This window comes from Lactuca serriola, chromosome 2 (assembly GCF_051521515.1).
Source record: "Lactuca serriola cultivar US96UC23 chromosome 2, Lser_US96UC23_V15, whole genome shotgun sequence".
In the NCBI taxonomy this organism is placed as follows: Eukaryota; Viridiplantae; Streptophyta; class Magnoliopsida; order Asterales; family Asteraceae; genus Lactuca; species Lactuca serriola.
In genome coordinates, this window is record NC_136409.1 from 212,021,576 (window position 1) to 212,093,664 (window position 72,089).

Here is a 72,089-nt window from a genome sequence, read left to right on the forward strand (position 1 = left end):
ATGATTTTCGTTCAGAACCAAGTGGTCATGAAGGATCGAGTCTGAATAAAATAAATCTACGTAAGTAAGTTGATTGCTTTAGAGAACCATATCCTGTATAGTGACCGACTTTAGTCAGAGATTGAAGAATGAGATAATCGAGGTGATCGACAGAAGGATTGCAACCTTCGTTAAGGTTGAATAGACATTGGCTATAAATGCTACCTGCTATTGTGTGATTGTACCACATTAGAGAATGGAGGTTCCTTCTATGTTAATTTTTGACTCATAGAGATAAGAGTCTAATTTGTTGCATTGTCTGATGAAAGGTCATCAGAGTATGACCATTCAGTATGTTACTGTAGCTAAATCAAACGCTTTATCTGGGGTTGAGTCTATGATCCAATTTGAGAAGGATCAGGAGTCTTTGAATAAGATTCGAGTTTGTACTCAAGGGATCAGACTAAAAGTCCAACAGAGGATGAATAGTGGGTCCAAGTTCAAGCACCACCAGCAGCTAAGAAGTCCAATAGTTTGATACTCGTTTGGCAAGTCATAAGAGTTATGGTTGTTTTAGAAAGGATGAGAGGAAGCCTAAGGATGTTTGTTGTACGTCTATGTTTAGATACTCTAGATGTGGTAAGGAGGATCAAGTGGAGCATGACAAGGTCGATCGTCCCAGAAACGAGTAAAATACATATTGAGTTCAACAACCATCGTTGTTTCTAGTATTATCTTCTTATGCCACTTTGTATGCGTGTACCTTGGTAGACGGATTCATGCTTGTCGTAATCTTGATTAGACCCTTATTGTGATATATAAGAAGATCACTCACTGTAGTCCCAAGAAGCGATACTGCATTGAAGATGTTAAATTCATTTACATAATGATCAAGAGATTCTTTAAAAAACAAAGAGAACTACCAATCACAGAGACAGAGCCAACATGGGCTTTGATTGGTTGTAAGTAGCAGAAAGTCAAGGTTCGAACCCAAGCGGCAGAGAACCAACCATTAAAGCAAAAGTGGGAAAGGGCAACTCGACTTCAGATTCGACGTCAAGATCTAGAAGAGTTACAACACAAGAAAATAAGAAAGAATTATTAGCTTTAGGTTTTGCCATGAAAATATAGAATGGATATTTTGGTTGGAAGGTGAAAAAATGACATTTATATCATGAGGGAACTTTAGACCTTTACCTATGCATATGGGTAAATGAAACGATCTTACCTTAGATACTAACATCAAGTCTCCCAGCAGTGTGTATAAAGACACTATGTCATGGGTTATACTAAGACAAAGAGATACTAGCATACCTTTCTAGGTATCACATATGTAAATAATTGGTCTATAGAGAATATTTTCATGAGAATCATTATCATGAATGGATAAATTTTTTGATTATTCTATTATTTCTTGAGAATGCTAATGATGATACGAAAGGAGTTGTGGCCAACAAAGTCGAAAACCCTAGGGGAATGTGGATCAATAAGATTGCAAACTTTGTCATCTTAATCCATAATGATAAGGGATTGGTCGTGTGAAAGGATTCAGTGAAAAGAGTTGTTTGGGTTATAGTAAGATTTTAAAACAACCAAGTTGTTGTTTTGATGATGAAACTAAGTCACTATGCTGATAACATGTCGTAAAGGAACCTATGATACTATGGTAAGTATAAGTCCAATAAGTGAGTTGATTTAGTATTGTGGGTGCACGGTACATAAACAAATCCTTACATAGGAATCACTATTAAGATCTGTTTTGCTGCTATATGATTCCGAGATGTAATTAACCCACAAATTCAAACTAGACAAATAAAATATAATAAGTAATTATTATTTATAATAAAAGTCCTCGAATAGGATAAGTATTCATCATGTGTGTTTCAAGAAACGAATAACAGTTTAATTAGAAGATTATTTAGGATAAATAATCTTGATGAAAGTTATGATGAAGACCCCGTGGATATATGAAACACTTAAATCTGACTTCGTATGAAAAATTAATGATATTTTGAAGTTTCGCGTTCAGCCCTATACGACAAAGTGTGTTGTAAAATGTGAATAAGATATAAGTTGTTTATTAACCTAAGTAATCTACACGGAAGTCTTAGCAATCTTAAAAGCGAAAGATTGCATATAAAGAACGCCTAAATATGACTTTATATGAGGAAGTTATGATTTTTCGAAGCTTCAGTACAGTAGTGTGCGACTAACAAATTGGCAAAAGATTTCTATGTATATAGATTAAATTACTTATTATTCATCATTTCGTTGGTATTTATTTTAAAACCTTACTTTAAAAAATATTTAATATTTACACCTTAATATTTTTATTTTTTCAATTAACCCGTGTAGTATACGAGTCTTACACCTACTTATTTATTATAGTAGAAATTGCTTTAATTTGAACACATTTTGATTGATTTTCATTATTTTGACACATTTTCATTTTTCACTTGAGCTAAATTTACGTGTTTCATTTACTTAGATAATTTAAAAACACTGTTGAATTATCGTTTAGTTTAGGGATGAGATTTAGAACCGGAACCGGAACCGTTAGAACCAGAATATATAGAACCGGTTCCGGTTCCAGGTTTAAAAATTGGCTTTATCCGGGTTCCGGTTAATCCGGGTTTGGGTCCATCGGGTCCGGGTAAACCGGGTCTAAAAACCGGAACCGGTGTTAGGAACCGGAACCACTTTTAGGGCCAGAACCGGTTTTTGTGAAACGTTTAAAAGATGCATATTTCATTCGTTTCAACTCCGATTAACATGCGGTTTTTTTCCAACATGTAGTTTACAGTTTGTACATGATTTTAGACTATAAATTTGTCATTTTTAGTTTTATATCCACTGACTTACAGTCCCCCAAAGTTGAGATATCAAAGCTGAAAGTTTTTAGTTTTTCAGTTTTTTTGTATTTGGTGAAAGTTTTAAAACATGCATATCTAATTCGTTTGAAGTCGGATTGACATATGATTTTTTCAACTTGTAGTTTACAGTTTGTACATAAGTTTAGACTATAATTTTGTAATTTTTGGTTTAATATTCAATGATTTACAGTCCTCCGAAGTCGGAATATCAAAACTGAAAATTTTCAACTTTTCAGCTATTTGTTTTTGTACTTTGTATTCTGTGATAATATTAACACATCCATATCTCATTCGTTTAAAGTTTGATTGACATGCGGTTTTCTCAGAGTGTATTTTAGACTATAATTTTGTTAATTTTGGTTTTATATTCAATGAGTTACAGTCCTCTAAAGTCGGGATATCAATATGAAAATTTTCAAAGTTCAACCCACTAAGTAATAAGTAATTTCCAAAAAATTCCGGTTTTTCTGGGTTTAAACCCACTTTATCCGGTTCCAACCTACCCACTTTTGATGTTTCCGGGTTTTCCTGTTTTAGACCCATTTTACCCGGTACCGTACTCGGAATCGAACCGGAACCGGTTCCTATATACCGGTCCGGTTTTCGGTTCTAAAAAATCCCGTTAACCGGTTCCGAGTCCATCCGGTCCGGGTTTAGACCCACTTTCATCCCTAGTTTAGTTTTAATGATTTGAGTGATGGTTAAAAGTAGGGATGAGCAAAAGGACCGAACCGACTCGGCCGGGAACCGGCTTCGGCCAAAATCAAGAACCGAACCGGCCCGGGGGTTCTACCGGTTCCCGGTTCCTACCAGTTCTTGTCGTGTCTTCAAATGTTGAAACCTGTTCTTGAAAAATAGCATCATACGGTTCCGGTTTTTGCCGGTTCTACCGGTTCCCGGTTCTAAAAATCCACAAAAATAACATCCTGGTCCTGGCCCGACCCAACCGGTTCCGGCCGGTTCCCCTCAACCAAATTCTACTATATTTTTTTGGATTAGTAAATAAAAACTTACAATTACAAAAATAACTTTTGTTAAAAAAAATGATGACAAGTTGTAGACTATAATGAAAGCCAAATGTCAAATATTAGTACGAAATGAGCAAATATATTAAAAGACGTATAAAAAAATATTGATTTTTCTTTTAAATAACTTTTGAAATTTAACTAAAACATGTTTGTGTTTATATTTTGAACATGATATGATAATTGTTTAAGAATTTAACATATTTGGACTATATAAACTATCTATGAGATAAAATATTCAAACACAATTCTTTGTGAAAATGATCGATTTTCAATTTATTTTTGAAATAAAGGTAACTATCAAAAATTTTAAACAATGAGGCAAGTTATGTAATTATGTTTTGTTTCTCAACCTTCAACTTCTTTATTATTAATTTAGAAATGATTGTTCAATACTAAATATTTAATATTAAAATAATTAATAAAAACACTGAAACTTCTAAATGCAAATATTAAAAAGTTATTATTAAAAATCTAAATTCTAATAATAGATAAATAATAAAGAAACATTCTAAGCAAACCTACTTTGTGAATGGGCCTAGATAACGACCATTATGTATGAAATTTTATATAAAAACAATCTTTTTATGGAACGATTCTTTAGGAAATCTCATATAATTGAAATATATTAGAAAACTCTATGATTGAAATAATAACGGAATTTAATGTTTTAAGATACTAATTTAAATCAATATATGAGTAAATATTCCATATATTCTACACTTGAATGTCTGATGAGGTACTAAAATTAAATCAATACAAGAATAAACATTTCATATATATAACAATATTAATTAGGTTGTATTTGTATAAATAATTGAAAAACACATATTAATGAGTGGAAAATAAATAAATGAAAAAACCAAAAAAATCATGTGTTAAAATGAAGAAGAAAATGACATTACAATATTAAATTTCTTTCATCTTTTATCCCTCACACCTTTTCTTTTATCTTTCACCATAATTTCAAATTATGTTATACTCATTTTTTATTTTGTAATTTTTAATAAAATAGCTATTATTAATTTTAAAACTATTACTTAGTAAATAAAAATAAATTATAAATATAAGATTTATATTAGTTATATTATTTCAAAACATTATATAAGGCTTAACGGTGTCGTAGCAAAGATACCGCCGGTAAACTTAGATGACAGCTTTTACTGGCTACAAACACCCCTCCTCAACCAAATTTATTGTCGGCCATAATTTTTATTGGCAAATTGTTACTGCTATCTCTTTATATTCTTACCGATGGAAACAACTTTTATGCATTAGGAAGCTGCATCAATAGGTTGTATTTTTATGCATTAGGAAAATATGTAAGAGTGGTAGTAAATTATTGTTGTTTGGAAATAATTTTATAGGCAAAAATATCACCACATCTCTATCATAGCCAAAATTTGTTAAGAAAGATAAATGTTTATGTGACACCAAATTTTAATAGACAAAAACATCACGGCATCATTCAACCTAATAATAAAATAGTCTTGAAAATAACATCTTTTTACAAATCATTAGACATTAGGTAACTATAGAAATAATTGTCTGCTCATTCCAAGTCATCGTCTGAATGTTTTGTCATAACATTCTCGGTAAAGCAGTTACCCGTCATATAATCATGTAAATTTTGACAACCTTTGTTTTAAGCATCTTTTTCTTATAAGCAAAACTTTCAGCCTCATTGGCCAAAATATGGGTTGCGGTTACTCGTTGTGATAAAGAAAATCCAACATCATGTGAAAATGACAAAGATGAATCGTTCCTTAATTTAGTTCTCACATTTTCTTAAACAAACTTTAAAAATAGATAGTAAAGTAGTTGTATGTAAAAATAGGGATATAATTTGGCTCAAAAATCCGAACCGAACCAAATTAGGTCCGAATAAGCAATTTGATTCGATTCTCGGGTATCAATATTATGCTTATTCGATTCTCGGGTTATTCGGTCCTGATTACCCAAATAAGAGCTTATGCGTTTCTAAATACCCGACCCACAATTGAAAAGTCATTTAATTTTAATCTTGATTACTTTCCATCTTTAGTTGCTAGTAACCCATATCTGATCGAAGTCAAACTCGAACCCATGCCCTGTATTCCTTGTCCCCCTTCTCTGATCGATAGAAATCGAAATCACGATTCACACTTCTGTCCTCGTCGTTCACAATAGAAAAAAAAAACCTATGCTCGTCCTTGTCGTTTCAAAATCGACCAATCTTCTCAACTATTGCCAAACTCGAAATCACTTATGTCGATCTTTCCTCTTGTTTCAGACTTTCAAAAAACGACATTTCCTATTGTCTCTAAGGATTCACGAATTCCTACTTTGTCTAGTCATGGAAAATTAGGCTCCAACTTAAGAAACTCAAGTAAACAATTAATTCTTATTATGTTAATCTGCTTTGTAAATGTTGAACTTATATTTTAGTTTGGGCGTTTAATGTTACATTCTTACTACACAAATTCTAACATTTTTTTGCACATTTGAAACAGTTATGTATACTTTACTTAATAATTAACACAATTGTTTATTTAAAAGATTGTTATGGAATCATAAGCTACAAAAGCCATAAAAAATACAATGTTTAGAATCATATTGTAAATGTTATTCGGGATATAGAATCCTAATATGGTTTATTTGATTCTTTTCGGTTATATTAGCTCCTTAATCATCTTATACAAGTTATTCAGATAATAACCGAACCTAAAATGATTAATCGGTCTGGTTTTCAGTTCATGCAATTACCTTTATTCAGCTTTCGGTTTATTCAGGTTCGGTCCGGTTCCAGCCCGAATAATATCTTTATGTAAAAATGTGAGAGTTTAAAGTATATTTATAAAATATAAAAAAAAAAACTTAAAATTATCCATTCAACCATCATTAGCCTTATCACGGGGACATCCTAACCGCGCCAATCTATGAGACATGGTGTTCCCCGCAATGTTGGATCAATATCAGTGTCTTGCGAGAATTAAACTTTCCATTAACAAAAGAGGAAGCAAACAAACTGCCAGAATTTAAGTTTATGTTCTTTTGTAGAGCAATACATTATACAAGGCTAATAACTAGTTCTTACATGACATACAATGCCATTTTATTTCAATTTGTAAGTTGAACAATCGTATCCTTATAGATGATAATAAACTAGTAATTTTTAATTAAAAAAACAGGAAACGTTTATTTACAGCCTCATAAAATCTCCTTTAATTTTAATGCAAAGGACAACAAATCTACGCATTAAGTGTAGCAATAGTATACATTAAAGATTTGAAATTTATGAGCAACACCTCATATCATAATACAATTACCTATAATTACCCCATCTTTTTGAAACCATTTCATGGCCGTTGACCAACAAAACCAGAAACGAAGAAGTATTCTGACTTCACAATTCCGGGGTCGATTGTTTACTTTATCTACAAACAACATTAAACCATGTTTTTTCTTTTCACCTCATATGGCATAGATTCTATCAACTTCCGAGTTAGAAAACTCAGAATGCAACCACGAGTTAGACCCACTTTTAGCAATCTTCTCTTTTTTCCTCTTCAATCGGTTCTTTTTGGATTTAAACACATAATAAGTCATAGTTCCAAGAACCCCCGCCATTATAACCCCGCCCACCACCGTAATCAAAATGGCGGCCCATTCATATTTCCGGCCAACCACAATATAAGAAGAAGCCATGAAAGCCACCGAAGTGCAAACAGAAGCCAACCACATAAGCTTATTAATAACCTCCACCACCCGCCTCTCCGCCTTGGTCTCACCTCTCACCAATGTAATCTGCACCACCACCACCGCCAACGAAGTGAAAAGAGCAATCGCGTTGAATATGAAAAAGATTTTAAAAGAAGCACGGTTGACCACCACCGCCATCCCGTCATCATCGTCACCGCCAGGGACGGTGAAAATGGCAGCGAATGCCACGGTGGCAAAGAGCACCGCCACCACGGTGACGGAGTTTGTGGCGTTGTTGATTCCTTCGCGGTGAAGCTTTCGAAGCTCTTTGGCAATTCCGTGAACGTTTTTGTTTGTTTTTTTGGTTTGTAAAAGCTGCGTGTGGACGTCGTTTTTGATTTGGGTCACGGTGTTTCTTAACTCGTCCCGCGGTTGGTTGAGCTCGTTGGCACGGACCGCACCGCATCGAGTGAGACACGCGATTATGTCCGCTGAATCTTCGGATAGCGGGAGTCCTTCCGCTATGTCCAGAGCGGTTTTGTGATCACGGGTTAGTGCGTTCACGTTTGCACTTGTGTCAGGGAGGCTAAGCAACTCGTTTACTATCTGCAACAAAAGAAATTGTACTAAACTTATTAATAACAGTAAGTTATTAATTGGTTAACCAATGTCAATGTTAACCATTGTGAACGCTCTACGGGGCTCACAATTAGACCTAACAATTCGTGTATTCGTCTTACACACGAATTTAATTCGTGTCGTGTCACACGCGAATTTGTGTATTCGTGTGTCGACTTGTCAGGTCTACTCGCAATTCTTACTTTCTATAAAATGGATGGAGTATACCTGAGCTCGCTTTTTTCTGGTAGCTACATGCAACGCAGTAAAACCAGACTTGTCAGGCAACATGACAATAGCAGCATCAGCCTCCAATAGCAATTTCACAACTTCACTACTAACCCCTTTCACAGCCATATGCAATGCAGTTTGTCCTTTCTTATCAGTCCTTCTGCCCAATAGTGGTTCCTCTTTCAGTAAAGCCTCCACAATCTCCACACGTCCGGATCTAGCTGCTAAATGCAATGCGTTCTTTCCATTTGATCTTGGAATAGTCAACAAGCTAGGATCTTTTGACAGCAGCTCTTTAACAACAGCAGTGTGTCCTCTTGTGGCTGCAGTTATCAGAGGGGTCGCGTTTCCTTGGGATCTTGTTTGACATAGTGATGGGTCATGGTCAAGTAGTAGTTTCACTACAGCTGAAATATACAAGAAAGAATGTTTTCTTTAAAGGAATTACCCTTATGTAATTGATGATGAAGAAAGTTATGAAATTTACCATCGTGTCCTTGACTAGCAGCTATATGCAACGTGTCAAACTCCAGTCGGCTTTTTCTCATGATGGTTTCTTTATTTGAGTACTTCAAGAGCTCCTTTACTACTTCAAGATGCCCTTTTTCAGCAGCCGTGTATAGTGCTGTTTCTCCTAATTCATTCACCTCGTTCACTACTGATGCACGAATCTCCGCAACTTCTGCATCAAAATCAGCTCCGCTTAATGTTCCCACCATTTGTGAATCAATGTCATCCAGGATTTGCTTCACAGCTGCTAGATCCCCACGTTGGGCTGCTAGATGGAGCTCTGTATCGTTGTGTCTGCCTGTCACTTGCTTGACGTACTTTTTCTTTCCGGCTTGATCCATCCGCTTACCGGAATTTGAAAGTACCAGAGCTGGTGCTGTGGCGGAAGACGGGGACGGCGATGGTGATGCCTCCCCGAGGATATTCATAGTTTGATTATGCTTTATTGGAGTCATCGGCCCTTTTTCTATGTCTCCTATGCGATTGAAAAATAAGACTGATCAGCACAACATGATAGAAATGCACAAAACTGAAATAAAAAGTTTTCCAGTCAATTAGATAAATCGATTTATCATCATGATGGAAAAATCCAGAATTCGCAGACAATTAATCATCGAGAAACTTCTGTGTTATCACTTACTAAAATCGATTTGACAAATATACAAATGACCTTAAAAACCAAATCAAACCAAGAACAAGATCGATCTTGAGCTTAATTTTCCGCTTTTTGCGTTAATCTAGTTGATCGTCATCTTACAACCACCGGATGCTTCAATTACCTCATTTTAAATAAAAATACGATAACAAAATCGAAAATCTGCAGTATAAGACACGCAATTAACAAAAAGCAAACGCACACGCACAGAGACTTAAAGAGATAGATGAGCACCTTCATCGATGGCTGGAGCCATGTTTGGATTCAGAGACAAAGTGAACAAACCCTAGTAATCGAAGTTGGGGGTCGTATATCTTTGATGGAATCTGCTAGGAATGTTTGATTAGAGAGAGAAGACACTCAGAACAGGACAATCGGAGGAAAGTGCAAAGAAAGACCAAACTGCGCCACTTGACTATTGAGTAAACGAAAAATCAACGATCCTTCAAGTTTACTAATATTACAACTATTTCCCCTCGGGTTATCTATCACCGACGATAAATGTTAGAGTAACTACAATTTTTTGGTCGTTGAGAGTAGAATTTTTTTTGTTTTGATCCTCTAAGATAAATTATTTTTTAATTTTGATCCTTATTTTAATGTTTTGTAACGTTTTCTTTTTGTTCTTATTTCAAGTAAATAATTATGTTGTTTTTTTCTTCTATTTTTTTTTTTTTTTTTTGGTTATTTTCATTTTATATTCTAATTTTTAAATTGGACCCAACGACTCCCATTTTTGACATTTCACTATCTTTTAACCGAATTTGTAGAGAGATAAAGAACTTGCATTTATGATTGGACCAGAGTCTGCAGTTACGAGAGGGACATAGAAAGTCGGGAAATGTTAGTTACATATACAAAATTAGTAAAATCAACGTTACGTCTCCTACAAAATCTGATTTTTAAGATAGTCACAACCATGAATACTTTAGGACATTAATTTATTATAGAGGAGGGAGTCGTTCCCTTCCAACCCATCGAACCACTGCCACATTATTATTATTATTATTATTTTTCTTTATCTTTCTCAACCTACAACACACGGAAATCCTATTTTTTTTTAACCTACTCAACTCAATTAAAAAAAATACAAAACAACTAAGGTACAAGTTTTAAAACACATGGTACAAGAGAAAATAAGAAAAAGAAAGTAGAGAGATGATGAAGTGCGTTAGTGAAACCAATCAACCCACTCGTTGAAGCGGGAGTGATGTCGCCGATAACTTTATTGCTAATTAAGATTTTACCTTTGATTGTTTTGTATTTTTTTTTAAAATTAAGTGGGTTGAGTAAGTTCAAAAATATAGGATTTCCATGTGTTGTGGGTTGAGAAAGATAAAGAAAAATAAAAGAGAAAAAAATAATGTGACAGCGGGTTTAATGGTTGGGAGAGAATGACTCCTTCCTCCCTTAAAGAAAATATACATAATAATATTTTTTCTATACATAACAATTTATGCATTAAAGTATTGTATTGTACAACTTTATAAAACATGAATTGTTATGTATGGATAAAAATTGTTGTATACAAAAATTATTGTAATCGTCTATGTGGTTTGTAAAATTGTGTACTTAGTTCCTAATGTTTTTTTGGCACTCGGGGCCGTCCTCATAGTTTGATTTTGTTGCGTTTTTTTATCTCTTCCTAGCATGAAAAAACTATATTGTCATTTGTATTTTCTTTTTCATTTTTTATTATTTGTTTATTATTTATTAATTGAAGAAAATAAATTATATGATTTATAGACATATGGACCACTTATACACTCACTTGCATCACAACCATTATCAGTCACCAAGAAGCACCGCCGGCCACCGACAACCGGCCACCAACATTACCCTTATCCATCTATTTTGGCTCTACTACAAACCGCATCACCGATTCATCAAGTCACACCCCAAGATCAAATCCCATAAATCAAAATCATACCCAGATCAAATTTCGAAATAAAAACCTAACTAAAGTCAAATCTCAAAATCATAACCTAAGGTGAAATTAAAACCAGATTTGGAAATCAAAGCCCAAAACCCAAAACCTAATATGAAATCGATGAAGAAATGAGGTTAAAGGGAAGGGGGTGGTGGTGGTCGTAGGTTTTTTTGACGGAAATGATGGTGGTTAGGATTTCAGTGAAGGAGATGAAGGAGATGGTGGTTGGAATTTATTTAAAGGAATGGTGGTGCTCATGAATAAGCAGATTTGGCTGGCGATGTGAGGTTGTTTAAGGATGTGATGAACAAGTGGTGTGGGTGGCGATGAGATATGGTTCCGGCCCGATGCTACACTTGTGATGGTGTTCCAAGGAAACGGTGGTCGAGAGAACTCGAGATATGAACCTCATCCCACCACCACTGGACAACCGCTTCATGATTTTGGAACCCACTCAAAATCCATGGACTGTTATCTACCCTACCTTTGTCGCCTCTCTTGTGCCTTCGCTTCTATTTGCTTCGTCTCTCTTGCCGGAAATCGCAACCTCCATCGCTGAAAATTGTTGCCTTCATCGTCGAAAACCGTTGTCTCTATCACCAGAAATCCTCTCGCTGCCTCCCCCTCCTTTGTTTAGATCGGCTTTGTCATTGATTTTTTTTAGAGTCAATTTTTTTTGTGGGATTTGGTTTTAAGTTGTGGTTTGGTTTAGTATTGATTACAGGTTAATATTTTATATACATCTTTTGATTTTGCTTCTAGTTTGATTTTGATTTTGTAAAAAATGGTGGGGTGGTAATTGATGGTGGAAGTTGGTGGTGATTGAACTGAGGTGGGAGGTAGCAAACAGATGTGGACGGTGGATGAGAAGGGGGAAGGGGATTTGTGGAGTGGTTGGACCCATTTATCTATAAATTATTTTAATTTATTTTATTTAATTAGTAAATAAGAAACAAATCATAAAAAAACTGAAAAAGAATATACAAAGGGTAATATAGTCTTTTCATTTTTAAAAGGGACGAAAAACATAACAAAATGATATGTTAGGGACGGTCCGAGTGCAAAATAAAATTTAGGGACCAAACACGCAATTTTACCGAAACCACAGGGACGATTCAGTAATTTGTTCTTACTCAAAATGAAAGAAGTTTTATAGTTATTCTTTTCTTTTGCTCATCGAAATAGTAAATCTCCTCATACCCCGACACACAATAGTGTCAAAGAACAGAGCTCTACTCTTTGTTGCAATCTCACACACAACCCAATGTAAAAACTACTTACATATTCATCTTACTTTGAACTAAGTATCCTTGACAAGCCTTAGTATATAACTAGACCAAATTACAATACATGCAATTCAATTTTAATACAATCTTCATGTTCCTACAATACTATCCAAATACATGATATAACTACTCACTTGTTCAACTTACTTGGTACTAAGCATCCCTTATATGTCTTAGTTCATAACTCAACAAGACTACAATACCTGAAATCAACTTTCAATATAGACTTCCTGTTTATACAACACTATCATTATATAGGTATAACTAATAACTTATTTAACTTATCCCAAACTGAGTAGCTTATATATGTCTTAGTTTATAACTAGGCATGACTACAATCTCTGTAATATTCCAAGGTTTCATCTTAACTAGCATAATATGAAGTATATACAATATTCCAAGGTTTCATCTTAACTAGCATAATATGAAGTATATACAATACAATAATCTAGTAGAATGACATACCTTTTGATGGAGCTTGCAGTCATGAACCTTTAAGAGCTTAGTTCCCCAAGTGTTGCACCTCAAATGGTTCACACAACACCAAAAACCCTTGGAATAACTTAAGAAGAAGGTTACTTAGGTTCACTCTTATGAAATCGGCCTTGCCCTTTTTTGTGTATGCACTAGCGCCCATTTCATGAACTAGAGACCTCTTTATATAGTGCGGAGGATTAGGGTTACATTCATGTAAACCCTAATACCCATGACCTTTCATTTCCATAGGATCCATGGTTAAAATTCCATGGACTATCCATGAAAGCTTAGCCAACCTAAATAAACTTGGCCCATCCTACATATATATGGGTCCATATTTAATTAGTTCATTTTGATCACCAAATTAATTCTTGATCAATAGTAATTAAATAATATGATTTCATATTAATATATTAGAGCTTATAATATATTAATATAAATCGTAAGTATCCTTTTTCTCATTTTGTCTATCCAATTGTTCCGATGTCATGCAACCCAAATAGACCATGCTACTCTTGGGTCAAATACATACCAATAATAGTTATGGGCTTAGACATCTAATCCAACAGTATCTCACGTGGATAAGTCTAAAAGTATTATTGCGCATGACTCCAAGATCCCAACTAGCAATCGTAGCTCTTAAAGCCGCTACCGAACTCTGACCTAGTCAAATGATGTGTCCATTAGATAAGGGATCATATATTCCTCTATTCTAGATATTATATGGACTGAGACATAGATTATAATCATTCTCTCTATCCATTTGTTGTTTCCCGATTTCTTATTTATGACGACTAACTACTTGAACAAATCAAATCAGTCCAGGCTTGGCCAAGCACTTAGGGGTGTCATCACTAAATCATCGAGGGGCCCACATATATCGCTTTTATCCCTCCAAGGGTAAAAGGAATGGATAAACTTTAACCCAAGTGTTCGCTTGTACTTACTCATCAAATTACACACAACGATATGTTTTATAACAACCAAGTTACTGGTTGCATTTTCATATGTCAATGTGCAACTGACGCACAACTACAACTCACACGTCTCCGTTTGAAGAATATAAGATATTATCATCTCATGATTTACTCGTGATAAAATCCATGAAGTGATTCAAATGAGTGTCGTTCGAATCCAATACTTGAATCCCATTCTAGGAGCATTCATGAACACTACAGCCACTTTGTCCCAGACAAACTACAGACCCTTCATGACAGTCTTGCCTCAATACCTACTTCCAAAGTATGATCGACTGTGGATAGTTTGAATAACCTAGTTATTTGGGAAGTCAAAACATGCAAAGTGAAACACAAGAATAATCGAATCAAATATGGTCTCAGAACTTATGAATATAAATAAAACACATTTTATTTATCACCATATTGATTACACATTATTCATTGCATAATGTTTCAAATAATCAACTTAATACATAAATTAAAACAATAGTCATGGCATGCTCCAAGCGTGCACACTATGTTTGTCCAAACAATAGTTATGTCATACACCAAGTATGCACACTATGTTTGTCTATGATCCTTACTTTGTGGAATAGATCAATTGAACTTAATTCCAATGATTCTCATTTCACAATCCCGAATCCTTATCGTAAGTGTAAGAATTCCAAATTCCTGCCATTTACCGAAATCAGTTAGATTCTAAACTCATATGCATTGATCCTCTTGTAATGACTATGCACAAAGTCACAAAGACTTGGCAACAAACATTACAAAGTACTCCAATGGAGATCAATTCCACAGAAACGAAGTCTCAAATTCAAAGTACATTCCTTTGAACATCTTTCTTGCATTAAGTTTTTCTAATCTTACACAAATTGAATAACTTCCACCTATGGAAACATTTCGATATTACCATTTTGACTATCACTTCTGAACAAGAGTTGCCTCTTTTCCAGAATGTGTCAATTATGGTCCTTTCCAAAAATTTACACCATACTTCCAACTGTCCCTCAGCAACCAATCTTTGGTAAACCTTAGATTGTCCTCAACAATTGCTTAATCAATTTTAGTCATATCCAATTTCAGACATTTTCCCCTCTTAATGCCCTAGGCATTTGGAAAAATTTAGAAATGATAAATATTATAGCACATGTAATCGATCCTATATCCGAAGCATATGGGATACCATTCACGATGTCTCACATAAAGACATGATCCTAGATCAGTCTTTTGCTACAATATTTTTTATTTGCCATGTTTTCATAATTCGACTATGAAGAGGGATGAGGTAATCATAATCGAATTTGAGAACGCAATATATATATATATATATATATATATATATATATATATATATATATATATATATAGAATTTGTAGAAGTAGGATTTTTGGCAAGCAATAAGCACTTAAGTAATACAATTCAAGTGTACCATCTTCTTTCTCATTTCGAGGAAAAGGTGCGGAAGGAAAAGGAAACAACGGAGGGATCCGAATCAGACCTAAATGGGAATGGCATGAGAATGTTATTTACTGAGAGAAGTAGTATGGATTGTTGTTGTCTTCTTTTTGGCGGTGAGGATTCCCCATGGCCTTTCGCCTCTGAAAGCGTCCTTCCTTCTCAATGTCATAAACTTTCATTTCAATGGAAGACTCCCTAACTATCTAAACTGATAAAACTGCTACTAGCTCATAAGAAGAAGAGAAGAAGGGCCCTAGTCTTCAAATCGGGATTTCATAAACCAAGAGCCAAAACAGGTCTCACCCTCATCCCACTACCCAAGCTTCCACCCAGAAAAAAAAAAGTGAGTGCCTAGCGCGAAAGGTTGCTTTACTAAGTAATATAATGTTAGCGCTTTAGTTTGTTTGATTGCTCGTTAGTTTCATTTTCAATAAGGGGCGGGAAGAAGCGAGCCTAGAGTAGCAACGCAGCCTCTTACTTTTTCAGGCCCCTTTTCTATTCTATTAGTAAAGCGCCCAATAGCAGTGCCGGGCAGCTAAGTTAGTATGGAAGAAATGTTGCGCCGTGGGAAATCCTTCTCTATACAAGTTCTCGGAAGAGGTTTTTGAACAGAACTTCAATAAGCGAGAGGTGGATCGACAAAGTCACATTAGCTACACCAAACTAGACAGACTTTCTTTTTTTTACTATTTTTTGACTGACCGGATCGGTCACTCCTCAACCAACTAAGACATTTCTAAGCAGTTCCCCTCACCCCCTATCACTTAAAGGCAGAGTGAGCTCCAGTTGAATCTGGAAAATAAGGTTAGGGAGTCACACTAAAGGCGTGTGGGCTTAGACATTGATACCTGTGCCTACTTCACCGCAGCTACCGTGATCATAGTTGTCCCCACTGGAATCAAAATCTTTAGTTGGATCGCTACCATGTGGGGGGGGGGGGGTTCGATACAATACAAAACACCTCCATCCAACCAAATCCCATTTTTGAAGGATGTATTCTTGGAAAACATCATCGCGAAAGCTTTCCGGTTGGAGGTGGCGCACTTCGATACCATTGATGTCCAATAGCTTTGATAGTAATGGTTGGATTTACTACTATCCAACATAAAATTCATATATATATATATATATATATATATATATATATATATATATATATATATATATATATATATGTATATCCTTGACTAAAGATGATTAAAATCTCAATCTAAGCTTTTAGAATTGAAATGAAGTATAATTTCCTCTCCCTTAATTATAGAAAACAACTTTTCCCAATTGAAACTTTTGTTTTTCTATAATTAACATTGCTAACTTGCAATACTTATCATAATTATCATGCTCCCACTAACATGATAATTATTAGCATAACACTTATGATCCCACTAGCTTTGACATGTATCCAGAATTCAGCTGGATTCTAGAAATCAATACTTTATTGACTTTCTTACCAAAGTTCAGATTTCTGATACGAGATGCTTTGATAAAACTTTATCAAAATCATACACCTTTCCTTAGATAGCTCACATGTGTGTCTAAACAATTTTAAAACTATGAAAAAGGATGTCGTAATCATAGTCTCAATTGTTTAGATCTTTGCCATTTCTCACAAGTCCATGTTAGTCTGCCGATTGACCACACACGCTCCACTAACGACTTTGAGAATGCAAATTTCACAATTGCTATGTACTTAAAATCTACTCAGTGAAAGCGTTTCCTTACCATCATTTTCATGAATCGAAGAGAAACCTTATGACACTTAGATATCTATGGTGTATGTGTTACTATCCATGTGAATTTGTCAAAACCATAATCACAATACAAGGTTAGTGACAAACCCAAACTCATATGGACCGAAATTATGTAATCTTAACTTATTGCCACTTGGTAGCACAAGGCCTACCATTGCTTCCAGGTTGTTATGCAAACTACTAAGAACTTGTAGAACTCAGATGCATAGTCAACTTTAACTGGAATGGGCACATAAATAAGAATATGTCAACGTGATAGGTTACAAACCTCAAATCGTGCGCTAGTGATAAACTATAGGTTTTATTCTTGGTTAGTTCTTGAAACTCTTTCAGGATCTTTAGACTCCCACTGTCCTCTTGACATATAAGACTCTCTTTCCAAGAACCATTCCTTGACAAACAAATATTCAAGAGATAGTGCGGATTCTTATCAAGACAAACACTTCACACAATTGGCCTTAGTTGGTCTTTGTTTTATCCAAAACATCACAACTTACCGATTTCAAATGTACAAGAGTAAAAAACATTTTACTCTTACATTTGACAAGTGCTATAAACCTTCTTTAAGATGTGTCACTCAAGTTACAATCTTGGAGTATGACTCTAAGAATTGTTTTGGAACGAAGTATGATTCATATTCTTGATTTAACCACTTCAACAATTCATGACTCCTCTTCTTAGCCATAAGAATGCACTAAGATGCCCATAGAGGATGAATTGTGATATGGTTTCATAATCATTAAGATGATCATAAAACATGATACTAAAGTACTCTCCCATCTTTTCATATTCGAGTAACTTTTATCTTTCCGCCTATTTTGATTCTTCTCGTTCGTTCTGCCATACATTGAAACATTTCCAATGTTTCAGAATTATACTTAAACTTGTAAGTATAACCATGTTTACTAAACTTTAGTAAATCATGACGAATAGTCTTATCGATCTTTGTGGTTGACTTGACCATTGCACAAGAATGTGTATTCGATACCTTAGTCCTTCACTTGACTCACATATACATGTGAACATGGAATTAGTCTTAATTTTCCAAAGATGAAAATTCTCATTCATCATACAACACAACTTGCATGATTCCAAGTTTCGGTCTAATTGAAACTTGGGTGATGAGAATCTTTCCTTATTTGGTAAATTTAGACACTACCATAGATGAAAGAATCAAATTCATATTTCCATTATTGCTAGAAACATACAAACATCAAATTTTCATAAATTTCATTGCAAGGAGATATAAAGTAAAACAAAACAAAATTTTATTTATTCATTAAAATGCGGAATTTTTTTCCTTACAATGCAACTTTAAATGAAAACTATGTTATTACATATTTCCTAGCAATCTATCATAACCCCTAAGTAGTAGCTCAAGAATCCGATCTTCGAACCATGCGATCGAAATCCATCTTCGCGATCAGATTCATCATACTCTTCTTTTAAGATTCATTCCCTTTGCTTGATCCTTCAAAACATCAAAATGTAACCTACTCACATCATGTATTAAGAATCAACAATTAGGAACTTAACAGAGTTAGATAGTGGACTTACCTGAAGCAGAGTCAAACTTTTTGACTCTTCCTTCTCTCAGATCTTTTAGGTAGGTAGCAGCTTCACAACCAATGCCCCTTCTCTCAGATCTTTTAGGTAGGGCAACTTCGCAACCAATGCCCCTTCTCTTAACAATAAAAACATATAGACTCTTTAGGATTGGTACACGGGACTATCATAGACTTAGCCTTTCCCTTTACCTTTTGGTTAACTGAGTTGATCAAGGCCGATCCCTTTCCATTGGGAAGAGAAAGCTTTTCTGGATTTCCAATTTTACCATTGTCAATGTCCATGGAAGTTTGAGAAATAGACCTTCCACTTAGGGCAACTTCGCAACCAATTCCCCTTCTCTTGACAATAAAAACATATAGAATCTTTAGGATAGTACACAGGACTATCATAGACTAAGCCTTTCCCTTTACCTTTCGGTCAACCGAGTTGATTAAGGCCGATCCCTTTCCATTGGGAAGAGAAAGCTTTTCTGGTTTTCCAATGTTACCATTGTCAATGTCCATGGAAGTTTGAGAAATAGACATTCCACCCAAATTTACTTTTCCAGTGCGCCAAAAAATTTCTGATTTAGTAGCAACAAGCAAATAAGAAAGACCAATGAGGGTCATGTCATGATTTGTCACATAGTAGTCCTTAATGAACTCACTAAACGACTCAGGAAGTGACTGAAGAACCCAGTCAATAGCCAACTTCCTTGGGACAACGACACCTAACATTCTCAACATGTCAATGTGTGACTTCATCTCTAAGACATGAGTGCACACAGGTCTTCCATCTATATGTTTCATTGCAAGTAGGGCTTGAGTGATCTTGAACTTTTCGAGTCTTCGAGCTTATGGGTCAGGGAGAATAATTAGAGGAGGTGGAGGAAGAGAAGTATGATTTCCATGATCCAATCGCGGGACATCATCTTCATTAGGGAAGCTTGTTCCAAGAGATTTGGGAAGATCATAATTGTCTGAACCAGACATCTACAATGAGAGAAATTCAAGTTAGTTGATTTAAGTCCTTAATAGAACACCCAATATGAAATATTAAGGCTAGGACCCAACACAATATTTTATAACTTGGAAGAGGGATGTCGTAATCCAAGCTACAAAAAATTTGAAGGTAGGCGAATGACGATTCACCAATTTCCACCATGAAAAACGAATAAAATTATTAGGTTTTAATTGGATTTGACACTCCTAAATCTTTTGAGATTCATTGAACTATTCAATGGCATGTTTAAATCTCGATTGTTCCCTCTCAAGTTTGTGGCTGAGATGTCAAGGATCACAAACAAGGTGTGAATAACCATGCAAATTCACTTGGTACTCTTAATTTTTATCACCTAATCGATGTGCCGGTTAACCACATGCGCTCCACCGATCTATAATAAACCTTATGTCACTACTAGAAAAAAGGCCTTTTACGACGCTCATTGCGTGTCGTAAAACGCTCAGACGACGCGCAAATGCGTGTCAAGGAAGGCCCTGTCATAAAGAGAGACGACGCGCATTTACGACGCGCGGTTATGACACGCAATGCGTATCAAGGAAGGCCCTGTCATAAAGGAAGACGACACGCATTTGCGTGTCGTAACCTTACGACGCGCGTGTTTATGACACACAATGCGTATCAAGGAAGCCCCTGTCAAGAAAGGCCATGTCATAAATAAAGATGACACACATTTTTGCGTATCATAATTTTAAATGTTTAAAAAAAATATTATTTATAGATTTACTAATTTTTCATATTAAATAATACATTAGAAATCTCATAATAATAAATAAAATACCATAAATAACAAAGATAATTCATTTCACTAATATGTCAAATACAAATAATTATTCCAATAGTGAGTAAATGTTATAAAAAAATGAACTCATTTATATACAATTGCATTATCTAGCTTACTATGTGCCAACAACTTCTATCTTTTTCCTTCTCTGCATAAACTTCATTAGCAGCATCCTAAAGAACTTCTATCTTTTTCATCAGCAACATCCTCAAAAACTTCTATCTTTTTCCTTCTCTGCATAAACTTCTATCTCACACTCAATGTAGTTTTAAACATCAGGTTTAAAAAATCAACTTTAAGGTTGCCTTGTTAAAGAGAATGACTAGAATAGATTTCCCTTTTTCACAAGGCATGTGCTTGCTTGCACATATATATGGAATCATTCTAACAAAAAAAACTGTTCATGTCAACTACTCCAAGGACTATTACGTAATTTAACATGAAGAATTTTGTCCAGATGAAAGGATTGACTTTAAACTTTATAAAAATCATTTAACAGAACTTACCTGACCATGAAGCGTGTTGATCCAGGATCTCCTTGCCTTCCTGCTCTGCCACGAAGCTTTGTAAAGCAAGAAATAAATTAAAAAAGTGAGTCTGAAAGTATATGCTAAATTTATGTAAAACCTTAAAACACAATACTGATGCAAAGTTACCTGATTATCAATTCTTCGGGACTCATGCAAAGATGTCCCAATGACATGGAGACCACCAAGTCGTTTGACTTCCAATCCTTCATGAATGCAATGAATCTCACAGTCCTTTAGAACCGATAAATAGGCAATTGCAATGCAAGGACCAAGAGGGTACATCTCTGCCTGTTCTTCCACAAGCCTTTGCAGTTCATTTAAACCCATTGACTGGCTCATTTCAATTGACTCTGAAATTATAGATTTTGCCTTCTCATATGTCCAACTCTTGTTCTCACTTTTGCCCACGTATTTAGTTGCGTTATTTACCCAAAACCATATACCATTCACATTAACGTTAGGGCCAAATGAAAGAATAGCTACCTATTTCTAATTACTAGCATCCTACTCTCAGTTTTTTTTTTCATATCAAGACATTGTACTGAGAACAATAATCAAGTCGCCATGTTACATACATGGTTAACCCAAAATCCTATCTATTTTCATTGATAAATCCTACAAAAAGTAGACAACAAACCTTTGGTCGTGCATTGAGGACATTGTGGGGAATCTTGCTAGCCCTCAGCAAAGCAGACAGATAATCTGAGTTCTCGACACTGCACCAATAAATAAATAAATAAAGATAAGAAAATATCTTCACACTTGGTTGCATGCATAAAGATGCAGAATGAATACCACAAAATCACAAGTGAAGAATGAATTTCATTAAAGTAGTAGTACCTAGTGGTCCCCACTAAAACAGGACGACCAACTCTGAACATGCTTTCAACTTCTGCACGAACATATTCCCATTTACCACGAGCATTCTATCTGCAAAACAATTAGAAGCACTGTTAAAGATGATAAAAGGGTAGAATGGTTATTGAACAGAATAATAATTTCTTACTGCAAAAGCTTGGATAGGTAAATCATGACGAATATTTGCCATATTTGTGGGAACTTCAATAACAGGCATCTGGAACATTTTCAAGAACTCCTTTTCCTGTAAATATTGACAATGTATCATAAGTCGAGAAAGATATCATGTAGTTGATTCAGCTCGAGAACAATATGTAATTCGAGGATAAATGAAGTAAATAACAACGTACTTTCATATATCTGTTTACAATAGAATCCTACTTTCATCCTTTTCATATTACAACAGTGGATTTGAAAAATCTAAACAATAATAGCAATGTCTTTCAAAATGAACAACACTTTTCATGGCTATAATTTGATAGAATTTTTAAAGTACAACATCCTAAAAAGAAAAAAAAATGAAAGTATACAGCTATAACCATAAGTGGTATAGTTTTCAAAGTACAGTGCCTTATGAAAGATATCTTTTTTAAAGAGTATGCTAGTATGGTAGAAAGCAATGAAAGTAGGATGCTATAACACACAAATAGATGAAAACAAGTAGTTATTGTTACTTGTTATATTTTTAGCCATATAGAAAGTGAATACTTACTTCAGTTTTTGCAGTTCCTGTCATCCCTGAAAGCTTTGGATAAAGCTTAAACATTGATTGGTATATGATTTGTGCCACTACAACTGAATCAGCCTGCAAAGCCCAAGAGGAATACAAGGTAATAGCTTTAAACAAGAGTTGTCAAAAAGAATGATGATGTGGCAGGCAATCGCAATATATACCTGGATTGGTAACCCTTCTTTTGCCTCCACAGCCAGGTGAATCCCCTCTGACCATCGTCTTTTTTCTTCCACTCTCCCCGTCAACTTCAAATGAAAATTAATTTACAGCAATATAACTAGTTTTTTCTCCTAAAATAAAAATACGATGTTTTTAATACCTCGTTTATTATAAGAGCTTTCCCATTTTTAACAATGTACTGGACATCTTGGCGATAGAACTCCCATTTTTAACAATCTGCAGCTCCTCCAGCCATTGTGCCCAACATATACAGATTAATTTCAATGATTTTTTTTTTCACAGATTGAGATGCTGCAAAAAAAAAAAAAAAACAAAACAAAATTAAACGAGTGTTTTTGAAGACTATTTAATGCTTTCAAATCATGTTGCTTTCGATTCATAATTAATTATTAATCAAGTAAAGATATATTATAATTTAGAAGGAGAAATGCATACATATATAGCCTCCCATGCTAGTTCGGGAATCTGCAGCAACCATCACACCTTCCTTAAAAATAAAAGCCAAAGTTGTTGTTCCCTTTGCTGGTTTTACCATTTGGATAGAATTCTTCTGAAATCCATCAAACTGAAGCAAAGGATTTGATGTAGTGTTTTAGCAATATATACATTCACTTAGTATCTAGCAGAAAGGAAAAGAGAAAAAGGCAAGAATTGTAAAGAAACTCACATCTGATGTAACTGGTAGGTCAAATGAAGGGGCATCAGAAAGCAGGTCGTCACTTCCTCCATAGAGTGGTGCACTTGTGCAGTTTAATCATATGCAAAATAAATCGCATACGATAATAATTACCTTTGATGAGCTGCAATACATCTTATACTCCAAACCATTCACCACATGTACGCCTTCCATGACAGCTGATATAGCAGAAGATTCATCAATACCTGAGAATTGGCATTTCTTTCTGCATGTAATTAGGAAACAAATTAAATATGAACATAAATAGATACTTATTTACTCAATGTCATAAGAAGTATTAATATTTATTAGTTATTACCTCTGCAACATAATACTAGAATCCTTTTTTCCAGGCACAACAGAAAGAAAACCATTGTAAAGATAAGTTGAAAAATTATGATCCACAAAAACCGCAACCACATCAGTCTTTGCATTCCCAACATCCATCAGTTGAATGGTTAAACAACATGGGCCAGATGACTGCAAAAAAATAAGGAAAAATAAATAAATTAACCAGAGTTCTTACAGGATACAGAGACTGCTACATATGATTATACAGTAATAATTTATGTTTATTGTTATTGCTATTGTTACTCTACCTTCACTGTTTTTTTTTTGTTAATGTTATTATTCCTGTTACCTAAGTGTTAATGTTATTGTTTGACTGCTTTCTGCAACCATAGTTATCAGATTTGTGAGAAAAATAAAGATAAATAAGCTTACCTACCATTAAGCCAGGATAAGAGTTTAGGGCATCAATGGAAGATGTCTCCTGGATTTTATTACCTCCTGGACACACACCATAAATTTTCAATAACTTGGAATTGTTCAAGTAATATAATATAATCCCAAAAAAAATACAATTAACTACCAATAAGTAGGCAATGCAAATTTTGGAAAGGCATATCAGGTTCATATGTAGCTGAGGGGTACCAAATACGCTCTATGTTATTCTTATTTAATTGAAGTTGCTCCAAACTGAATACAATTTCAAGTAAAGGATAAAGCTTTCACAAAATATTATAATATTAACCTTGAGTAAGTCATTGTTTAGGGTTAAAAGCGAATCCAGAGTGCTAACACGAAGATTTGGGATATTAAACTGCAAAATTAATCAAATTGAATAAGATACTTAGTAAAATTGAACGAAATTGATAGCGATGATTGGTATACCCTATAGAGAGGAGTGTCAAATGAGTTTTTGGAGATGGATTCTTGTAAGCGACTCCACAAAGAAGAAGCATAACTCTGAACGGGAAGAGAAGTCTTCGTGTTAGGGGGAAAATTAACGAGATTCCCAATTGCTGCTCAAAATTCTTAAGATCGACAACGGAGTTTCCCGATTGTTAAATTGAATTATGGTTTGCAACAGAGAATCAAAAGGGGGAAAATTAATGAAATTTATCCTCCAAATAGAAATCGACGAATTCATGAGATAGATTGATTTCATTTTGAAAACATCCATGATTTCGTTTTGAAAACATCCATGAAGTCAAATTTAGAAGCAGTAATAAGCGATTCAGATTCGCTTTCTATTCAAGCATGTTCAATTTTTTTGTAGGATACGGTCCCAATTTTTACATAGGAACCACCAAATCCTTCAAAACTAGAAAAAAAAGTATGTGAAGAAACGAACAATAAATTGATTACCCGGATCTCTGACACAAAAGTTTCAAAGGTGATGACAATCGGGAAGCTAATGGAGCAAAGTTATGGTTCTTCGTCTGTGTGTTTTTCTATTTATCTATGGGGAATCAAAAACAAACGAGAATCAAGATTTGAATTCCTAATATTGAGACTTGAGACTATAATACTGAATTAGGGCTTTTTCTGAAAATTTCAACATCGAGTGGAAGATATGGTGGTTCCAGTGGGTAGAAGTAAGTGAGCCTTGATCGATGTCAACGATTGGGGAAGTAGTTAGCGGTCGATGTGGGAAGGGGAAAGAAGTATCGCCGATTAGGGTAAAGAGGGAAGTGAAAGCGGGCTAAGGTAAAGAGGGAAGTGAAAGCGGGCTTTTCTAATTTTTGGGTTTTTCTTTTTCCCGCTTATTACTAAAGAGCGCGTTTCATTAAAAAATATAAAGCGACATGTTTAGATGACGCATGTTTTATAATTAGTGCCCTCCGTGTTTTTTTTCTAACACTTATTCTAGGGCACGCAAAATTGCGCGTTCTAAATCCTTAAAATTTCTAGAGAGCTGACATTATTTTTAGGTCACGTGCTTTTGCGTATCATAAATCACCGCGTGTCATAAATTGCGCGTCATTAAAGGTCTATTTTCTAGTAGTGTGTAAACCTTTTCCAACCTTGTGAAAACCAAGTTAGTGTGTCGGTTAACCACACACGCTCCACTAATGACTTAAGCAAGGTGCAAAGTGTAATTTCATGGGTTAGCACCAAATTCATATTTTCCTAAAGTAACTAAGATTGTGAATTTATAAAACTTTTAGTTACTTTACAAAAATCATTATAATTTTAATGAGAATTAAAGTCACTGTCCTACCCATTCGGCTAACGACCCTTCACCGGTCAAGGAAGCGGTGGGTGAGAGTGGACATTCATTAAGTTGTCGTTTTATAGGCAAGAACCTTATACCACCCTTATATACCGGCTTCGTGAATGAAGCCTACTAATGGTAAAATGACTTGATCTTATACATATATATATATATATATTATTAACTTATAATACTATAAGTATAAGGGTTGTATTTTAACTTTTAAAATTCTAGGGGTTGGAACTAAAGTTTTCTAAAGTGACTTTACATGTTCCAAAACTTGAGGGCAAGTTTTGAACAATTCAAAAAAAACTTTTGGATTTTCATAACTTATGAGTTTAATTAAGGTTTTAAAAACTTTAATGAAAAGACTCTTTAACATCCATAACTTGAGGACAAGTTATGGAGTCCATAAAATTATTTTTGAGAAAGACTCTTCAATTATGTAACCTATGACTCTTTAATGGATCTTTAAAAGAAATGACTTTTGGTAATCCATAAGTTGAGGATAAATTATGGACTCCATTAAAAACAGTTGGATCAAGAATTAACTAACAAACAATTTGCAAATAATTCCTATGATCTACAAAAACTTATAAGTGTATGAACAATCATATCAACAATTTCAAGAATCATATAAACACATATAAAACTTGAAATTTTGAGAATAACCCTAAAATTGGTTTACCATAATCATTACCACATCAAAAACAGGATTTATAAGTCCAAAACAGTTTAAGGTAATGATTCTAGACCAATTCCAGCACCAACACCCAAAAATCTGCACTCAGGCCTACCAACTCGTCGAGTGCATGAACTGACTCGGCGAGTTGGTTGAATATATGCATGGACTCGTCGAGTTCCATGAGGGACTCGGCGAGTCAACTGGGCAGAATGCAGAAATTCAACATTTTTCAGCAATTTGCATCAAGTATAAAGAAAACAAGCCTAGGCTCTGATACCACTGATGGGATATGTAAAACCCCGTTTATTTATTAAATAAATAAATTAATTAATGAATGGCTTGCAGTCCTAAAATAAATAATTATATATAAACGGCGAAGAGCTAATTGTCATAATTTTAGAAGTTGGGGGTTAAGAGTGTCAGTTCCGAATTAGTTTTGTAAATTTTATGAAGGCGGGGACTAAATGGTAACTTCGAGGACTTCATTTGAAGAGATTTTGGGGCTAAGGGGGCTATTTGTTAAATTAGGGATCGGATTTGAGTGGAAATATGGAAGCAAGGGTATAATTGGTAAATATTGTACCTAGGATGAAAGGATTTTATGAAATCAGGGGCTGTTTTGTAAAATTCGGACTTATTTAGTAAAGGTTTTTAGGGGCAGGGTTTAAATGGTAAGTTTCAGACCTTAGCTGAAAAGTTTCGCATGGGGAAGGACCAAACTTGTAAAGTGGGAAAAGGTTTGATTTGGAGCGGGATTTACCCGACGCCTTCTTTCTTCCTGCTACATTTCCTTACCCTAAACCTAATTGAACAAGAGCAGCCGCCACTCCCTTCTTCTACTATCGGCGTCGCACCATCAGTTTCATTCACCCTCCATCCACTCCTCCAACCGCCATGTTACCACCGTGACCCCCCGGATACCGTCATTCCACCGTCGATGTGGAAGACAAGAACCACCGTGCTATCACTCCTTTGAAGACGAGGACTGCTTCTGGACATTGGGGCAGTGAGCGAGTAAAGGAACACGATGTGCTGCTGTTGTTGTTCGCCAGTTGAGGTCGCGACTCGCCACAATCACATCTTCTCTCCACCACCATCCTTTTTCGCTAATTCCGTTAGCCGTCGTAATTATCGCAACTAGCCGTGACTGCTGCCCATTTCCCTTGACGACAAGCTGCTTCCGGGTCTTAGGCGATGCTTACGTGTGTGTTACCTTACTGTCACCGAGGATGAGCTTGTGAAGACCGCCCTTCGCTATGTGCTGCTGCCTGCCACCGTCATCAGCGTCTCTGCCACCACCGTACATCGCTTGGTGGGTGGTTGGGTTCTTTCTACCAATAAAACATGTGTGGGTGTATTTCTGTCGAGTAGGTTGTGTGTAGGGCTGTTTGGCCAGAAACTGCAAGAACAGCCACCACCATCACCGTGAGGTGGTGGCTGCCACCATACACCGCCATGTATGTGTGTTTACATTAGTTAGGGTGTGTGTGTGAGGGGTGCTAGAAACCCTAATGGGCCCAAAGAAGCGCTAATGGGCTTAGTGAAGCCCTAATGGGCTCAAAGGAGCTCTAATGGGCCCAATGAAGCTTAATGGACTCTAATGGACCCAATAAAACCCTAATGGGCTTAATAATATTTTAGTGGGCTTAATAGGCCCAATAAAGCCATAATTGACATAAAAGGCCAACAAATTGATAAATGGGCTAATATTTGGATTGGAAAACCCTAATGCCAATAAAACCCTAACTTTAAGAATTATTCGGGTCACATATAAGAATTATTTAATAACTTGAGATATTAAATAATAAACTTTGGCAAAGATTAATCTAAGCGATAATGGACTTAATGGATTAAGTCCTTAATGGGTTAAGTAGGAAACTTAACCCTAATCATCATTTTATGTGAAACCCTAATTTCACTTGGGTTTATTGTTGGGCCTTTCTATTGGGCCTTGATGATTTGGGTTATTAAATGGACTACCCAAGATCAAGCAAATGGTCTAGAGTAATTTAATGGGCCTAGGGTAAGGCCCATGTAAGGGGCTTGGGCCCAATTTGGAAAACTGGGCCATAGATGGGCCAAGGTTTGGGCCTTAATGAGTATATGATGTTGGGCCTTAGAATGATACCATATATAGGCCTAGGCCCAATTTGGAAAATTGGGCCATGTGTTGGGCTTTGATTCCTAGTTGACTTTGGGCCTATGGATTTGGCCTTGGGCTTGAATAAGCCAAGCTTGGGGTAATGTAATTATCCAAAGTAAGTGTTTATGGTTATGTGTTGGGACCCAATTATTAATTGGGTGATGTTTTGATATTGACAGATCGGAAATCTGTCATCCAGCAGCTGGGGTTGAGTCTGCGGGGCTTCAGTAGTGTGGGATTGTGTCTGCGGGACTTCAGCAGTGTGAGGTGAGTTGCCTTCCAGTAGAGGTGGGTCTATGGCTACAATGCCGGCCCACCAGTACGAGGAGTTGTTAGATGATTGTCTTTGTGACAATTGTCTATGTTTGCTACTAACTGTTATGTTTATGTGCTAGCATGATATGATGTTATGTGATAGTGGTAGTAGGGGTGAAATAGTTCCCGGTTACCGATCGATAGGGTCGAATGGGTAGATTAGTACCCAATATGCTAGACAGATTATGATATATGTGATATGATATTATGTAATAGTAGTAATAGGGGGTGAAATAGTCCCCATTTACCAGTCGACAGGACCGAAGGGGCAGGCCAGCACCCATATATGCTAGGCAGTATATGACTTATGTGTTTATGCTATGCTTTTATGTGGTAGCGTTAGGGGTGAAATAGTCCCTGGTTACCAGTCGAGAGGACCGAAGGGGAGCCCAACACCCAGATATGCTAGGCAGTATCCGGTCGAGAGGACCGAAGGGGAGCCCAGCACCCAGATATGCTAGGCAGTATCTGATCGAGAGGACCGCAGGGGTAGGTCGGGCACCCAGATATGCCTGACAGTATATGTATGTTATATGATTGTGTGGTATGTGGTATGATGGGGGAACTCACTAAGCTTTGTGCTTATGGTTTACAGTTTTGGTTTCAGGTACTCATTTTCAAAGGAAAGGAGCCGACTTGATCGCAGCGCATCACACTATGTTTTCCACACACGAGCTCTTTAGGACTACACTCTGATATGGTTTTATGATAATATTTTTTGATTATTGACACTTTGGTTTTGACATGAGATATTAATATGAATGTTTTTATACTGATGGTTTTATATAATAATGTATTTAAAAATGAACTTTTTGGCCTTGAATTTTGGGATGTTACAGGATATGAGCATTCTAACAGTCTTATGGTGCACATGCAACCCTAAAAACCTTGGATCTATGTTTTCTTTATTATACATGCAAATATTCAATATTCCAAGGTTTCATCTTAACTAGCATAATATGAAGTATATACAATACAAGAATCTAGTATAATGACATACCTTTTGAGGGAGCTTGAAGTCTTGAACCTTTAAGAGCTTAGTGCCCCAAGATTTGTGCCTCAAATGGTTCACACAACACCAAAAACCCTTGGAATAACTTGAGAAGAAGGTTACTTAGGTTCACATTTATAAAATCGGCCTTGCCCTCTTTTTGTGTATGCACTAGCGCCCATTTCATGAACCAGAGACCTCTTTATATAGTGTGGAGTATTAGGGTTACATTCATGTAAACCCTAATACCCATAACCTTTCATTTCCATAGGATCTATGGGTTAAAATTCCATGGACTATCCATGAAAGCTTAGCCCAACCTAAATGAACTTGGCCCATCCTATGTATATAAGAGTCCATATTTAATTAGTTCCTTTTGATCACTAAATTAATTCTTGATCAATACTAGTTAAATAATATGATTTCATATTAATATATAAAAACTTATAATATATTAATATAAATCGTAAGTATCCTTTTTCTCATTTTGTCTATCCAATTGTTCCGATGCCATGCAACCCAAATGGACCATGCTACTCTCGGGTCGAATACATACCAATAATATTTATGGGCTTAGACATCTAATCCAACACTATTGTGTTTTTCTGCTACAACGAGAGGCTAAATACCTTTTACTTCTATTTGGTGAAGATGAACTTGATCCATATGTGTTGATTTCGATATTTGGATGATTATATTTGATTTTACTTGTGTTTGATAAATCCAAACCCTAGCATGTTTTAGTTCTAGTTTATATTGCTTATAAATCAGATTTTGTGTGTTAATTGATCATATTAATTGCTTGAATCTATCTCCTAATTGTTTATGATCATTAAATAATTAGTGCTAAGATTAATCACATCTTAGATTAAGTAATTAAAGATAGTAACTTTAAATGTGTTAGAGATCATAATTAGTCTTAATTTGTGCTTAGTTGCTTAACTTGATCATAGGAGAGTAACTATTATCATTCATAGTTCAATTTGTGCTTAATATCAATTTGGTGTTTAACTTATGCATGATCATTGCTTGTTAATTCATAAATTGGTAGGCCTAGATATTTGATCATAATATCTCGAAAATTGGTAATCAATATAATCTACCCATTAGAAATCGGATCTAAGCAGAAGTATTCTTTTAATTCTTGAAGTTAATTTGTTTTCTTTGCTTAATTGCTAGTTGATAGTTTAAGTTCTTCTGATCTTGAAAAATCAGTAAAAACCCCCCAACCATACTTTGTTTTTTAGTTTGATTAGAAATATTTAATTTATTTAATTGAATTTGATTCCTGTGATTGACATCCGACTTACTTAAGCTATCCTATAATCTGACTAGGTGTCTATAAGTGCATAGTTAGCAAATAAAGTTAGGTTTATAAATTTAAAACAAATAGGTACAATTATGCACATCAAAGTTTTTGGCGTCGTGATCGATGAACGTCTTATTTGATTTTTCGTTTAAGTGCTTTTAGTTATTCGATCATTTTGTGGGTTAAAAACCGCAAAAAGTAACTTTGATTGCTTTTAGTTTTTTTTTTCTCTAAGTAGCAACCACATCGTGGTTATCTTTACCACACCGTGGTCTCATCTCAGTTAATTTTTAGTTTAGTGATTTTTATTCATTTTACGTGTTTTTGCCTTGTTTTGTTTTTATTTCGGTGATTTATGACCTGAGGGTCTAAAACTCCAATTGTTCCTCCACTAGAAGATCCATAATCAACTTTCCACAAGAACAAAGACAAGAAGGGCGAGTCGACCAATACTTTCAAATACAAAAAATTATAGATTTTTGAGAGGATGTCTTATAAGAAGGGAATTGGATACGAGCCAGAAACATCTACCGAAGAAAGTTCATACGAAGAAGAGGTAAAGAGAGAGGTTGAAGAGATGACAAACATCACAAAAATGATGATGAGACTACAAGAAAAGGATACGTGAAGAACATGGACCAGGTCTTGTTCCACCAACGATACCAACTGAAAGAGTTTTTGAGCTCAAAGGGCATATTCTGTCCATGCTCAATGATATACCTTTCGCCGGGAAAGAGTATGAAGATACTTTCAAGAATACTGATGAAGTAAAGGACATTTACAACTACTTAAAGAATACTGGTTGAAGTCACTCGCGCCTGGATCCATTACTACGTGGGTAAATTTTCGTGATGATTTTATTGAGCAATTTAGTCCTCCTTCCAAAATCTCGAAGCTCAAAAAAAAGATTGCTAATTTTCAACAAGAGGTTGGGGAGTCCTTATATGAAGCGTGGGAGGGATACAAGGGCTTGCTTAGAAGTTGTCCTAAACATGATATTAATGTCCAAAACGAAGTATCCATCTTATATGAGGGAGTGAATGTAACGACAATACAACTTCTTGATTCTCAAGGTCCGATGACGAAGAAGGAGCCAGCCACCATAAATGAATTGATTGAAGAGTTTGCAAAGCAATCACGTGAGCACCACAACTCACATGAGGATGTTACTAGAGGAAAAAGGCGACGAAGGGAACGAGAACATGGCTACGGTTTTGGCCAAGCTCGAAAATATGGATTGGCGAATGAAAAAGTTGGATCAATCCATTCATGTCATAAGATTTGGGTGTGATAATTGTAGTGGTCCACATTTAACCAAAGAATGTGATTTAGATGAAAATGGGAACAAGAAGGCACAAGTTCTCTAATCTAATGGTGACAAGTATGATGAAGATTGGAGGAAGCCCAAGAAGGAATTGTTGCCATATGAGGAGTACAACAAGCAGAAAGATGAGAAGCATAGACAAACCGATCGAGGTTTTTAGCAAAAAGAGCAACTACCTCCCGAACAGAAGATGGATTTCGAGTCGGTACTTCACAGATTTATAGAAGCATCTGAAAAGAAGCATGATGTTACTGATGCTAATGTGAGAATCATTAAGCTTCCATAAAAATATAGAGACTTAGCTTGGGAAACTTACAACAATTGTTAATGAGAGGTTACCAGCGAGAAATCAACACCCAAAATCACAACCTCATGTAATGGCGATCTACACCAAAAATGTGGTTTATTCCGAGCCATTAATGACCCATAGAAGCTACTATTCAGCCCAACTCGTGCTTGGAAGAAGAGAATCCCAGGGCCAAAAGAGCAAAAAAATAGGATGCGCTCTGATAATTCACCACGTCGTGGTCACGAGAAGATAAAAAAAATTCTCTCCCAAATTCGTATCGGCCTCTTTTCCATTCCCATCTCAAGAAATCAAGCATTCTCTGGAGCCCGAACAAAAGAAATTTATGGAAAGAGTGCTCTCACTCTCGATAAATGCAACATTCCTCAAATCAATGGCCAAACTTCCAAAGTTTGAAAAAGATGTTATGACCGATAAAAAGGAGTTGGAAAAGGCCTCAACCATAGTGCTTAATGAGTTACGTTCAACCACGATCATCAATGGATTGCCAATCAAGATAGGAGATCCATGCCAACTTACCTTGCCTTATGAATTTGTCAACTCCACTTTTATAAATTCTTTAGTCGATTCGGGGGCAAGCATTAACCTTATGCCTTATTCTTTCTACCAAAAGCTCAGATTTCCAAAGCTCCAAGACACAAGGATGACAATTCAGATGGCGAATCACTCGATCACTTACTCACGAGGAGTAATTAAACACTTGTTAGTGAAGGTGGGAAAGTTTGTTTTTCTTCTTGACTTTGTGGTTCTAGACATGAAGGAAGATGAAGAACTTCCCATATTTTTAAGAAGACCATTTTTGAGTAACGCAAGAGCACTAGTTGACATCCACGACTCAAAGCTCACACTTTGTGTGGAAGATGAAGCAATTACCATTGAGATGAGTCCAAAAGTGAATCATGAAAAGCCAAAAGATGAAGTGTCGAAGATAGATGATATGGAAGAAAATCTTGATGAGCTAGTTGAAATTGAAAAGATGATGAAAGAAGAATTGAAGGTTTAGGATAAGCCCCATGTTGACAAAGTCAAATGTTCAAAACCAAGAGCCTCAATTCCCATGACACTTGAGGTGATTGCATTTACTACATCCAAGGTTCTAGAAGAAGAAAGAGGAATTGTATGAAGAAGTCGAGGTAATTGATGAAGACATGGGTGGGGAATTAGACGAGCCAATAATGGTCAAAATTGAGTTCAAAAAGGAAGGTCCTAAAGAAGATGAAAAGAAGAGTGCAAAGGCGAAAAAACAAGGTAAGGGGGTAAAGCACAAACATTAGGATAGTGCCAATAAGAAGAAGAATGAGAATTCGAAGAAGGCATACAAAAGAAGGGTTCAAGATTACAAGTGCAAATGGAAAGAACAAAAGGATAAAAGGGATATCCCACTCCTAACCGCAACAACATAAATTGGGAAGGAGTCCGGCTCACGACTCCTAAAAAAAGAAGCACTTTTCGGGAGGCAGCCCGATGTTTATAGTTTGCATTTTCTTTTCCTTTTTGATTTCTTTTTCATTTTTAATTGTTAGTTTTTGTTTTTAGTTTTTATTTTTAGTTTAACCAATTGATCATGAGTCTCTCTAGTCTTCTGATTTTATTTTGTAGAGTTAAAGAGAAAGTATGTGAAGTGGTGAAGGAGCTTAATGGATAAAGAAGACCATGTTCTTGGATAAGTGTGGGGTTCCAACATAAAGAAGAGAATAGTTTTTTTAAAGAAATTTATAGAAAGAAAGATTGTGAATGGTCCTAAATATTACAAAGAGTCGATGCATTACTGTGGATCTTACAAGGTTCTCTGAGAAAGCACCACGACGTGGACATCATCACCACACCGTTGCATTTGATTTTATCGTGGCTGAATCCGACCTGGAACCATGGCATGGCAATATTTTACCAGGTCGTGGCAATCTTATTTTGCTCGACCATTACGACTTCGAGCTCTACACCACATCGTGGTGTTGCTTTCCCATGTCGTGTTTGAGGTTCATCACATTTTTCAGGAATGGTTCTTTGATTTATTTCGATTCGGCACATTTGCATTCATGAGAGAATAAAATTCAGAAGTATTTTTTCCACCTATTATATGAGAAGTCTAAGCTTTTTCACACAAATTTCAGATTCGATCTCACCACTACTACCTAAGGGGAGTCTGTTCCAATTCTTTGTTTTTAATTTATGTTCTTTAATTGTTTTAGAATGGGGATATTGTACCATTTAAGTGCGGGGTAGTGGGTTGAATGTAGGAATACAAGAATTCTTATTAAAAATTGAAAAAATGACTAGGATTTAAGGAAAATAGAAAGATTTGAAATAATAATCTAAAACTCAATCTAGTTTAAAAATTGTTGTATTGTTGTGTTGAGACCTAGGTTGCTAGTGTTGTATGGGACGATCCGATGCGAGTTTCGATGTTTATTTGAGCCAATATATGTTCTAGTGTATTTGTGGCTTCCCTATCATAGTGAAATCATGGAACAAAAACATGGCCTTGTTTAGTTTGAGGGCCACAATATGTTTAGCATCGTGTACCAAAAATGTATCCATGAGAGCTTATGTAGTCATTGCATCTTAGACTAATACCTCTAACCAATAAGGGTTGAAGTTAAGTTCCCTTGCTTAAGTATATGTTTTTTAGGTATTTTAGTTTTGAGTGAAAAAAAGTGAGAAAAGAAAAAAAAAACTAAAAAAGAAAAAAAGAGTTACAAAAGTTGGAAATAAGAGTCTACAAAGCTATGAAGATCAAGAAATATCATGAAGAAAAGCTCCAAAGTATAGAAGACTCAAGAATAAGGTGAAATTTTCCAAATTATTATTTCTTGTATTTTTTATTTTATAGGTTATTTTTTCATATGTATGCTTAGGAGTTTAACCAAAAACACCTTGATGTTAAGCAAGTTTTCTGAGGATGGATTCGGATGGATGCATAAAATGAGACTTGCTCAAAAGAAGTGGGGAAATGTTTATGAAGATTGTGAGTATTTAGGATTATGGAAGTTCTTAGCAAAAAAAAGACACAAATACATGCATTGCGGTCTTCGAGTAATGGAGAGTCTGAAAATGGATTGTCTTGTGCAATGTTGGTAGCTAAAGTCTTGATGTAATAATAATAAAATTAGTTTTGCATGAGGGCAAAAAAAAGCCAAATGTGGTGTATTTTGATATGTGCATATTTAACTATATAATTCATGTATATTTCTTATAATTTTAGCTACAATTATGTTTATTTTGGAACAAAAAGATACTTATTATGTTTAAAATATGTTTTGTAGCGGCAAAGACTTGCTTGGGACAAAAAGGAAGCATACGAGGAGTTGGAAGTAGGAAACAGGAGCCAAAACAAAAGAAGAAGAAAAAAGAACTGAAGACCATGTCGTGGAGATCTCCAACACGACGTGGTGATGGGATAGTTCACAACCAATTAGATGACTTGGCGATTACGGGATAAACTTGAGGACCACGTCGTGGTGGCGGTTAACCACGACGTAGTGTACCGATTTTTGATAATTATAAAATCCTGAAGATTAGGTTGAATTTGAGGAATACATTCGATTTTCAGATGTGAATTTCGACTAAGAACTCCTAGAAACCCAGAAGAAGATAAAAACTCAATTGAAACCTAAGTATTAAAGAAGATGTAGAAGATTTCAACATTGATCTAGTTGATTTGCTTTTCATACTTATGTCTAGCTTATTTTACATGGATCTATTGGGTTTTCTGCTACAATGAGAGGCTAAATACCTTTTACTTCTGTTTGGTGAAGATGAACTTGATCCATATGTGTTGATTTTGATATTTGGATGATTATATTTGATTTTTCTTGTGTTTGATAAATCCAAACCCTATCATGTTTTGGTTCTAGTTTATATTTCTTATAAATAAGATTTTATGTGTTAATTGATCATATTAATTGCATGAATCTATCTCGTAATTGTTTATGATCATTAAATAATTAGAGCTATGATTAATCACATCTTAGATTAAGTAATTAAAGACTAGTAGCTTTAAATGTGTTAGACAGCATAATTAGTCTTAATTTGTGATTGTTTGCTTAACTTGATCATACGAGAGTAACTATTGTCATTCATAGTCCAATTTGTGCTTAATATCAATTTGGTGTTTAACTTATGCATGATCACTGCTTGTTAATTCAAAAATTGGTAGGCCTAGATATTTGATCATAATAGCTAGAAAATTGGTAATCAATATAATCTATCCATTAGAAATCAACCAAAGAAGAAAGTGAAATCGGATCTAAGCAGAAGTATTCTTTTCATTCTTGAAGTTAAGTTGTTTTCTTTGCCTAACTATTAGTTTATAGTTTAAGTTCTCTTGATCTTGAAAAATCAGCAAACCCCCTCCCACCCCCAACCATAGTTTGTTTCTTAGTTTAATTAGAAATAGTTACTTTATTTAACTAAATTCTGTTCCCTGATATCGACACCCAATTTACCTGAGCTATCTTATAATCTGAATAGGTACACTGCCTATAAGTGCATAGTTAGCAAATTAAGTTCGGTTTATAAATTTAAAACAAAGAGGTACAATTATGCACATCAATAATTCCATTAAGATTGTCATGTAGTAATACCGTATATAGACTTAACACATATATAACCATATCCGGCTCACACATTGTAACACCTGATGTTTACCTTTGTTGTAGATTGTAATAAAAAATGTTTATTATAAAATTTGAAATATAAATATGTTAATTTTTATCCAAAAATAATCATCATAAACATGTAGTAGATGTCAATACGATTATGCAGATATAAATAATGCTTAAATCTATCTTCATATGAAGAAGTTATGATTCTTCGAAGTTGTGCATTCATCCCTATACGACACAATATTTCGTTAAAAGTGAATCTGAGATAGGTTGCTTGTTAGTCTACGTAATCTAAACGAAATCCATAGTAATCGTCAAAGTGAAAGCGTGCATATAAATAACGCCTAAATTTGACTTCGTATGAGGAAGTTATGATTTTTCGAAGTTACGGTACATCAGTGTGCGACACAGAAATCGAAATTAAAATCGGTCGAGTGTTAGCCAAAAAAATGTAAACAAGAGTTGAAGATCTCCTAAATACTAATCCTTCGATATAAACAACATCGATGACGAAATCCTTATGAAGGAGTTATGAATTTTACATAGTGTTTTCAGTGTAATATTCATAGACTGTTAAATTTAAAATGGATTTAGAAATAGCTAACAAAGTCTAAATCAAAGTTATAGTACTCATCGATAGCTACGCGTGGATATAAAGAACGTCGAAAATGAAGCTCATATGCGATATATGTGAAATTTTGAAGATTCACTATTTTACCCGGCTAGGGCGACACAACACCACTCAACTCGCGGCACGTGTCACTCACGAGAGTCCCTCCCCTCACCTACCAATAAGTACGGTGCATGTAGTAGGTATGAAAGGTGCACCCTACCTAAATTATGCATATAAATACTTGGGGTAGACTCCTTCATTTCCTCACACCATACATCTCTCTTTAGTTCTGAGTTTCTTGAGCTTTTGGGATTTTGGGAAGTTTCATTTTAGTGAGGTTCTAAGGCATCGGAGAGCCCGATAGATAGACGTGTTAGATATCGAGGTTCTAAGGCATCGTTGGATTTCTAAAAAATTATAAGGCGAAATGATCGTGCCCCCCACCCCCACCAACTGTCCTACCTGGCTGATCCTTATTTGATATCCATGGAAGTATATTTAGAATTAGCGAAGGATCTAACTTCTACCATATTTCCATAGATATTAATAAGTTATAATATTATAGGTTAACACTAAATTAACACGTTACCGACCAATTGAATCGTCAGAAGGATAGTTGTTAGTCGTCTGAGTATTTATCCAATTTTAGTTTTCCAACCATATTATATACTCTAGTGTAACGCATGGTTCCTGATATGTATTTAATTCTTAATGTATTCATTTTTGTATAGAAACGCGACGAGTTGGAGGCCCCAAACTCGTCGAGTAGAGATGGATTGGGACGTGGGTTAAGAAGACTGCTTGACGAGTTGAGAAGCCTCAAGTCGACAAGTAGGACTGGCATAATGAATCCCTAATTTTCAGGGTTTTGCACCCTATTTAAACACCTTAACCCCCATAAGCTGGCCTCATTTACAACATCCATTATCCCAAACCCTAGCCACGACACCCTAATTCACTTTTGAGATTTTTGGGCCATTTTTGTGCATTCTTTGTGATTTTGAAGAAGAAGATACTTGAAGAAGGAGCAAGGACGTATAGGAGGAGAGTAGATCCAGAAGTTGAGCTTCATTTCTGGTTCATCTAAAGTATAAATCTCATATCTTATCTATATTAGGTTTAGATATAGTTTTAGGATGTTTTCCCCATATTTTGGTCCAAGAATGTTGGCCTTTGGGACTTGGATGTCCCATGTGGGCAAACCTTTCAGATCTAGTGTCTTTAGGGGACTTCATGGCATAAAGGTGCCAACTTTATGGCCATGGAAGTCCTATGAAACTTGTGGGCCATCTTTTTTGCATTTTGAGCCAAGTAGTCTATGCATGCAAGTAAAGATAGGAATTTTATGTGACCAAACTGTCCCTAGAGTCCAGCTTTACGAACCTATGGCTTATCTTGAAGTTTTGATGGTTTTTGAAGTTGGACTTAAGCCATTTTGAGCAAGGGTTATGGCCCATTTCTTCTAGGATGGGTCTTAATGGGTAAATTCGGAAATTGTACCCTCCTAGATGTGTATTCGGCCTAAATCTGGAGTATCGGACTTAGATTCGTAGAATAATGGCCTAATACATTAAGAAAACTTAACAGACTGGAGAACTTGACGATTTCATAAAGGAACTCGACGAGTTGGGTCGAAATGTCCCGATTTTGTAAAAGGAAGAACTCGACGAGATTAAGGATGGACTCGACAGGTTGATTGGAGAAGTCTCGATTCTGTTGATAGGAGGAACTCGACAAGTTCGTGAAAGAACTCGATGATTTGGATCGTGATCTTAGGGTTTATGATTTATGGAACTCGGCGAGTTGAAGGGTCAACTCAGAATATTGACTTTGACCAGAATGTTGACTTTGACTTTGACCAAAGTTGACCCTTAAGGGGTCAACTAACTCCTTTCACCCTCAAGAAAACCCTAATCCTCCATTGTTGAACGTGATCCCTTTTTGGTGATTTATAGCCTAGAAGAAGAAGAGAAGGAGTTTTGGTGCACCATCTCAGTTAGAAAGCCTCTACCTCATCTTCTTGAGCTACCTTAGGACTCCTGTATGTCCTTAAGGTTTTGCCTTTTTAGCTAAAGCATGTTAGATCTAGAGTTTTGTCCACTTTTATCAGTGTTTCAGGAAGCTTGAGTGTTAGAAATTCATATAGTTGGAAACTTTATGAGTTCTTGAGGTTACTTTGTGATCCCATTATCCCATATCTGGAGAGTTAGTGAGTTACGAGTCAATTCATGAGATTAGATCTCATTTTCCTTCATCTTGACCCAACTTGTGTCCAATACATGTGTTAAACATGCATGTCTAAAAAGCAATGATTTTTATGGTGCTTTGGGATGGAGAAAATTTTTTAGAAAGTTTAAGCTCTTGGCTTGAAGGATTAAGAGCTTAAAGCATTAAGTTATATAGAGCGATCCTCACAACATGACGGGTTGGTTGTCACGACATGACGATGGTCAGCTTCGCGACTATTTTGTCCTAACATTGTTATCACGTGACCAATGGGTGGCCACGACGCGGCTATCAGTTGGAGATGACTTTGACTGTTGACTTTGACCATGATGGACTATTGATCAAATTATGGGTTTTAAGGTGTAGACTTAGAGGGTACTTCTTTATTGTTGTTAGGTGTATCTTTGTACATGTTTACTATGTGTGAGAGTTGTTTGTGTCTAGATTCTATCTGCGAGGTGAGTCTTTTCACTGTATTACTTATGTCATGGTATTTTCATGGTGAGCAACTGGGTCTTATTTGATGATTATTGTTATTGAGCTGTTGATAGCTCTAGGACGTGTTTTTAGCCCATTGGGGTTGTTGATAGTCCCTAGTGTTGCTTATAACTCATAGTTGTTTACTTTTGTTGTGTTGTATGTGATACTGTAGGGAACTCACTAAACTTCATGCTTACAATTATGGATTTAAATGTGTTTCAGGTACTTCAAGTTCAACCCCAACGGTCCTAATTTGAGTCATTAACAATAATGAACCAAACTAGGGGACTTAATTTTTTTTGAAAGGACGAATAATATAATAAATGAAAACCACAACACTTAGCAAGAAACTAAGGCTGGAAAAAAAGTACAAAAAAAGACTGAAGTTCAAAAAGAGGGAACATAAAATAATTAAGGAATTAAATGTGTGAACGGGGGAGCAACTCCATTCGGCCCAATTGCCACACCCGTGGTGTCCTTTGTATTTATGCCATTCATAAGTTTTTAGAATGATAGAATCTGCAATCTTCACCTGAATTGTATGTTTTTGTTTGAAAATTTTGTCGTTCCTCGCCTTCCAAATTTTCCTAACGACGGAGAAGAAAATCATGTTGACTATCTGTCTTTTCCTTGGACAGTTACCCCATGAGTCTGCATAATCAACGAAGTCTCTCACATAAATGAATTGTCTGACAAAGATTTTACACCATCTTAGAATCTAGGATTGAAAATCTATAGTAAACATACAGTTAGAAAGAAGATGATCTGCAGATTCAGTTTGATGGTTGCAGAGTTGACATTGTGTATTTTTTGGATAGTAATACCCCTGGGATTCAAAGCACCAGCGATTGGGATTCTACTAAGTACAACCCTCCAAATGAAGCGTCTCACCTTGAGTGGTATGAGTTTTGACTAGCATATAGGAGATTCCGAGATGATGCTTGTTTTTTCATCCACTAGTTTCCTCATGCTATTAACCTGGTATTTTCCATATGTATTAAGATTGTATCAGAACCTAATGTCAGTAGAGGATTGAAAGTTTGACTTGTTGAAGAGGAAGTAAAACTTGTTTAGTTCTACAAAATTTTATGTGTCTGTGATTTCTGCTCGCCATTTCCAAACGAAACATGTGCTTGACAACTTGTCCATCAGCGGGCTTCTCTTTACCAATTCTAGAGTGTAGAGAAGATGGAAACAAATTTAAGGTGAACAATCACCCCACCAAATGTCTTTCCAAAAGAGAATATTGATGTTGGTGCCGGAAACTAGAGAAAAGCAGAATGATGATTATCCCGAGAGTCTCTTGACTATGTATTGCTTTGGAAATGCCGCACCAAACACCATTTGCAGTTTTTTGAGCTAGATAAGTCACATGATTTTTTGAAGGTTGTGTATACAATTTATCACTTCAGTCCATAGACTTCCAACTTCATTCTTCAGTCTCCACCACCATTTGATTCGCAATGACATATTTTGGGCTTTGAATGATCCAACATTTATACCTCCTTTATTTTTAGTTGCGATCACTTTTTCCCAGCCAACCCGATGGATTTTTGTGTTGTGTTCACTACCTCCCATAGAAATTTACACCTTATTTTTTCAAGGTTTCCAAGATTCCAATCGGAGATTTAAATTGTGAAAAGTTGTGATTCGGCAAGCTACCAAGCACCAATTTAATCAAAGCTAGACCACCACCAAAGGAGATTGATTTGGCTTTTCACTTGGATAGACGAGATTGAAACTTTTCAATAATTGGCCTCCAATCCTTCTAAAGTGCCATGTTGGCTCCGACAAGGACACCAAGGTAAATAAACGGGAATCTCCCACTTAGAAATCCCAAGACCTGAGACATTCTTTGAAGTTCTGCATTTGATGTGCCAATGCCAAATAACATGGACTTGTGGAAGTTCACTTAAAGGCAGGACGATACATGAAAACACTTAAGTATTCTTGATAAGTTTTGTATGCTGGAATTGTACCAAACACTAGTGAAGATGGTGTCGTGTGCGTAAAATAAATGGGAAATGGATGTGTTGGAACTAGATAGGTTTATATCATGGTACATATATTTTCCTTTCGTACTTTTGAGAGCGACGTGCAGACCTTCCATGGCTAGAATGAAGAGGAAAGGCGAGAGGGGGTCACCCTAACGCACCCCCTTGTGAATGAGAAACTTTAAGTTGGAGCCTCGTTAACTAGAACCGAAGTCCACAACGAAGATAGACAACGTTAGATCCATGATCTCCATTTATACCCAAAAGACATTTGATCCATCACTCAGTCAAGGTATCCCCAGTTAACGTTATCGAATGCTTTCTCGAAGTCCACTTTGAATAGAAAGATTGATTATTTTGATTTCTTGGCCCAATTTTTTAATTCATTTATGATTAGGGGACCATCTAGGATGTTTCTGCCCTCAATGTATGCAGACTGGACTTCATCGACAACTAAACTGATAACGCATTTCAACCTATTCGCAAGTATCTTTGCAATTATTTGGTACAGACGGCCGATAAGACAAATGGGTCTGTAATCGCTAATTGTAAGTGGATCTTTCACTTTTAGGATGAGGGTAATGAAGGATATATACATGATCTCACAAGTGAGTTACCCGAACGAACTTGTAAGCCAACTAAGCCTGCCATAAAAGAGCCGAACTTGCCCTTAAAGAATGACACGCCATTAAGCCGGACTTTGATAACAATCGAACCAAACCTGTCATCGATAAAGTATTCCTCACGATTCAAGGATCATAAGACCGAAGTTGATGTGACTATACTATAGCACTAAACAGCCGTGAATTACCATTAAAACTTGACCACGGTACTTGGAATCCATCAAAAATGACTTGGGACTCAACCTAAGTATAACTGGTGGTACCTTCATCAGTCATGAAATATATGGCGATTAGACAAAGGCTAGAGGAAGCATCTATTCCCGATGACAATATATGTATAAAAGATCTACAAAATCAAGTATTCGTGTAAGCTAATTAGTTCTTAGAATGCTTTTACAATACAAATTCAAATTACGATCATTTACTAATTTAACCATCGAAGTGTTCTCTCAGGGCGATCCCGAAGAGCTTCTAACATGTTGTGTTGTATTTCAGGCTCAGACGTCTTGATCTCAAGAAGTGGTTCAGGCTCGGCCTACCTAAAAGAGATTGTAAAAACTGAGACACATCATGCATGGTATTGTGAACTTCAAGATCATCTCCTTCACACTGGTTTCCATAATGGTAAAAGTAATATATAACTTTTCTTTCTTTGCACCAACGGCTCTATCCTTTATATCCTCATCTATGTCGACTTTATAATCATCACATGCAATAATCAGTTTAGTTTCCATACATTCATTAACAACTTCACAACCAGATTTATTCTTAAATACTTAGGAGACTTGTCTTATTTTTGTATCTTAAAGTCATACGCTCACAAAAGTTATTCTCGTCACATAACACAAATCATGATCTTCTCGGCCATACTTCTTTGCATAATTCCAAGATTGCTCCATCACCAATCTCATCCAAAGATCCACCCAATCTTCATGATGACACTCCACCCCATGTGATCCCAATACTTATCAAAGTGTAACCAATGCATTATGATTACTTTTTTTTACTAGACCCAATATTAGTTTTGTAGTAAAAAACTAGCCCAATTCATGCATGATCCTACAACTCATCAATGGCTAGCCACCAAACAGCCGCTTCGTTATCTCAAAGGAACATCTCATTATGCTGACACACCTCTTCTAATTCATATTTATGTTGATGTAGACTGGGCTCGTGACGCTATCTCTCGCCATTCCTCCTTGGCTTATGTAGCCTTTCTTGGACGAAATCCTATTAACTAGAGCTTAAAGAAACAAACAAATGTTTCCCATTCATATACTGAGGTTGGGTATCGTTTCATTGCAACCGATTCAGTAGAACTCACTTGGTTAAGGCAACTACTTCAAGAACTTTGGTTTGCTCCCAAACATCCTCCCACATTACTCTATGAAAATCTAAGTGGAATTTATGTATGTGTCAACCCAACGTTTCAGTCCCGTATGATACATGTTGCCGCTGACTTTCATTTTATATGTGAAAAAATTGCACAAGGCAATTGTAATAAGTGTAAAAATTGTTACCGATCGTTAATCGCTAAAAGTAACAAGTATCAAGTATAATAAATTTAATACATAATATTTATCAAACTATGATAAAATACAAAATTTCATATTAAAATATAAAATAAAAATAAACCAAAATGTCTAACATTTCATTTCTGCAAACCGCAGAACACCTCTCTCTCTCTCTCTCAATTATTGTGCCATGTCCTCCTGAAGTGCTCCCGAGTTCCGGACTCCCTATTCTACCCTACACCAATGGCATCATGCATTAAGGTGAGTGCACAACCCCACTTTATTTCTTCCAAACCTTTTCGGGGGGGGGGGGGGGGGGAGTACATGTTACAAACTATCATTTTCATAAATATTGCTAAACATATAACCTTAGTAGTATGATATTATGTTGGTAGACACTCTACCCAACTTTTAGGGATAATATTGTGCCTAGTTGTTACACTGACATGCTACTAGATAACCCTTGACCTAGTCGTTACTATAGCCAACCTTTGGATAAGCTTAGTACCTAGTGGTTACTCTTCCTAAATACCCGCTACACGAAACGCTCTAACTTCATTATATGCGTATAAGATAATAAAAATATATATAATAAGTATCTCGTATAAACTCAATGAAGAACAACCACTTAATACCTAGCTGTTACATTAGCCAACTTAAAACCACCCTTTTGATAAGCTTAATACCTAGTGGTTACTCAGCCTAAATACTCGGCTATGCAAACCATCTGACTTAGTTATATATATATATATATATATATATATATATATATATATATATATATATATAATAAGTATAACCTACAAGGGAAGTAACAAAGCCACTATGCGGCTACCCCTAAACTCAACAATTTTTAAATGAGACACACCACTCATTTCAAAGCTAATTAGTTTTTAGCTATCCCTGACCTATAATCGTAGATCTTAACGATGATGCATCGTGCAAGGAATTAATTAGATCCAGTGAGTGATTATGAAGAACTCATTGTAAGATTGTCTATCACGCTTTAATTTGATAAGTAATACATACAATTATATGTAATAATACTACAAAAATTAGACAAAAAGGAAATTCATAAGCAAATAGTTAAATAGGTTGAATAGGAAGAGACCTTGTTTACCTACCTTCAGAGGGGCAATACCCACTGTAAGGAGTTCCCAATTAACTCACGGATGCGAGTTCTTGATAACATTAGTACATATAAACTCAAGGATGCGAGTTCAGGATAATAATAGTACCTATAATCTATTATATAGTAAAACCCTACAAAAAATTTAAGATATAAAATCTGTGAACTCACCAACATTACGTTGACCCTTTCAAATCACATGTATTTCTAGGAAACTGTGAGATGGAAGATTGTACACCTTGAAGCAACAAATGATCGATGGAAGTACCAGAAGCCCGTTAGCATATATCTTTATGCCTAACTGTTAAGGCACATTTTGTATTAGAAATGTTAGTACTTTTAATACATATTTTGATGTAATGATGGAAGTAATATTTATGTTACATCTTGTTTTGTATTGTTCAATGTATGTTCAATATCTGTGATCCAATGTCCTAACGTCGCACCTCCCAGCGATTCCGCCGTCAGACGGGGGTGTGACGACAATCTTTACTTCAACCATGTATCTACAAAACCCTAAACGTCAGATTCTCACCAAACCTTTGAACATTCAACTATTTCGATATCATAATTCGAAGCTCGGTGTTCTTCGAAGACCACTCACGCTAGGGGTGGAGCTACTTATAACCAAGGTAGGTTGTAGGACTCGCCTAATTTTTAAATTTCATACAATATTTATATAATAAAATTTTTATGACCTACCTTTAAAAAATTTTAGGACCTCCCTCATATTAATGTATAAAATAATAAATAAATAATAAAAGATATTGTGGAGGGTGTAACATCCCAAAATTTAGAGTCAAAAATTTCATTTTTAATTAGATAAGTTATAAAAACAGTAGTCTGGAAACATCATCAGTATCATTCAAATCATACTCAAACCCAAGTGTCAAAAATCAAAACCATAACATGTCATAGTAAAACAATTTCAGAGTACAATCCCCAAGGATCTCGTAATGCGGAGATCATAGTGTGATGCGCTGTGATCAAGTCGACTCCCTTATTTTTTAAGAAAAGGTACCTTAATCTAAAACTGAAAACCGTAAGAACGAAACTTAGTGAGTTCCTTAAATACCTCATACCATACATATCAACATACTGCCTAGCATATATGGATGCTGGCCTACCCCTTCGGTCTCTTTCAACCGGATACTGTTTAGCATATAAACACATAAATCACATACTGTCATACATAACCATGAGCCATACATATATAATAATAAATAAAGATGCTATGTGTCGAACATAGTCTTACCATTATGCCACAGGCCGCCATGTGGTCTTTCTTTCCAAGCCGGGGGCCACCCCCTCAGTCTTACAGACAAGTGTCAGGAGCCACCTCCTGGTCTTCCATGCAAGCCTCACAAAGACAACTAGCATGCATACTACTTAACTCATCAAATTAGCATATAGTGTGCCAGGAGCTACTTCCTAGTCTTTCATACATAATGCCTAGGGTTAACCCCCGGGTCTTCCTACCATACATAATAACATACAGTGTGCCAGGAGTTGCCTCCTGGTCTTTCATACATAATACGTAGGGCTAACCCCCGGGCCTTCTTACAATACATAAACCAAATGGTCGACATTGGTTCCTTCGACCCATATAAACAGTGGGGAGACTCACCTCGCACTGCTGAAGTCCCGCGAATAAATCTCTGGCTGCTAGCTGATAGATCCCCGAACTGTCAACATCAAATTAATAATTGGGTTCCAATGCATAAACATAACTCCACACTTGGGGTAAAGAGACTATTTTACCCCTAATCTAGCTTAGACCATAATCAAGGCCCAACTCAAAATCTGGAGGCCCAAAAGCCAAATAATAAATCAAGGCCCAATATATGGCCTGAATTTCCAAATTAGGCCCAAACCCCTACATGGTATTACCTTAAGGCCCAACCATTTATTCTAGTCCAAACATTTGGCATTCCGATGGTCCAATGTCTAATAATCATCAAGGCCTAATTATGGCCCATCTATGACCCAATTTTTCCAAATTGGGCCCAAACCCTCACATAGGCCTTACCCTAAAGTCCATCCAAATATTCCAATCCATATACTTGTTCTTGGATGGCCCACCAATAGCCCAATCACCAAAACCCAACAGAAAGGCCCAACTCAAGGCCCAAACAAAATTAGGGTTTTCACATAAAATGAAAATTAGGGTTAATTAGAAACACTTAACCCATTAAGTCCATCATTATACTAGGTAAATCATACGGTGTGGTCGGGAATAATTCATTATTCAATTCCAATGGCCCAAAACAAGGGTCTTGATAATTCCAAACTAACATATTCACAATTAGGGTTATCTAAACCCAAATTAGGGCTTCCAACCCAATTACGTGCCGACAAAGTTCCAAATTAGGTTTTTAGGTTAATTAGGGTTTCATTAGGTCAATTAGGGTTTCATTAGGCCGGGCACCACCCACTACCACCTCGGGTAGTGGTGGTCAATAGCGGCTCACAGCGGCAGCCACCACCTCGCGGTGGTGGTGGCTATGACTCTAAGCCAAAACACTGTCAATGACGGCTCACGGCGGCGGCCACCACCTTACGGTGGTGGTGTGTCACACCCCCAAACCAGACGGCGGAAACGTCCGGGGGTGGAGGACTTCATTTGTAGTATCACAACACATGCATCATAGTAATCAAAGTACAAACAACCATTGTATTTAAAAGTATAATATTTACATGTGTTCAATCATTGTATATTGAAACCAAACTAGTTATACAAAAGAAGAAGATAAAACTCATAATGGCTCCATCTTCTCAAAAAGCTCGGGGAGTACCTGTTATTATTTCCCTGAGAATACAAGTAATCTGAAAAGAGAGTATCAACAATAAGTTGAGTGAGTACATAAGTTTTTATGTTTGAATGGGTGTATTTGTATTTTGAATATGAAAACACTCCTAGAAAATCCCATATTTTCTGTGGTGTGTGAAAAGTAGTTTTATTCCCATAAAACCCTCTTATTTGTAAACCATTGTATTTGTAAAACTTGTATTTGAGAGTGTACCTCGCTTCACCAGCTATTATTGAAAACTATAGTATAGCATTGTACTTTGCATTTTGTAAACTGGTACTTTGAAGATATACTTACGTTTAGTTGTTTATACACTAACGTGTTGTTAATATCTTTTTAATGAGTTATTATAACCATACTAAGACATGAACGCCTGAAACAAACGCCTGATGAGCGCTTAAACTGTTAATAACAATTGCCACTCATTGGCGTGTATTCCTGACTGTAGCTAGCAGCCTGAGTGCGGGGTTGTCAATCCCGATATAGATCTACACACAACTTGTTTCGATCCCCGGACTGGAGATTCTGGTTATAATGTCAGGGCTTTACCTTGGTTGTCTAAACTGAATCTAAACAACCTGAATTGAATGTCTCATAAAAAGCATATAAACGTTACATGTATATTAGTTATGAAAACCCAATCATTCTGAAATAAATGATTGACAGTATGTTCTTGACTTATTATCCCGAACATGTATTTGATAAGTGTAAACCCTTGATTCGTTTTGAATTAAAACCCTTGTTGCATGTAAAACAGTGTATTCATATGAATTATCGCTCTATGTATCATAAATTATACCTATTATAATTTATATGTACTTTATGATTTGGTAACTAACTATTTTTGCATGTAATCCTTTGCTCAACATGTTACAAAGGGTGATTAAGCTGATGAAATAACTTTTAATTTTATATACATATACAATTTTAAATATAAGTAAAATTTGAACGACCTTCGGACAAATAACTGGTACTACAAGTCCACATCCAAACAAGGAAAATGACCTAGAATGAATTATTAGTCCTAAGGCTTTTAAATCTTATTTATATTAAATTATATATACAAATATGTATATTTGGGAAAAATATAAGTTTATAAAAGAGTTCAATATTTGAAGTATTTTGATGCCTTAAAATCATTTTATCGTGATTTGAAATCATTTATTTATAATACAAAGTTGTTGTGTTATACTTGTATTTCCCCCCTTAAAACAGTAGAAATTATGAAAATACGGGGGTATGAACTCACTTGGTAGGTGGTAATTCGGACAGGGTTTCGTTTCACGAAAAGGAGTTTATTTGTCGAGAAACCGGCTCAAATCAGGCAGAGTTTTAACAGGAGAGAGGATGAATTCTCAAGAATTTCGGGGCTTCACGGCTTACTTTGGGCTCGAGTCTTGATACTGGGGCTTTAAGGGTTGTATTTAAGCTTAAGGGTGTGGAAAAGGTGAAAGAGAGTAAAATTTGGGGTGAAAAGTGTAAAAAATCCGGAAACCCTCGTATGCCTTATATAGGCCGAAGCCTCGGATCCGAAGCTTGTGCGAGGCTATGCGAGGCTGACATTCTGCGAAGGGAAGAAGCTTCGGTTCGGTGGTGGTAGGCTCGGATTGGTCTAGCCCTCGGTCCAATGCAAAGAAGCCACGTGCGAAGGGGTGTCCGAGGGTGGTGCGAGGCGTGTGCGAGGAGCATCCCCGGTGTGTCTCCTTGCGAGGCTGTCCGAGTGGGATTGGACAGCAGAGGTGGCCGAATCAGGAGGTGACACGCGAGACTTCGGTCCACTCAGCAGCTGACACGTGGAGGCTCGCATGCGAGGGGGTGACGTGGCACTACTGTTCATGCGAATTTTCCCGGGTATTTCTATTTTTCTTTATTTTTTTTGCCCAACCTTGTAAAATTCATAACTTTTGCATACGAACTCCGTTTTTGACGTTCTTTATATGCACGTGTAACTAAAATTATACTCTACGACTTTCGTTTAGACTTCATCGGCAAATTTTGACTTTATTTTTTTATATTATTATTTTAAACAGATCGGGACGTGAATCCGTTATAAATTCATAACTTTTTAATACGACGTCCGTTTTTGTCTGTCTTTTTATCGTTGTACTACTAATGACGAGACCTTCAATTCTCGTTTAGGTTGTGTCGGCTAAAAACCACTCGATCTTTATTCCGAGTTTTTAGCTGTACACTGCTATACTAAAACTTCGAAAAATCATAACTTCCTCATACGAAGTTAGATTTTGGCGTTCTTTTTATGAAAGTTCTCGGTTTAACAAAAACTATAACTTTCATTTAGATTGTTAAGGCTAGAAAGCCTTTTATCAAAAATTCAGTTTTTACACTGAACAGTGTTTTGCCGGTTTTGTCGCGGATTTTCGATTGGTCATAACTTCTTCGTTATAACTCGGATTTTAGTGTTCTTTATATTTTTGGAAACCTTGTTACAATCTCTATCACTTGGTTTAACCTAATTGAGATTATTTAATAATTTATTTTTGAGGGTCAATTATGTAAATATACATAGTATGCCAAAATTTCTCTTTATTTAATTAAAAAGAAGTACAATTTGACCTACATTATTACATAAGTTTGAAATAACGATTTGTTACATTATCCCCCCGTTAGAGAGAATTTCGTCCCGAAATTTACTTTACGGATAGACTAGGGAAAAAGATATGGGTATTTTTGTTGCATTTGATCCTCCCGCTCCCAAGTGAATTTAGGTCCCCGTCTTGCATTCCAGCGAACCTTCACTATCGGGATGCGGCTTTGTTTGGTTTTCTTAACTTCCCTGTCTAGTATCTCTATGGGTTCTTCCACAAAATTGAGGCTCTCGTTTAACTCGATTTCCTCGAGTGGTATCACAAGAGTCTTGTCGGAAAGACACTTTTTCAAGTTCGAAACGTGGAAGGTAGAATGAATGTTACTTAGTTCTTGGGGTAATCGAAGTTTGTAAGCTACAGGGCCGATTCGGGCAAGAATCTCGAATGGTCCTATATACCTTGGGTTAAGTTTGTCACGCTTTCCAAAGCGTATCATGCCTTTCCAGGGTGAGACCTTTAGCAAAACTCGGTCGCCAACCTGGAATTCCAAGGGTTTTCTCCTTTTGTCTGCGTAGCTTTTCTGTCTATCTCTGGAAGCTTTAAGTCGTTCCCGAATTTGTACGATCTTTTCGGTAGGTTCTCGGATAATTTCTGGACCAGTGAGAGCACTGTCAGGAGTTTGACCTCTAGCTAGCTGCGTGTCACCCACTTCAGCCCAGCACAGAGGGGATCTGCACTTGCGACCATAGAGGGCTTCGAATGGAGCAGCTTTTATGCTAGTGTGATAACTGTTGTTATAAGAGAACTCAGCAAGGGGTAAATGAATATCCCATGCCTTCCCAAAGTCTATCACGCAAGCTCGTAACATATCTTCTAACGTTTGAATCGTCCTTTCGCTTTGTCCATCGGTTTGCGGATGGTAGGCTGTGCTCATGTCTCGCCTAGTTCCCAGAGCGTTTTGTAAAGATTGCCAAAAACGAGAGGTGAATCTACTATCTCGGTCTGAAATAATAGATATTGGTACACCATGTAGTCTAACAATCTCCTTGAGGTACGTTCTGGTTAGCTTTTCCATCTTGTCGGTCTCCTTGATTGGTAAGAAGTGTGCGGATTTGGTTAATCTATCGATGATTACCCAAATAGTATCATAACCACTTGATGTCTTGGGTAACTTGGTTATGAAATCCATTGTAATCCGCTCCCACTTCCATTCAGGGATTTCAGGTTGTTGTAATAAGCCTGAAGGTTTCTGGTACTCTACCTTAATTTTGGCGCAAGTAAGGCACTTGTCCACAAAGGTAGCGATTTCGGCCTTCATGTTAGGCCACCAATATAACTTCTTAAGGTCCAGATACATCTTGTCTGAACCTGGGTGGATGGAGTATCGGGTTTTGTGTGCTTCATTCATAACCACATCTCTGTAACCACCAAACTTTGGTGTCCAGATCCGGTTCATGAAATAATAGACTCCATCATCCCTGACTTCGAAGTTCTTATCCATTCCTCTTAGAGTTTCACCTGCTACGTTTTCGGGTTTCAAGGCTTCAAGTTGAGCTTCCTTGATCTGTGTAGACAGATGCGAATGGATTGTCATGGTCAACGACTTTACCCGGCATCCCGAGTATTCTTTTCTACTAAGGGCGTCAGCTAGTACGTTTGCTTTACCAGGGTGATAACGAATTTCACACTCGTAATCATTCAGTAGCTCCACCCATCGTCGTTGTCTCATATTCAGCTCTTTCTGGTCGAAGATGTGTTGGAGACTTTTATGGTCCGTGAATATTGTGCATTTCGTGCCATATAAGTAATGTCTCCAAATCTTCAGAGCAAACACCACTGCTCCTAATTCAAGGTCTTGTGTTGTATAGTTGACTTCATGTGTCTTTAGCTGTCTTGAGGCGTAGGATATAACCTTTCCTCTTTGCATAAGAACACATCCAAGCCCTTGATTAGAAGCATCACAGTACACTACGAAATCCTCTGTCCCTTCAGGGAGAGACAGGATTGGTGCACTACACAAGGCTCGCTTCAGCATTTGGAACGTTGTTTCTTGCTTTTCTCCCCAACTAAAAGTTACACCCTTTTGGGTCAGAGTAGTAAGAGGCTTAGCTATTCGAGAGAAATTTTGAATGAATCTGCGATAATAGCCAGCAAGACCTAAGAATTGACGGATTTCTGTAGGTGTTTTGGGTGCTGACCAGTTTTCAATTGCCTTTATTTTGGAAGGGTCGACGTGTATTCCTTCTGAACTAACCACGTGACCTAGGAAATCTACCTTCCTGATCCAAAATTCACACTTTGAAAACTTCGCATAGAGCTTCTCCGACCTAAGTGTTTGTAATATTTGATGAAGATGCTGGCCATGTTCCTCTTTGCTCTTTGAGTAGATAAGGATATCGTCAATGAAGACTATAACGAATTTGTCCAAGAATGGACGACACACTCGGTTCATTAGGTCCATGAAAACTGCAGGTGCATTTGTCAATCCGAATGGCATCACTATAAACTTGTAATGACCATAACGAGTTCTGAACGCGGTTTTGGGAACGTCTTCCTCCAAAATTCGTAACTGGTGATACCCGGATCTTAAGTCTATTTTCGAGAAGTAGTTCGCCCCTTGAAGTTGGTCGAACAGATCGTCAATGCGAGGCAGAGGGTATCGATTCTTGATGGTAAGTTTATTCAGCTCGCGGTAGTCAATACACATGCGGAATGATCCATCCTTCTTCTTTACGAACAAAACCGGTGCTCCCCAAGGTGAGAAGCTTGGTCTTATGAAACCTTTGCTTAGGAGTTCGTTAACTTGGCTGGATAATTCCTGCATCTCGGAAGGCGCAAGACGATAGGGGGATTTAGCTACAGGGGTAGCTCCAGGGATTAAGTCGATTCGGAATTCGACTTGTCGTTCGGGAGGCACTCCTGGAAGATCATCGGGAAAGTTGCAGACTTCAGGAATGCTTGCGATGTCTTTCACTTCTTGATTTTTATCTACCACATGAGCTAGGAATGCACAATACTCCTTGCGAAGGTATTTCTGTGCCCTGATGCTTGAAATGATCTGAAGGTTTGTTCCGGGTTTGTCGCCATAGATAATAAGAGTTTCGTTAGTTGGTAAGTTCAAACGAATAGCTCTTTCATAGCATAGGATGTCGGCATGGTTGGGGCACAACCAATCCATACCTATTATGATGTCAAAACTTTTGATAGAGACCGACATAAGGTCTATTGGGAAAGACAAGTCATTTAACATAAGGGTACATCCTATGTATATATCATTGGTGGATTCGTATTTCCCGTTAGCCATTTCTACTGTGAAGGTTTTATTTAGTGGTTGCGAGTTCTGATTTAGTAGATGTTTAAAGTTATGGCTCACGAAGCTCCTCTCGGCACCACAATCAAAAAGAATGCATGCATAAGTATTATTGAGAAGGAACGTACCCGTGACCACAGCAGGGTCTGCCACCGCTTCTTCGTGACCTAGTGCTAGAATTCTCCCAACCCCACCGGCATTTCCAGCTTTTGGACAGTCTTTCTTGAAATGCCCCACATCACCGCATTGGTAGCATGCTCGACTTACTCCAGCGGCAGGTACTTGGTTAAGGGGTTGAGGCGGTGTTCTACAGAATCGGGCAGTATGCCCTTTCCTATTGCAGTTACGGCACTGCATTTCAGGGCAATTTCCGGTGTGGTGAAAATTGCACTTGTTGCATTTAGGGAGGCTACCAGCATAGGGCTTAGTTGGTGCTGAGTAGTTAGGGGCAACAACAGGTGTAGTAGTAGGTATGGTAGCAGGAACAGTAGTAGCATGGACTGCCACTATTTGTTGCTTCTTTGAAGGTTCCAGAGGAGATTTTCCCTTCCTTTTGTTCCAACCCTTCTTGTTGTTGTTGTTGTTGTTGTTCTCCCTAGGTTGTTCTGGGGCGGTAACCACAGAGTTTTGACGGTTTCCGTGGTCAATAAGTGACTGTGCCAGTTCCTTGGCACTGTCAAAGGTGACAGGTTTTGATGCAATGACACTTGCTTTTATCTGGGGCGACAGTCCCCAAATATACCTTTCAATCTTTTTGCTCTTTGGAGCAACCATATCCGGACACAGAATCGCCAAGTCACAGAATCGATTCGTGTAAGTCATTATGTCGGCACCGGCTATAGTAATACTCCAGAGTTCTTGTTCCAGTTTCTGGATTTCCCCTCGCGGGCAGTATTCACGCATCAGCATGGTTTTTAGGTTCTCCCAGCTTATAGTATTAGCCACCACCAAAGTTAGTGACTTAACATGGCCATTCCACCATGTTAGGGCCCTATCTAAGAAAGTAAAGGCAGCAAATTTAACTTTGCTACCCTCTGGACAGGAGCAGATTTCAAAGACTGCTTCTGTCTTCTCAATCCACTGCCTTAAAACCATCACTCCTCCAGTTCCATTAAAGGTCCTGGGTTTGGCATTCGAGAAGTCTTTATAAGTGCACTCCCTCGAGCGCTCATGACCCTCGACAAGGTTAGAAGGATGTGGATCAGCTCCCGACCCACTAGTACCGCCAGCATTGATATGAGATAAGGCAGCCACTACAGCTACCGTGACTGCCGCTTGGAACATGGCAGCATCGAATTGAGGGGGTGGTGGTGGAGGTGGTGTCGGTGCTTCCGTTTCATTGTTACGTCTAGGATTCCTACGAGGAGGCATCTTTTTCTATAAAAGTCAATAGATAAAAAGATAGTGAGATATCAAGAATGAATATGAATTTGATATCTCTGAACTTAAACACTTAATTCAACAAGAATCTTGTAAAGAATTGAAAATAGATTTCCACTGCAAGTATAACTTGCAATAGGATAATATAAATTGGAGTGGTTATTTTTCAAAGAATATTTAAATACATGTCGATTGTGTTGATATCTATGTAATCTGTATATGTGACCTTCAAGTAGGTCCATAATACTATGAAAGTATCGACATTAAACCGACCTACCGAAAATAAAAATTTTCGCGGCCGTATCGAAAAGTATGAAAAACAACACTGGAACATATCCTTAATCCCAAAACTTTGGAATGGAAGGTTTGTGAAAATTGTAATAGCTCTTGTTGAAGTAAGGTGCTTATTATTTTATTGATGCTTGATTTTGTACATGCCCTGAAAGTAGTCTATACATTCAGTATATTAAACTAGAAAAGTGGTGTAAACACTACTTGCGACGGTTGCTGCGACGGTTACTGGGTTCCGCTTCGTCTTGCGATTTCCAGCGCCTTTCTTGGGCAGCTTGATGCTCCCTCAGTCCTTTGATCTCTGATTCGACAGCATTAAGTTGCCTTTGAAGGGCTTCAGTATGGTGTTGGGTATCATCTTGCATCTCGTCAAGACGAAGGATATCGGCAGCGTTAGCCTGTGCAGCCGCATTCACTTCTAGGATACGATTGATTGACATCCTTGATTGATCAAATTGTCGGGCAATTCAATTCACTATAACTGGAAGAGCTCTGTCGGCTGCTCCTCCTTCTGAGACATTATAGAAACCCTGTTGCATTCCGTAGGGAGGGCGTTGGCCGTCTTGTCGACTCCAATGGTTTATGTATTGGCCCCACTCGGGTATAGGTATTGCTTCCTCTTGTCTCGGGGGACGTATCCCCGGGTTGCAGACTTGTGGCTCTGTATCGGTACCGCTTGACTCGCTGTCCTCAAATGGTTCTTCATCTGAGTCTTCTTCTGGATCTTCCACTATCCATTCCTGATTGCCATGATTTGGAAAATAAGGGTCCCCTGGTGGATGATGTCCTGCCATTGTGTCTGTACGAGAATAAGGTTATGAGAAATGCTTGAAAAGAAAACTAAAGCATATCGATGTTTATAATATTCTTATAGTATTTTATGTTCTGTTCTTAGAGTTTCTTTGGTAGTTGGTAAGTTTTAGATACGTCACAACACTACTATCACTCCCAAACACATGTTGGTCATGTCTGAAATCAATATAGTTGATCAGACTATATTAATTCTAGACATGATTACATAATTGCTCGGGTTTAACTGTATTGTTCAACATCCAAATACTTTTAAGTTCTTATGACTATGTACTTGTAGGGATGAGGGTTAGTATACTTCTTGTAAAAATACTTAAAATTCTTAAAAGTATACTTGTAGTCAGAGCTCTTAGCCCTAATGTATTTATAGTTTGTATATCTTTTATGGATTGATATACTGAGTTCACTATAAACAATGCTCTGATACCAATCTGTCACACCCCCAAACCAGACGGCGGAAACGTCCGGGGGTGGAGGACTTCATTTGTAGTATCACAACACATGCATCATAGTAATCAAAGTACAAACAACCATTGTATTTAAAAGTATAATATTTACATGTGTTCAATCATTGTATATTGAAACCAAACTAGTTATACAAAAGAAGACGATAAGACTCATAATGGCTCCATCTTCTCAAAAAGCTCGAGGAGTACCTGTTATTATTTCCCTGAGAATACAAGTAATTTGAAAAGAGAGTATCAACAATAAGTTGAGTGAGTACATAAGTTTTTATGTTTGAATGGGTGTATTTGTATTTTGAATATGAAAACACTCCTAGAAAATCCCATATTTTCTGTGGTGTGTGAAAAGTAGTTTTATTCCCATAAAACCCTCTTATTTGTAAACCATTGTATTTGTAAAACTTGTATTTGAGAGTGTACCTCGCTTCACCAGCTATTATTGAAAACTATAGTATAGCATTGTACTTTGCATTTTGTAAACTGGTACTTTGAAGATATACTTACGTTTAGTTGTTTATACACTAACGTGTTGTTAATATCTTTTTAATGAGTTATTATAACCATACTAAGACATGAACGCCTGAAACAAACGCCCGATGAGCGCTTAAACTGTTAATAACAATTGCCACTCATTGGCGTGTATTCCTGACTGTAGCTAGCAGCCTGAGTGCGGGGTTGTCAATCCCGATATAGATCTACACACAACTTGTTTCGATCCCCGGACTGGAGATTCTGGTTATAATGTCAGGGCTTTACCTTGGTTGTCTAAACTGAATCTAAACAACCTGAATTGAATGTCTCATAAAAAGCATATAAACGTTACATGTATATTAGTTATGAAAACCCAATCATTCTGAAATAAATGATTGACAGTATGTTCTTGACTTATTATCCCGAACATGTATTTGATAAGTGTAAACCCTTGATTCGTTTTGAATTAAAACCCTTGTTGCATGTAAAACAGTGTATTCATATGAATTATCGCTCTATGTATCATAAATTATACCTATTATAATTTATATGTACTTTATGATTTGGTAACTAACTATTTTTGCATGTAATCCTTTGCTCAACATGTTACAAAGGGTGATTAAGCTGATGAAATAACTTTTAATTTTATATACATATACAATTTTAAATATAAGTAAAATTTGAACGACCTTCGGACAAATAACTGGTACTACAAGTCCACATCCAAACAAGGAAAATGACCTAGAATGAATTATTAGTCCTAAGGCTTTTAAATCTTATTTATATTAAATTATATATACAAATATGTATATTTGGGAAAAATATAAGTTTATAAAAGAGTTCAATATTTGAAGTATTTTTGATGCCTTAAAATCATTTTATCGTGATTTGAAATCATTTATTTATAACACAAAGTTGTTGTGTTATACTTGTATTTCCCCCCTTAAAACAGTAGAAATTATGAAAATACGGGGGTATGAACTCACTTGGTAGGTGGTAATTCTGACAGGGTTTCATTTCACGAAAAGGAGTTTATTTGTCGAGAAACCGGCTCAAATCAGGCAGAGTTTTGACATGAGAGAGGATGAATTCTCGAGAATTTCGGGGCTTCACGGCTTACTTCGGGCTCGAGTCTTGATACTGGGGCTTTAAGGCTTGTATATAAGCTTAAGGGTGTGGAAAAAGTGAAAGAGAGTAAAATTTGGGGTGAAAAGTGTAAAAAATTCGGAAACCCTCGCATGCCTTATATAGGTCGAAGCCTCGGATCCGAAGCTTGTGCGAGGCTATGTGAGGCTGACATTCTGCGAAGGGAAGCAGCTTCGGTTCGGAGGTGGTAGGCTCGGATTGGTCTAGCCCTCGGTCCAATGCAAAGAAGCCACGTGTGAAGGGGTGTCCGAGGGTGGTGCGAGGCGTGTGCGAGGAGCATCCCCGGTGTGTCTCCTTGCGAGGCTGTCCGAGTGGGATTGGACCGCAAAGGTGGCCGAATCAGGAGGTGACACGCGAGACTTCGGTCCACTCAGCAGCCGACACGTGGAGGCTCGCATGCGAGGGGTGACGTGGCGCTACTGTTCATGCGAATTTTCCCGGGTATTTCTATTTTTCTTTATTTTTTTTGCCAAAACTTGTAAAATTCATAACTTTTGCATACGAACTCCATTTTTGACGTTCTTTATATGCACGTGTAGCTAAAATTATACTCTACGACTTTCATTTAGACTTCATTGGCAAATTTTGAATTTATTTTTTTATATTATTATTTTAAACAGATCGGGACGTGAATCCGTTATAAATTCATAACTTTTTCATACGACGTCCGTTTTTGTCTGTCTTTTTATCGTTGTACTACTAATGACGAGACCTTCAATTCTCGTTTAGGTTGTGTCGGATAAAAACCACTCGATCTTTATTTCGAGTTTTTAGCTGTACACTGCTATACTGAAACTTCGAAAAATCATAACTTCCTCATACGAAGTCAGATTTTGGCGTTCTTTTTATGAAAGTTCTCGGTTTAACAAAAACTATAACTTTCATTTAGATTTCTAAGGCTAGAAAGCCTTTTATCAAAAATTCAGTTTTTACACTGAACAGTGTTTTGCCGGTTTTGTCGCAGATTTTCGATTGGTCATAACTTCTTCGTTATAACTCGGATTTTAGTGTTCTTTATATTTTTGGAAACCTTGTTACAATCTCTATCACTTGGTTTAACCTAATTGAGATTATTTAATAATTTATTTTTGAGGGTCAATTATGTAAATATACATAGTATGCCAAAATTTCTCTTTATTTAATTAAAAAGAAGTACAATTTGACATACATTATTACATAAGTTTGAAATAACGATTTGTTACTTGGTGGCTATGACTCTAGGATAAAACACTGACAAAAGTACTCCAAGCACCAAACCAATCACTCACATAAACGCACAACCATCGAAGATGGTGGCTAGTGGCGACAAAACGATGGGCGCCACCACCTCATGGTGGTGGTGGTTGCTTTTTCGGTCAAAACATTGCTCATACAACATAGTACCACCAACACACACCTAAAATACATAATAAACAGACACACACATAACCACCCTCATGGTGGAAGACTGTGGTAGAGGGTGGCAGCTACCACCTCACGGTGGTGGTGGTCGATTTTCTTGATTCCTAGCCGAGCAAACACACGTACACACTCGTAAACACGAGCTGAACACCAAAACATTCCCAACTCAGCCACTTCGGGTGGTAGGCGACTACCGGAAATCTAGAAACGGCGACCAAAGGCCACCATCGATCCCAGTCGACATACAGGACGTCAAACCACAGAAAGAACGAAGAAGAAATGATAAATGGGTGGTGATGGTCCTTACCGGGAGCTCCCTTTTTGCTCACAAATCGCACAGTGACGAACGCAGCTTGCTTCCCCGGTCTCGGCGGTTCTCCGGTTGCACATGACGTCTCCGGCTGCAAGGATGTTGTGGTGGCATCCGACGGCGAGGTTGTTGATGGTAGGGTGACGACAAGGAGTGATGGTGGTGCAATCAACAATGTGGAGGTGGAGGTTGAGAAGGCTCCGAAAACATGGTGGCAACTGAATGTTGTGGCTAGGGTTAGGGTTAGTATGGATACGTCCGTTCCATAAGAGGGGGGTAAGGAACCGGGTTTAATCCCGTATACATTTCAAACTTATGCTATTTTATCCTCTTTTGGTCCCTCCCCATTAAATCTTTTTTCAAAACAACTCCAATATTTACCATTCATCCCTTCTCTTCAAGATCTTTTTCAATTTAAATCCAAAATTTACCCTTTAGCCCCTGCCTTTAAAAATCATTTCATAATAAGTCTAATATATTACCAAACACCCCCTTACTTTTGAAAATCTTTATAAAATAAATCCCAAAATTACACTTTAACCCTCGAAAATCCAAATTATATCATCTGGCTCCCCGAAACCAACACCCCGCTAAATATTATGGATTTTAGGGTTATTTTTCATTTATTAATTTTATCTATTTATTTATTTAATAACGGGATATTACAGAGGGCTTGTACTTAAATTTACAAAGCAAATTGTGAATATTATCAAAACCTATCCCACATCATCAGAGATAAAAAAAAAAGAGTTGCAATTGTTTGATGTTATAAAAATGAATGATAATTGTTATAAGGTGACTTGAAAAATAACGCAACTCATCCTACATTGTTGGTTGTAAGCAATGGTTGTTGTAAGTGGACTTTTTATAAATAAAAGAGACCCACTCGTGCAAAGTAATTATTACTTTTTTTGCAAAATTTTGATTTTAGTATGTCGGTTTTTACTAGTTTTAAGGCATTCAACTGGTTGGTTGAACCCAAATTTTTGCAAAGCGGTTGTTTTTCTATTGGCTCGACGCAAACCAACCTACCACATATATTGTTGTTTCTTTAGTTTTTTTAGGATTTACTTAATTAGGAATTACGTTCATTCCTATTCAAAATTTGTCATTGACTCTGGCTTGTGTGTGCATGATAGAATCAGGCCCAATCCTAGCCAATTGGATTCCCTGGAAAAAAATTCAAAAAATGGGGCCCTTGACAGTGATTCTTTTAGTAAAAAAGGGTGAAACCTCCGGAAAATTTTCATTGCTATTACTCATATTCTCATTTTCATTAGAATCATTCTCAATTTCATTAGTAACATTATTAGTCTCATTCATTCCATTTTCATTCTAGTATGTACTATTAGCATTACAAGTATCTACATTTTTCACATATTTATCCATAGATCCTGTTTGACGTAATGTTTCTTGTTCAATTTTTCGTTTTTTTCACTTCCAGGAAAATGTTTTCTAGGAAACATGTTGTTATTTTAAACCTAAATAAAACAATAATGAGAAAGAGAAGTAAAGAAATGAAAACACTTCGTTACTATGTTGATTCTGAATTCAACAATGCTAAGAGCCTAATATCCAAAAGATTACTTCTCTTAGTCTTTCAATTTACCAACAACTTACAAAAATAAACACATATAAACTCAAAATCAGAGATATTTTTCAATCTAGAAATCAGACATCAGTTAATCAGAACTCAGAAACATAAAATCAAAAATCTTTTTCAATTCATAAATTTGATATCTATTTTCATATTAAGAATCAGAAATCAGTTTTTTATTCAGAAATCAAAATCAAAATCGAAAATCAGTTTTTATTCAAAGAATCAGATGTCAATTTCGATTATGAAACAAAAAATCATTGTTCAAACACAATTCATAAATCTTATTCATTTGAATAGTCAGAAATCATTTACTTTACTTATTCCAATTTTTGTTTTCATCGGCGTCTTGGTGAACTACGTAAAAATAATTTTTAATCTTAGAGATTCGGATTATCACATGAACAACTTGTAAACAATCAACCACTAAGAGCAACTGAGATGTATGGTGTGACTGTGTTTGTGTGCGAGACCAAGAAGTGAGGAGGATTGGAGAAAGAGGAAAGAAGATCGATTGTGATTTTTCTTATTGTTGTTGTTAGCAAGTTAAACCCTATTCTGGTTTTTTGAAAGAAAAAAACGTCCTTAGATTTCTCGTCTTTTTTTTTTTTGGCTCCAATAAATTGACTATTTAAGAATTATAATTACTTTTGCCACATTTTCACTCCTTCTAATGTAAGGCGTAAAAGTTTTTTTTCTTGTGCATGAGGGATTTTCTTTGTCATAAATATCATTATTATTATCATACATACTTATAAAGCTAACATTTTTTCTTGAATCTCGGCTCACCAACGTAAAGTCAAACATACGCCTTGCAAAATATGTAATTAAAATTAAATATCATATTTAATATTCGACTTATTTTAAAACACTTGATGACATTTATGTATAATGATATATTTTGTATGACTTTATTCTTAATTTCAATGTTTAATATTTGAAATTTCATATATGAAACCTTGGATGTTTTGGTGTAATATAAATATTGGAATACAATGTTTATTAGCTCAATATTATTTATTAATAGCTCATTCAAAACGACTTATTTCTTATTTTATCCAAAATATATTATTGGACATAAGAAAATTAGATTATATTAATGTTATACAAAAACTTATAATATATATTAGATATTATAAAAGTAAAAGTAAAGTTTATAAGGTATGGACTATATTAGATAGTATCAAAATATAAATTGATGGATTTTTATGTTATTTGATAATTCGGTTAATGCCCAAAACAAGACTAAAAACGTAAATTTCAACATATTACTATTTTTTCCCATAATTATTTTAAACACTTAAATGCAGTCTTGCGCAACACGCGAGGTTATGCCTAGTCATACATACTTATAAAGCTAACATTTTTTCTTGAATCTCATGTATTTGAAACCCTATTTTTTAATTTTCTCAAACCACATTTATTTGAAACCCCATTTTTTTAACTAATGCAACTTAAAAGTTTTCTTAATTATGATTTAACACTCAAAAGTTTTATAAATTATATTATGTTTAATTGGCATTTAATGAAAAGTTTACTATAAAAAGGTCAATCTTTTGTGTCTTTTATGTTATATAAAATCTTACATGTAAGAAGGATGTGAAGATATTGTGATTCAAAAGTTTTCATATAGTTGAAGCATTCACGATCCAAATATGATGATTTGAAGAAATGAATTGTGTCGCATCGATGGTAATTGTAATATGATTTTTTTCTTTCAACCAAAACAAATGAAACTTTTCTATTCTTTCTTTATATTCAGTTTCTCATTTAATCTTTTTATGTGATTTGTGTATATTACTCAATCTTGAATGTGACTCTCCAAACATCAATATTTTGCTTGGAATATCTTTCTGCTTCTTCTTTTTCAAGAAAAATATTTTGATTGCAGGTTAGTGAAGAATTGTCATCATGTTTCTATGGTTGAATGGTGTTAAATGAAGAAGGAAGATTCATAAAATAGATATAGGTTTTTTTGTTTGAGCAAAGTTGACGAATGTTAGTTTTTTCTTTTGATTTACATGTTTGTTTATGTAACATATTTATTTATATATTCAACCACGCAATGCTCTTATTTATTTGATTGTAGTTTTTCTATTTTGATTATGTTTATTTTCTATTATTTTTTTGTTGGATTATCCTAAACAACATATTTAAAAGACAATATTTAAAAGATAACATAATTTTGAACATTTTATATGTAATTATGATAGACTTATCATGATATGTTCTTCATATGAATGTAATTTATTCATATTACTACGACAAGAATTACATATGACGTTTACGAAAATATATATAATATATGTGATTTGTTTAACATGTATATGCACCTATGTATGTTATAAATTTATAATTAAATATCTTTATGTTTAATAATTGAAGGGATTAAAATGATGCATCAAAACCAATTGTTTAGAAAAATATAATAATAATAATAATAATAATAATAATAATAATAATAATAATAATAATAATAATAATACATTTTCAAGTACCGCATTCATTTAAAACTCATATTACAACTCAAGAGTTTTCTAATTTATGTATATTTATTAGTTACAACTCAAGAGTTTTCAACTTATGATTATTAATTTGTAATCACTAATAATTTTTTATTTTCCTTTCTTTTATAAGGTTGTAAAGTTTTCCCCATTAAAAACATTAATGTATTTGAAGAGATTTGTGATTTAAATATGAAGAATAATATAAATGTTATAATAGATGTTTTAGTGTTTTTATGTTATTAAAAGTTATAAAGTTTATTTTTCATATTTTTTATTATTCGTTGTATATATATCTTTTTTAATATAAACGTTATAATAGATGTTTTTTCTATTTTTATGTTACTAAAAGTTGCAGTTCATATTTTTGTTCATACGTTTTGTTACCAGTTATATTATCATTCATTTGATATATAATTTACACAATTTTAAACGGTTTATAAAATTATCAAATAATTGTATATATCACAATGACTTAAAAATTAAACTGTAATGTTTAATAAAACTATTATGTTTACGATATGTTTGCTTTACTACTAACATTTTGTTTCAAAGTAGAAATATTAAATAATAATTTGGTAAAAGTTATTATTTTAACTATATAATTCTATTCACGCGTAACGCGCGGGGATTCACCTAGTATACTTATAAATAAAGCATTTTTCCTTTCACCACATTCATTTGAAACTTTCATGACTTTTCAATTTCTTTCTAATAATGATTATAAGTTTGTTAATAAAGTTAAATAAATATAAAACTTAAAGTGTAAATAAATATAAAACTTAAAGTGTAATCATATAAACTAAATTTCAATATTAAAAAAATATATTTTCTTCTACTTATAAAGTTATGGTTTTAACTTTTAACATATTATAATTAATTTACTAGGTCTAATATGTTGTTGTATGTAAATCATTATCATTTTAAAGCTACAACTTTTGAACAATTTGTATAAAATACTTCAATTGTTAATTTAAATATAACCTTACATGATCAACTTAAATATAAATTTTAATTCAACTTAAACAACATAAAGAATATTATGTAAATAGTTAAAAGTGATAAATTGTAGTATCTTTCTAATAATGATTAAAAGTTGGTTAATAAGGCTAAATAAGTATTAAACCTAAATTGTAATCATAAATAAATTAAATTTCAGTATTAAAATAATATTTTTACTTCTACTTATAAAGTTATGTTTTTAACTTTTAATATATTATACTTAATTTATCATATTTAATATGTTGTTATATGTAAACCATTATCAGTTTAAAACTATTTTTTTGAACAGTTTGGACAAAATACTTAAATTGTTAATTTAAATAGAACATTACAGGGTCAACTTCACTATAAATTTCAGTTCAACTTAAGAAAACCCAAAGAATATTTTGTGAATAGTTATAAGTGATAAATTCTAGTGATAAATTCTAAAACTAAATTGTAATATCAATTTAACTAAAATATTTTCTAAAGATATTTATATAATCGTTAAAAGTTTTCAAATAAGTAGATTAAAACAACTTACAATAACAATAGTTAAAAATAACTCTAGATAAACTATTATATTGTTACATTTAAAATAATTTTTTTTTATGTTTAAATAATTACAATGATAGAAATTAAAACGTTAAGCAAATAAATTTTAAAAAATTAATTAACAATAACAACAACTATAAATAACATTAAACCATATATTATATTTAATTTTATTTATTAGTGACCCGCGTGTAGATGTCATTTAAAAGGTTGAGAGTATGCAGTTTTAATAGATGTATATATTATCATATAATTCAAAATAATGAATATATTATATAAACTTAGTATACGAATTATTATATCAAATTTAACAACATTATTGTTGTATTTTAAAAAAAAAACATATATTTATAAAGATTTCAGCTATATAGATATTTCTGAATAACGCACGGGCATTCGTATAGTATAAGATATAAACATAGTAACATATGCATAAAAATATAGGCTTAAAAAATTTGAGGCCTTCCGTCGTCAACCCATACTGCCTCCTGGATAGAATATTGTGTGCATGATAGAATACATGATCTTAACCGGTTGTACTTATCGATACTGTGCTCTTATCCTTTCTCGTGTATCTTATCTTATGTAACTGAAATAGCTATTCGTGTATCTTATCTCATGTAACTAATGAGCTATTAATGCCCATCTTCAATGTATAAATACATAAGGCATCTTCTGTTGCAGAGATGTAATCCACTTGCTCAACTCGTTCAAAGGAAACAAAGCCTCCCACTTTTGGAGGTAGCTCAATAGGTCCCTATCCTTTTTAAATACAAAACATTACATATTTAGCCCCTTATTCCTAGTTCTATTCCGATTTGGTTTCTTCATTTATTACATTTGGCAATATTCCTAGTTCTATTCCGATTTGGTTTCTTCATTTATTACATTTGGCAAGAAGCAACCTCCAACAAAGCTATTTTTAAGGTGTAGTTTAGAATTATGTTAGATTTGCCAACATTTTTTTACTTTAAAAGTCTTGTTACTGATGCTATGCAACTTGATTAGGCATTATTACACACAAAAGTACAACTTTTAGAAAGAAAGAAGGAAACGAGATTAATTTGTTTGATTTTCAACCCATCCAAAAATCACAATGAACGATAATATAACATATATTAGTGGTATTCAGTTTTTTTTTTCAAAACCGAAATACACATTTTTTTCATGTAGACACATCTAATATTTAAATGATTTGAAGAAATCATAATCCCTTGGATATGACCATGACTCGTCGGTGCCTCTTATTCGTGATTAAAAATAACAAGAAACTCTTACTACACTCGCTTTACGTAGGCAGAAGCAATTAACATCTTGCAAACATCTTGCTTATATCTTCAGGTGTGACAAAATCCATAGCTTTATCATTGATCCATCCTAATTTCTCAAGATAAGGGTTTATAGTCATCTTTGGAGGGTAATTTTCGATCATATCTTTCCAAACATTTGTTCGATCCAAGTCTGAGGTCATGACCTCCCAAATACAGTTGTTGGATTTGAAACCTGCACCAAAGCTGATCATCAAGATTCTGTCACCTTTCTTCAGCCTTTTCTTGGCCTCCATGTACGCTAGAACATACCAAAGCCCAGCAGACGAAGTGTTCCCAAAACGATGCAGCGTCATTCGAGCTGGTTCGAGGTCATACTCGTTTAGCCCTAAATTTTCACCCACTTCATCGATCACGGCTCTTCCACCTGGGTGTAAGCAGAAGTGATTGATTCCAGTTTTAAGGTTGATTTTCGAACTAGATTTGAACAATAGATAACGAATTATCTCCCAAAGTGGAAGCACTTTTGGTAACAGCACTGTTAGGTTCTTCGTCAAAGCTCGAGCAGCAATTGTTTTGAGAATTTTGCTGAGATAAATGGCTTTATATCCTTGAGCGTCTTCTGACTGCTTGCAGCAATGGAAGGCTTCGTCATCCGAAGCCAAATTGGTTCGAACCAAGCATTTGAGCTTCAAAATGGCCTGATTCTTGCGAGCGCTGTCGTTGGTTAAAAGCATCGAACAGCCTCCTACCCGGAAAAGACAGTTAGAGATCATCATGGACCTTTCTCTCCCGGAGTACCATTGAGACGACATGGATTCTGTGCTCACAACAATGGCTATTTTCTTCTTGTGAGCCTTGAACAAGTGTTGCACCAGATCGACGCTAATTAGACTTGCACTGCACCCCATTCCTGACAGATTAAACGACTTAATATCGGATCGCATATTGTAATGATTAATGATTCTAGACGTTAGAGAAGGCACCGCTGAGAGTAGCGATACATTCACCACAAGTATATCAACTTGAGATGGCAAAATTTTCGATCTGGCAAATATTCTATCGAGCGTATCGTAGAACACGGCTTCTATTTCTGACACAGAATCAACAAGTTTTGGGTGTTCTTCTTCACCCATTATGATGCTTTTTGGGCAATAAGTTTCTTCACCAAGGCCTGAATTAACCATGGTTCTTACAAGGAACCTGTGATCTTCTATACACAGATTCTTGTTGCGGGAAACAATCTTCGCACACTGGTGGGTGTCGAGCTTTCTCTCCTTCGGCGCCATGTAGCATTCGTAGTCGATCACATAGCATGTTTCGCCTCGCCTAAATACCAACTTTGTGAGCCAAAAACTAACATATGAGATCATAAATAAAATCATACTTGCTGCTAATAACTCCATTGCAAAGGGAGCCATAGAGAAATATAGATGGTTTTGAAGTGTTGTTTCTTGTGAGTTTTACATATAGCTAGGGATATATATATATATATATATATATATATATATATATATATATATATATATATATATATATATATATATATATATATATATATATATATATATATATATATATATATATATATATATATATATATACACGGCTGGTTCCAAGATACTCATGCATTATCATATTTGCGACAATTTCAGATACTTATTATGTTAAAATAATGTTGGAAATATTTATTAACCTTGAATGTTTAAAAACCACGAGTGTTTTTTCTTTTCTTTTTTTTTTTTTCTACAAAAACAACAAAGATGGTCATGTAGTTTATCAAATGTCACAAACTCAGTCTTGTTAATTTTTTTTAACGGATATGGTCCCTCTGGTTTCCAAAACTTGCATGAATAACCCTTTTTATTGAAGTCGTTACTGTTCATCCATTAATATGAGAGTATTTTGGTATTTTTAAGTAGCAGAGACTGAGTTTGTGACTATGCGTAAACCATAGGGACTGTTTATGTATTTTTATATTTTAGACAAAACTTCAAAAATGGTCCCTGTGGTTTCCGAAAATATCAAGTTTAGTCCCTAAGTTCAAAAAACCTCACAGATGGTCCCTGTGGTTTCAAAACTTTTAACATTTGGTCCTTCCGGCTAACTCCGTTACTATTTAGCCGTTAAGTCAAGGGCAATTTTGTCATTTCACTACACAGGGACCATTTATGAGGTTTTTAATTACTTTTTTTTTTTAAATAAATAAATATATAAAATTTAATATGGGTCCCACCTCTTTCTCTCTCTCTCTCTCTCCCTCTCTCTCTCTCTCTCTCTCTCTCTTTCTCTGTTCTTCAAAACTCAAGAACACACATAGTTATGAAAAAAACACACACTTTAACAAAAATCGAAATCATTCAATTCATTCTTAGAGAATTGTATGCGCATTGAAGAACAAAATATGTTTGAATCAATGATTATATCCAAAAACACACTCAAATCGGTGTAATCAACTTTCCTTCTCAAATGGACCAAGGGCGGATCTCAAATCCGGTTTACCTACACAAATCGAGCAGTGAATCTACCAACACCCCCAACACCATCACTACTTCTTCATCTCTGGTCATGTCTCAACTTTAAGCTCAGGTCATGACTTCTCGAGCAACTAACATTGACGCTGTGACATCCCCAATTTCACGGCCAGAAAAAACCGATTTGTTTATGCTTTGTTTTTATAAAATCAGAGTAATCTTTTGATTAAAAGAGTTGCGGAATTTGTTCCCAAAATAAAATATGATAAAATTTATCAAAACATTTTTCAAAGAGAGTGTATTTTCATTAAATAATAAAACCTCGGGATGTCATGTTCGTTACAGACCAAAAGCATAAACAATATAAAATAGACCTTATAATAGTTATTCAACTACTGATCTATAATCCAAAATCTCTCGTCAAGTCCGCCGACTTATATTCTTGTGTCATTACCTGTAATGAAAAGAAAACTGAGTGGGTCAGGCTTGGGAGCCTGGTGAGCATATAGGGTTTTCAACCCACAATAATACATTTATTATATTCAATTATCAAACAATCAACCCAAATACCCATCCCCATTATCTTCTTAAGGTTTCACCCTAAGAACCAACTATCCTTCATTCACTTATTCCTAAGGAATCGGCACGAAATCCTTTGCTACCAAAGTTTATCTATCGAGTACTAAATCCATAGTTATCAGACGCTAACTCCATAGTCGTCGGGGTTCACTCAAGCGGCGCTAACTCCATAGTCACCAAGGTTCACTTAACAAGCGCTAACTCCATAGTCGCCAAGGTTTACTTAACAAGCGCTAACTCCATAGTCGCCAAGGTTTATCAAATAGGCATGAAGTCACATCGTTGCCAAGGTTTATACAATAGGCGCTAACTCCATAGTCACCAAGGTTTATACGAAAGGCGCTAACTCCATAGTCACCAAGGTTTACCTAATAATAGGCGCTAACTCCATAGTCACCAAGGTTTATACAATAGGCGCTAACTCCATAGTCACCAACTATCCCATCTACCCATGTTCTAACCAACATTTTCGTAGATATAAATACTTACACAGTTTAAATCATTTAACACCTGTATAAAACTCCAATTTCCATGCCCATCTCAAATAGACAAATAACATATAAACACATAGCACGTATTTCATAGCAAATACTTCATATTTATGTGTTAGAAGAAGGTAACTACACTCCCACACATATAAACAACAATATACTTAATACACTCAAACCA

The 72,089-nt window shown here is 35.6% G+C and overlaps 4 protein-coding genes, 1 non-coding gene and 1 pseudogene across 7 annotated transcripts; 1 reads left to right on the forward strand and 5 right to left on the reverse strand.

Moving 5' to 3' along the window:
* Positions 1-7,108: 7,108 nt before the first annotated feature.
* On the reverse strand, positions 7,109-9,969 carry LOC145088411 (ankyrin repeat-containing protein ITN1-like). 3 transcript variants are annotated; one of them, XM_079026767.1, is made up of 5 exons: positions 9,807-9,965; positions 9,697-9,734; positions 8,895-9,392; positions 8,405-8,814; positions 7,109-8,164 (listed from the first exon to the last, which is right to left on the reverse strand). In XM_079026767.1, the coding sequence occupies exons 3-5, from the start codon at positions 9,370-9,372 to the stop codon at positions 7,331-7,333; spliced, it is 1,722 nt and encodes a 573-aa protein (XP_078882893.1). In that variant the 5' UTR covers positions 9,373-9,392; positions 9,697-9,734; positions 9,807-9,965; the 3' UTR covers positions 7,109-7,330. The 3 variants fall into 3 exon arrangements, with proteins under 3 accessions (XP_078882893.1, XP_078882892.1, XP_078882894.1); XM_079026766.1 differs by lacking the exon at positions 9,697-9,734 and having other exon boundaries at positions 9,807-9,969; XM_079026768.1 differs by lacking the exons at positions 9,697-9,734; positions 9,807-9,965 and adding an exon at positions 9,558-9,690.
* Positions 9,970-20,959: 10,990 nt separating this feature from the next.
* LOC145090779 (protein translocase subunit SECA2, chloroplastic-like) lies at positions 20,960-21,728 on the reverse strand. The gene is made up of 3 exons (XM_079028854.1): positions 21,446-21,728; positions 21,296-21,351; positions 20,960-21,023 (listed from the first exon to the last, which is right to left on the reverse strand). The coding sequence occupies exons 1-3, from the start codon at positions 21,656-21,658 to the stop codon at positions 21,008-21,010; spliced, it is 285 nt and encodes a 94-aa protein (XP_078884980.1). The 5' UTR covers positions 21,659-21,728; the 3' UTR covers positions 20,960-21,007.
* A 114-nt stretch (positions 21,729-21,842) lies between these two features.
* Positions 21,843-23,296, reverse strand: LOC145090026 (protein translocase subunit SECA2, chloroplastic-like). The gene is made up of 7 exons (XM_079028384.1): positions 23,270-23,296; positions 23,072-23,155; positions 22,890-22,982; positions 22,326-22,421; positions 22,160-22,245; positions 21,957-22,035; positions 21,843-21,860 (listed from the first exon to the last, which is right to left on the reverse strand). The coding sequence occupies exons 1-7, from the start codon at positions 23,294-23,296 to the stop codon at positions 21,843-21,845; spliced, it is 483 nt and encodes a 160-aa protein (XP_078884510.1).
* A 9,305-nt stretch (positions 23,297-32,601) lies between these two features.
* Positions 32,602-32,708, reverse strand: LOC145091080 (small nucleolar RNA R71). Its single transcript, XR_013701968.1, has one exon. It is a non-coding gene; the product is annotated as a small nucleolar RNA R71 (small nucleolar RNA).
* Positions 32,709-33,713: 1,005 nt separating this feature from the next.
* LOC145090027 (uncharacterized) lies at positions 33,714-34,343 on the forward strand. Its single transcript, XM_079028385.1, has one exon. The coding sequence runs from the start codon at positions 33,714-33,716 to the stop codon at positions 34,341-34,343; it is 630 nt and encodes a 209-aa protein (XP_078884511.1).
* A 33,853-nt stretch (positions 34,344-68,196) lies between these two features.
* LOC145088412 (3-ketoacyl-CoA synthase 19 pseudogene) lies at positions 68,197-69,839 on the reverse strand (annotated as a pseudogene).
* Positions 69,840-72,089: the final 2,250 nt, after the last annotated feature.

Excerpts from the sequence above, each read along its gene's own strand:
- LOC145090779 (XM_079028854.1), bottom strand. The coding sequence starts at position 21,658 with ATGAGCCAGTCAATGGGTTTAAATGAACTGCAAAGGCTTGTGGAAGAA. Across the intron at positions 21,352-21,445 it reads CCCGAAGAATTGATAATCAG|CTTCGTGGCAGAGCAGGAAG; the intron begins GTAACTTTGCAT and ends TGCTTTACAAAG.
- LOC145090026 (XM_079028384.1), bottom strand. The coding sequence starts at position 23,296 with ATGGGAGTTCTATCGCCAAGATGTCCA. Across the intron at positions 22,983-23,071 it reads AAGAAGGGTTACCAATCCAG|GCTGATTCAGTTGTAGTGGC; the intron begins GTATATATTGCG and ends TGGGCTTTGCAG. Across the intron at positions 22,036-22,159 it reads GTTTTAGTGGGGACCACTAG|TGTCGAGAACTCAGATTATC; the intron begins GTACTACTACTT and ends TTATTGGTGCAG.
- LOC145090027 (XM_079028385.1), top strand. The coding sequence starts at position 33,714 with ATGGCCAAACTTCCAAAGTTTGAAAAAGATGTTATGACCGATAAAAAG.
- LOC145088411 (XM_079026766.1), bottom strand. The coding sequence starts at position 9,828 with ATGGCTCCAGCCATCGATGAAG. Across the intron at positions 8,815-8,894 it reads TGCTAGTCAAGGACACGATG|CTGTAGTGAAACTACTACTT; the intron begins GTAAATTTCATA and ends TGTATATTTCAG. Across the intron at positions 8,165-8,404 it reads CCAGAAAAAAGCGAGCTCAG|ATAGTAAACGAGTTGCTTAG; the intron begins GTATACTCCATC and ends CTTTTGTTGCAG.